Source organism: Danio rerio, chromosome 15, assembly GCF_049306965.1.
Source record: "Danio rerio strain Tuebingen ecotype United States chromosome 15, GRCz12tu, whole genome shotgun sequence".
Lineage (NCBI taxonomy): Eukaryota > Metazoa > Chordata > Actinopteri > Cypriniformes > Danionidae > Danio > Danio rerio.
This window is the reverse complement of record NC_133190.1, coordinates 15,973,919-16,046,007: the sequence shown is the minus strand read 5'-3', so window position 1 is coordinate 16,046,007 and position 72,089 is coordinate 15,973,919. Positions and strand designations below refer to the sequence as shown.

The 72,089-nt window shown below is 35.4% G+C and overlaps 1 protein-coding gene across 1 annotated transcript; it reads right to left on the bottom strand.

Moving 5' to 3' along the window:
• Positions 1 to 29,936: 29,936 nt before the first annotated feature.
• Positions 29,937 to 31,820, bottom strand: zgc:162730. Its single transcript, NM_001089404.2, is given in 2 exon segments — positions 29,937 to 31,613; positions 31,721 to 31,820. Coding segments are annotated over 2 exon segments (945 nt in total). The 5' UTR covers positions 31,754 to 31,820; the 3' UTR covers positions 29,937 to 30,701.
• Between the last annotated feature and the right edge of the window lie 40,269 nt (positions 31,821 to 72,089).

Sequence of the window (72,089 nt, the reverse complement as noted above, 5' to 3'; positions counted from 1 at the left end):
TTTCATTAATGCATCTATCAACTATCTTTGGATTTTTATGTGTATGTTGTTGTTGTTGTTGTTGTTTCATTAATGCATCTATTAACTATCTTCTGTTGGTTTTGAATAAAATATGGTAATTTTAATTGTTTAATAAAATTAACTTAAGTTTTGTAAATCACCAAGCGAACGCTCGTCCTTGTCCCGTGACCCCCACTTTGGGAACCACTGTGCTAGATGACTGGAGGTAAAGGTAAATGTGTAAATGCACCCTTTGCTTTTATTATAGTTATAGTTATTTGGTTGTGGATGGGCTTCATATTATATAACAAATACAGACCCAAGAAAGTGAGGGAATGAGGTAATTGCTTGATTTCCTATTCAGATCATTCGCTTAACAAAACTATTATTTCCCAGAAGAACGTTTGGCTATTTTTTTTTATTTTTATGTAGGTGTTGTTTTAAATAATAAGGGTGGACTTACGCATCTCACTTTCTGATGCTTTTGGAAAGGCAGCAGTTATTTCAGGTGTTGATGTCGGAGGGCCGGGAGGAAGACACTTTTTTTCTCTCTTTAAAGAGCACGACTTAAGAACATGCTCAAAACGTTGCAAAACATTTGTGAATGTGAAAAAGAAAAGTACTCCCTCTCCGGGAAAAAGACAGATTGAGTAACTCTAAATGAGCTGGATGTTTCCAAATGATGCTTGCCAAGGTTGTTTGGAGGTCAGTTTGAACCTCTCTCTCTCTCCCTCTCTCTTTCCAGAATTGAGACTTGTGAGTTGTGAGATTGCACAAAGACTCCCTCAGTCAAACATATGTCTGTCTAAATGTTTTATTACTGACAAAATAAAAAAAAATTATATTTAAACTAATGGAACAACCACAAATAGGGTGAAAAGCACACTAAATGACTAAATGACGAAAAGCAGGATTTTTTTCTTTTCTTTTCAGCAAACGGCTACTCAGAAGAAGTGCTTAGCTTTCAGAAAATACTGGACGGCATCCTTAGGAGGTCTTACTAAATATTTGTATGATCTGTGGTATTTCTTAGCCAAATTTCAGATGTGTTATTTCAACACAGGATCATTCAGAAAATGTAGCCCTACACACATTTCTGGAGATGGTGGTAGCCAGAAGTATACGTATGGCTGCATTTTGTCTTTAAAGCAAACGTTACAAGGCGGTATGACGAAATTCCTTTTCGCGCTAGCAGCTGATCGCTTACCTCAATATGGATGGCTTTCCTGCTGTTACCAGTTTGATCAGTGACTCGCAGCATACGTTAAGGTTCGAGTCCTACGACGAAAGCGGGAAAGACAAAAACAGAAGCCAAAAAATAAAATAAACAAGTAAAAAACAGGGTGAGAATGTGGTAAAATCTGAAAACGTTGTAATGATCAAGCAAGCACTGTTCATTTGCTGGATTGCTTTTTATAACTGTCGGTTAGGTTTATCGGTGCTTTTAAAAACACTATTGGTTGGGTTTAGGGAAGGAGGAGGGTGGTCAGGATCGATCAGTCAGTCGACAGCAGCCATTGGTGGATTTACGCGAGAACAGCAGGTGTGAATGGCACCCGCGAGAGAAAATTGAGGTCTGAAAAAGCGGCCTCTGGTGGACTCGCTAAAACAAAAACTGCAAAACAACTTACCTCCTGGGACGTATTTGGCACTCTCTAGATATGTATATGTGGGTACGTTTTCAAAATGAGCCTGGGTTGTGTGATTTTGTTGTTTATTAATTGATTAAACTAAAGCAAAAATTAAGATAATAAATATATACATACTCAGATATCTAAACAAATAAGTCCAAAATACATACAAACATTATTGTAGATTCAGTTACTACAATTATGCCTTGGCATTGGTGGAGGTTAAAATGAATATTACATGAATATTATATTCTCTTTTAGAGTGATCTGTGTGACTTTATTATAGCAATAAATATTCAAGCAAAAACACAATTTAAATAAAACAATAAGGCATTTAAGTTGTCCGGGAAGAAATACAAAATGGAATGGTTGCGGTAGATTGGTCTGAAAAACGGGATACTCCCAGGAAAAACGGGAGTGTTAGCAGGTATGCTTACAAGTTTAATAATGATTTAATCTGCTGTAGTTAGAAATCAGACTATTATAATCTTCTAAAGTTTAAGGGTTTGTTATGCGGTTCTGTCGCCATCTTGTGGATAGAAACCGTCAACTATCTTTGGTCTACTCTGGCAGGCTATTGGCCGCCGTCGGTAAAGAGGCCTTTGTGTGATGTTACTGGTAAAATATGGCACGGCTATCAGCCAATCAGATTCAAGAACCAGACAGAACTGTTGTATATATATATATATATATATATATATATATATATATATATATATATATATATATATATATATATATATATATATATATATAATTTATGCCCACACAGTTGAAGTCAGAATTATTAGTCCCCCTGAATTATTTGCCCCTTGTTTATTTTTTCCCCAATTTCTGTTTAACGAATCGAAGTTTTTTTTTCAACACATTTCTAAACATAATAGTTTTAATAACACATTTCTTATGATGGGATAATTTTATCTTTGCCATGATGACACTAAATAATATTTGACCTTTTTCAAGACACTTCGATACAGCTAAAAGTGACATTTAAAGGCTTAACTAGGTTAATTAGGTTAACTAGGCAGGTTAGGCAAATTAGGCAAGTTACTGTATAACGATGGTTCGTTCTGTAGATTATCAATAAATATATATAGCTTAAAGGGGCTATTAATTTTGACCATAAAATGGTATTTAAAAACTAATAACTGCTTATATTCTAGCCTAAATAAAACAAATCTTAAAAAAAATATTATCAGACATATATATATATATATAGCCATACATATTGCCATACATCCAATATGCTTTACATCCACTTGGATGATGCAACGGCAGCCACAGGACACCGACGTTAGTGCATTTACCACACACCAGGTGGAGTGGAGAGACAGTAACACAGACAATTTGGTAGATGAGGATGATTGGGAGGCCATAATGGGTAAGGGCCGATGGTATGAATTTGGTCTGGACACCGGGGATACACCCCTACTCATTATGAGAAGTGCTATGGGATTTTTAATGACCACAGAATGTCAGAACCTCAGTGAAAAGTCTTGTCCGAAAACAGATAAGCTTTCATATTTTAACTAAGCACTGTACTGACTGAAAGCTGGTCCTTAGGTGGCATAAATACTGTTTCGCGAACTGATCTTGTGCCATTATTTTGGTTGCCAAACACACTCATTGCTCCAGGCTATAGGAGTAGTCATAATGTTATGCCTCAAAGCAGCCCAGGCTTCAATACAGCTCACTGCATGTGTGGATTTGTCCCAGTGCCCTAGGACTCAACAATTGCACAATTTTGTTCCCAATCCACTGTGCGAAAACATGTTTCACAAAATGTGTGCTTCCCACTTGCTGTACATGTCAAATTTTAAAGTGAAAACTTCCTCGCAGAAATTACACAGTTATCTATGAAAACTCTAATTATGTTTTATAGTCAGACATGCATGAAATTGGGAGTGTCTGAATGCATGTACAACTGTGGGTTTGATTTTGTAATCACTTACATTTCTGCTAGTGCTGGTAGATTCCCAGAATATGAAAACATTTTAATACAAAAAGTCAAATTTTATCATTAAATGACAAAAAATAAAAATACATATTTTGTGTATGTATTATTTAAGAGCCATGTTTAAATTAACTTATGAACTATTTCAATGAAGTACCACTAAACGTATATGTAAGTGTAGTAAGTGTAGTAAAGTTATATATATATATATATGAGGGGTGTCAAAATTAATTGTTTCTTCTGTGCACCGCGATGCAGATGGGGACAATTCTATATGGGTTCAGTAATAGATCAAAACTGGTTATTACGTATTGACGTCATTTATCTCCTATGTGCGATGTAGCAGTAGAATACTATGGCGAAGCAGGCGATGGCAAGTAAATAAAACTCTCCTAATACTTAAAAGGTGGATAATTATGAACAATTCAACTGCATGTGAGTTTGAAGGAAAGTCTTTCGTTGACACTGAAGAAAGCACAGCACACAAGCCGCTATTTTACTACTAGGGAGAGATGCTGTAAAACTCCATCTCTGCCTCTCTCTCTCTCACACATTAGACATTTGACCCGCTGCGCTGGCCTGTTTGTGAGGTAATTTTAACCTCTCCTCTTGGCCGTTAAAGAGATACTTGTGGATCCAGACACAAGCGTGTCTGAGGTGCGAGTTTTCTTCACTGTGTCTATTATGTGATACCTGTAATAACTGCATATTATGCACATATAGACTGTAATCATGACTGTTCTTCTTGTGTGACTCATCGGTGAACAGCGCTTTCATTTCTAAAGCCAAGTGCAGCCCTTTTTGTTGAGCGGGTGAAGACAATGACGAATTATAGGGGTGTAAAATAGCGTTCAAAAAGGAAGCGGGATAATATTTACATTAGTTTATTTTCTATAAATGCTCCTGTTGTCTTCTGTGCATGTAGTGGAGTTTTGTTTAAAAAAATGTGTTTTCTTTGAGCTGGTAAAATTAAAGATACAGTTCTATATCTGACAGCTTGTATTAAAAGACAGTGTTGTATTACAAATAATATATCCATTTTAATATATTTATAGATTTTAATAAAAAAATTATTGTGTTGTGATAAAAAAATCTACTTATGTATGGAAAGCATCGTCAATGCACTGTGATGCACCAAGATATTGAAGTGAACCAAATAGATAGCATGATAATAGTAACCGAGCCGAACCGTAGCGTGAGACCAGTGTAGGTTCACACCCCTAACATATAGTTTAAATACATGGTAAATCTGTTTAGTTCTTTTTTCACATTGAGTCCAATACATTTAAGTTTTTTTGTTCAGTGTATTTTAATAGGCAACATTAGGATTTAAATAAATATATATCTTTTTCAAACAAACTATTAAACTGCATTAAATAGCATGCTTTAAAATAGTTTAGAACATTGTAACAAATAGCCTACCCAATTCAAAGCATCGACTGGATTATTTACTTAACTTGTAAGCACTTAATGCTCATTCTATCTATTTAAAACCACTTCTGTACAGTTAATGTCACCAAAACAGGAAGCCTCATCTTTAACCCACATATTTCTTTGTACGGCTGCGTGCCTATTCAGCTTTTACCATAGCAACACAATCGTAAGTATAGATTTTTTAAAGTAAACACCATTTTGCATTTGCGTAACCCTTCCTCAGGCACCACACACAATCAAAGTGACCAAAAGTTCGCTGAGAAGTCAAAAACCGATCCCAGAAAGAATTGACCGGCTTCTGAGAAATTGTGCAAGCAAATGGTGCAAGCGCTAGCATGCTGCCTAGCAATAATGAGCTCCGTGTTTTGACTAGCGGTCTGTCTGCGTAAACAGAGCTGGAGTAAACAGAGTGGAGGAAGTGCAGTGTGACCTCACACCTGATGAGAACACAGACGCACTTCTGACATCAACAAAAGACACTGTGGTGGAGGAAAACCCACTTCTGGACACCAATTTGGGGCAATGCTAATCTTACTATGACTTTGTACTCTATATAAAGGTGAAACCTAGTTTAACAGAAAATGCCAGTTTTGTCTGGGCAGGTTTGTATGATATGGGTTTGCCAGTAACATGTGCTGATTAAGCAAGTGATCTGAAATTCCCTAGATATGTGGGTGATTATAATTGCAGGCATATTTGGCATTTCGACACCTAAGGAAAACATATAATTTCTTCATGAGCAGCTATTTCCAGTATTTTATTGAAAGCATGTTCACTTTTAATAATCCAGTGCTTGCCAAACATAGGTTATTTTGACAAACACATCATCATGCCACCATATTACTCCTGTACTTCAGCAACTACACTGGCTTTCTATTGTCACAGATTGATTTTCACAGATTTATTCGGCATCGGGACCCTGTATCAGTCACGTTGTAAACACAAGACTATCAGCGTTAGGAATGTCACTTCTCTGGGCTATTTTAAGAAACTCACCTTTTTAGCATTGTTTTTAACTTAAGATGATTATTTTTGTTAATTTATTATTGTTATGGTTTATATTTTTATTGTTTATGTTTCTGCTATTGTTTGACTCTAAGAAAAGTGCATTACGAAAACAATTTATTATTATTATTATTACTATTATTATTGAATTTTATTTACTTTTTTATGGAAGGATTGGGTAATGTGTAAAAATTACAGTAAATCATATGGCAAGAAAAAAATTCTATTAGATAAACCAGCAATGCTCATTCTGAAAATGTAGCCCTATATACATTCCTAGAGATCGTGAATTATGTATCCAGACATACATAACGGCGTGTGACGTCATTCCTTTTTGTACTTGCCAGCTGACCGCTTGCTACCACATGGACAACCTTTTCCCACTTTTTCCCACCGGTGGACTTGAGATGCAGAACAGAGTTAACAATGATTGCAGGGTTCGAGTTCGACGAAGAATTGTTCCAAACAGCTGATGGGACTGTTGGTTGGGTTTTGGGAAGATGGTGGGCACTGGTCAATCGGTTCTTTTGAAAACACTATTGGTTGGGTTTCGGCAAAGAACATCGAATCACCAAGAAGCGATACTCCAGTGCGATTTGGTAAACAGCCACTAGATGCCGCAGTGGCCATTTTGGAATGAAAATTTCAATAGAACAACAACATATTATAAGTCTGTAAAAAGTCTGTGATAGTAGGGGTTGTATTGTCATCTTTCAGGTTGTATCTCAGCTTTAATGTGCTTTTTAAATAAATAAATAAAAAACAAGCTGCTTGCCATCGCGACAGCAATAAGATCCAATGGACAGCCGATTTCAAACATTTTCAGAATGAGCCTAAGTTGAGATAAACAGTCTTTACATTACAACCAAGATGACATTCCACTTGTACCCAGCTAACAAATTTAGGTTGTAAGAACGTTCTCATAACGTTATCTGTAACGTTCCAAGAATGTTGAAATGTCCAGTTTGCTTAATGTTGCTAGAACGTTTTTTTATGGTTGGGATAACGTCGCTACAACGTTCTTAAAACCGAAATTTCCACCAACATATAACGTTCCAAGAACGTTTATTTGGAATGTTCCAAGAACGTTGAAATGTCCAGTTTGCTTAATGTTGCTAGAACGTTTTTTTATGGTTGGGATAACGTTGTTACAACGTTCTTAAAACCTAAATTTCCACCAATATATAACGTTCCAAGAACGTTTACTTATAATGTTCCAAGAACGTTGAAATGTCCAGTTTGCTTAATGTTGCTAGAACGTTTTTTTATGGTTGGGATAACGTTGTTACAACGTTCTTAAAACCTAAATTTCCACCAATATATAACGTTCCAAGAACGTTTACTTATAATGTTCCAAGAACGTTGAAATGTCCAGTTTGCTTAATGTTGCTAGAACGTTTTTTTATGGTTGAGATAACGTTGTTACAACGTTCTCAAAACCTAAATTTTCACCAAAATATAACATTCTAAAAACGTTTATTCGGAATGTTCCAAGAACGTTGAAATGTCCAGTTTGCTTAATGTTGCTAGAACGTTTTTTTATGGTTGGGATAATGTTGTTATAACGTTCTTAAAACCTAATTTTCCACCAAAATTTAACGTTCTAAAAACGTTTATTCTGAATGTTCCAAGAACGTTGAAATGTCCAGTTTGCTTGATGTTGCTAGAACGTTTTTTTATGGTTGGGATAACGTTGTTACAACGTTCTTAAAACCTAAATTTCTACCAAAATATAACGTTTCAAGAACGTTTACTTATAATGTTCCAAAAACGTTGAAATGTCCAGTTTGCTTGATGTTGCTAGAACGTTTTTTATGGTTGGGATAACGTTGTTACAACGTTCTTAAAACCTAAATTTCTACCAAAATATAACGTTTCAAGAACGTTTACTTATAATGTTCCAAGAACGTTGAAATGTCCAGTTTGCTTGATGTTGCTAGAACGTTTTTTTATGGTTGGGATAACGTTGTTACAACGTTCTTAAAACCTAAATTTCTACCAAAATATAACGTTTCAAGAACGTTTACTTATAATGTATATATATATACATACATACATACACACACACACACAATATATATATATATTTTTTATATATATATATATATATATACACACACACAAATAAAATAAAATAAAATATTCTGGTTATATAATGATACACGCTGGAAAAAATACACAAATTGAAGACATATATTTTTTTAAATACTGCATTGTAATGGCAAATGACCTTTTGTCATGTGTGAAAATAAGTGACAAATTTGATAGATAAAAAAATGCAAACTTAAAAAAAAGCTGAACAAACTGGCTTTGGACACCAAATCTAACTACTATTATAGAGTCACCCAAGTGTTATTTCAGGCTGTTAGCAAACCCACTACCAAGAAATATGCCTGAAAGTTCCCTTTGAGTTCCTGTGATGATCGTGTTTCCTCAGACGTTTTCTCTCTGATTGCCAAATACTTCAGTAACAGCTTGAATGGAGTGGCTTTGCAATTTTCAGGGTGGAAAAAAAAGGTAAGCAGTTGTGCAGCTGTTGCGGCAGCGGCTACAGAAGCATAATGGAGGCCCGTCAGGTGGTTTAAATCAGACACAACCGCTGTTGTTTAAACGGTGGTGAAGGCCTGACTGGATGAATGTTTTTGAAGGCTTCAAGGAATGGCCTTTCACCCCAATATTTCCAGTGGACTGACTTTTTTATTCTGCATGACTAGTTTGTAATTTAGAGTCAGTCAGTCAAATATCCCCTTTGTGCCCTCACCTTTGCATTTTCCCTTTTATTACTGCTTATTAGTGCTTTTTAAGCACTTATCATTTATTGCGGCTATACTTTAATTTTTTTTTTTTTTTTAATCTGGTGGACTATAAAACATTCTCACAACAAGCGTTCCTACCTTTAGCAGCACATGAACAACCATTACAAACACCAGTATGTGCATAGCAAAGCACTAACAGTAATTCTACTATTGTAACAAACACCTAGCGACAAATTAACAACCATTTCAAATACTTAAAAGCAATTGCACAGCAGCACAATAGCAACCACTTTGGCTAGCTTGCATAGCTAACAACCACTTCTGATATCATAACAAATGCATAGCAACCCTGCTGTAAAAATCCAGCTGAAACCAGCCTAGGCTGGTTGGCTGGTTTTAGCTGGTCGACCAGGCTGGTTTTAGAGGGGTTTTGGCCACTTCCAGGCTGGTTTCCAGCCATTTCCAGCCTGGTCTTAGCTGGTCAGGCTGGGACATGACCAGCTGAAACCAGCTAGTCCAGCCTAGCCAAGCTGGGAGTCCAGCCAAAACCAGCTATGTCCAGCTAAAACCAGGCTGGTCAAGCTGGTTTTAGCTGGATTTGGCTGGTCTTTTTCCAGCCTGACCAGCTAAGACCAGGCTGGAAACCAGCCTGGAAATGGCCAAAACCCCTATAAAACCAGCCTGGTCAACCAGCTAAAACCAGCCAACCAGCCTAGGCTGGTTTAAGCTGGATTTTTCAGTAGGGAACAAACTGATGATAATCCGAAACACTCTACCAACCAAATAGCAATACACAACCACTACTTTTATGGTAACACATGAATAGCAACACTAGCAAATTTTCCAAACACCTTAGCAACCACATAGCAACTCACTTAAAACCGTTCCTAAACACTTCAGCAACTGCATCGTGATATTTAAAAAACACTTTCTTATTCAAACACTCCACTGCATAGCAACACACAAACAACAATCATCCTACTATCGTAACAAAGGCATAGCAACACACTAACAACCACTCCTACCCTTGTAACAACTGTAGCATAGTAGTCATTCCAAAAAACTTACCTGCATAACAACATACACAAAAATCGACTTTTATTGTAAATAATGAACAGTAACACTAAAAATTACAAACAACCTGGCAACCACATACCAACACACTAACAACAATACTAAACACCCTAGCAACTGCATAATAATATAAGTAAAACACATAGCAACTGCATAGCAACACACAATGTGTGCACAATGTAAGCAATGCGTGCTAGAAACATGTATAGGGTGTATAGGAAGTATTGGGTGTTAGGAAGTATTATTAATGTGTTGCTAGGCATTTGTTATGATAGTAGGAATTGGTTTAAGTGTTTTGCTAAGCAGTTGGTAGGTGGTTTAGAATAGTTGTTAAGCACACAATCATTCTATTATTGTAAAAAAGAAAATTCAATACTAACAACTATTACAAACACCTAAAAACTGCAAAGCAACACAAAACAACCACTCCTACTATCGTAACAAAAGCATAGCAACACACTAACAACCGCTCTTATTATAGTACCAAATAATAAATAACAAATAACATACAAATACTATTATTGTAACAAATGCAAAGAAACAATAAAATCTATTCCAAACCACTTTGCAACCAGATACTGACACACTAACAACCATTCAAAACACTATAACGACTGCACAGCAACACACTAGTAACCACTGCAACTGTCCAACCCAAGCTCATTCTGAAAACGTAGCCCTGCAGACGTTTTTGGAGGTAAGCCGGAGGTACGTATGGCCGCATTTGGTTTTTTCGAGCAAATGCTACGGGCGGTGTGATGCCACTCCTCTTCTTCGTGCTCGGCTGCGACGGCTCACTCGCCTCCACGTGGAGGGCTTTCCCGCCACAACCAGTTCGTCCACTTAGCTCGCAGCGTTACGCCGGTGGAGTGGAGGCCCAGAGGAGAAGGAGCCGGCCGCGGCGATGACCGGGTTCGAGTCTGGGAAGAGCGGTTCCAGAAATCAGAATTCAAGTTCATAACAGGGTGAGAATGTAGTAAAATCCAAAAACGTGGTAAAAACAGAGAAGGGTTTTTCTTATTCTGGACGGTTTTCGCTTTTAGGTACCTTTTGACAGTGGAAATGACCATAAAAGCGTACCGAACCGTACCGTATCGTACCACTCAGAGGAAACGGGCCATGATAATCATTACAAACACCTTACCAACTGCATAGCAACACACAAACAACAATTGTAAAAACCTAGCAATTGCAAAGCAACCCACAAACCACTACGATTGTAATTACTTAATAGCAACACTAACAACTATTCCAAACAACCTAGCAATGGCTGCATAGTAAGACACTAAAAACACTTTGAAAATCTAAGCAAATGCAAACACCTTACCAACTGCACAGCAACACATAAACAACAATCCCAAAACAAGCAACTTCATAGCAGCATCAACTCCTACTGTCTTAGCTAAAATAATAGATACTCAATGTGCTTAGTTTTGTTGATCCCTCTTTTTGTCCTAGAAGAGGCCTGCAAAATTTATGTGCAGAAAATTTCCCCATCAAAACATTCAGCTCTACAAAACTGCTCCAACTCCTCATTCCTCCTCTATCATTTGACAGCAGGTAATTTCCACTCTGCATTATTTTCTAAACCGAGGGAAGGAATGTGGCCTAGCCTGCAAAAACGGCGCGTGTTTGTGCAGAAAGTGGCTCTTTTTCAAAGGCCGCTCACATTCATAGTTCCCTCTCAGAAGTCACACACCTGTTCAAATAGCCTGAGCCTCTGTGGCCATAAAGAGGAATTGTTCAGCAGCGTACATTTGCAATGTCATGTGCAGTATTTCTGAATACCCAAGAGGAACTTATTTTAGACTCAACATAAACAAGATTGTAATGACTTGTTTGAAGTCTGACCATCTGGCCATGTGCTGAGGCTGGTTTCATGCCTCACGCTGAAAGGCAGTTTCACATGTCTAAAAAAATAAAAATAAAGTAATAAATTGAAAAGTCATGTCTCAGCAAAGCAAGCGGGATGAAGCACATGGAGTTGGGGGTTAGCTAGTGATTTTGGCTGGTATATTAATTGTCGTTTGGTTATTTGGGATGTCATGTTAAAAACTTTGTTCAGTTTTAATTTACTTCACAGATGTCAAGAAATCTCAACCACAAGCTAAAGACTTTGAATTCATTGTTGTTTTCAATAATCTGTGCTGATTTCCATACTTCTCGTGTCAGGTCCTTTGTGTGTTGTGACAATTACACTTTTCTAAATTCTCTAATGAATTTAGAGTCAGGCCAGTACATCAAGAGATGGGGAGGAGGCTGTAGTAGGGCAAAAACCCTGCAGCAGGACCGCTACCTTCACCTTTGTGCAAGGAGGAACAGGAGAACTGCCAGAGCCCTGCAAAATGGCCTCCAGCAGGCCACAAATGTGCATGTCTCTGCTCAAACAGTCAGAAACAGTTCATGAGGTTCGATGACCACAGGTGGGGGTTGTGATTACAGCACAACATGGTACAGGATATTTGGCATTTGCCAGGGAACACCAAGCAAATTTGCAGCTAGATTTACCACCAATGTTATGTTGCACCACAGACTGTCCAGGAGTTGGTGAATGCTTTATTCCAGATCTGGGAGGATCCCTCAGGAGACCATTCGACCACCTCCCCAGCATGCCAAGGCATTGTAGGGAGGTCCTAGAGGCATGTTGAGGGCACACATACTACTGAGTCTCATTTTGACTTGTTTTAAGGACATTACATCAAAGTTGGATCAGCCTGTAGTGTGTTTTTCACCCCTTCACTATTGTCCACGACACAACATATAGCAAATTTATATAAGTTGTTACAAACAACAAAAACAAACAACAACAAAAAACAACAACAAAAAAAAGCCTTTGCTCAATACTATGTTGATGCACATTTGCACCTCAAGTCTTTTTGAATATGATGCCACAAGCTTGTGTTTAGGAATTTTCAAGAGCCTTCTGAAGCAGGTTCTCATTCAGGATGTCTCTGTATGCAATCATCTTTCCCTCTCGTTTGACTAGTCTTTTAGTTTCTGCTACTTAAAAACATCCCCACACCATGATGCTTCCACCACCATGCTTCACTGTAGGGATGGTATTAGCCTGGTGATGAGCGGTGCCCGGTTTTCTCCAAATTTAATGCCTGACATTTACTCTAAAGAGTTAAATTTTAGTCTTATCAGACCAGAGATTTTGGTTTCTTATGGTCTGAGAGTCCTTCTGATGCCTTTTGGCAAATTCCAGGTGGGGAGTGACTTATGTCTGGCCACTCTACCATACAGGCCTGATTGGTGGATTGCTGCACAGATGGTTGCTCCACAGAATAACACTGAAGCTCAGACAGATCAGGTTATTGATCACCTCCCTGACAGGCCTTTCTTTCCCAATAACTCAGCTTAGATGGCCAGCCAACTCTAGGAAGAGTCTTGGTGGTTTCAAACATCTTCCACTTACGGATGATGGAGGCCACTGTGCTCATGGGAACTTTCAGAGGAGCAGAAATTTTTCTGTAACCTTCCCCATCCTTGTGCCTCGAGACAATCCTCTATCTGAGGTCTACATACAATTCCTTTGTCTTCATGCTTGGTTTGTGCTTGTCAACCCTGGGACCTTATATAGACAGGTGGATGCGTTTTCAAATCATGTTCAGTCAACGGAATTTCTCACAGGTGAACTCTAATAAAGCTACTGAAACATCTCAAGAATGATAAGTGGAAACAGAATGAACCTGAGCTCAATGTAGAGCTTCATGCCAAAGGCTGTCAATCCTTCTGTACATGTGATTTTTCAGATTTTTTATTTTTAATAAATATGCAACAGTTTAAAAAAATCTTTTTCACATTGTCATTATGGAGTATTGTGTGTAGCATTTTTAAGAAAAAAATCTATCTATCTATCGATCGATCGGTCGGTCGGTCGGTCGGTCGGTCTGTCTGTCTGTACTTTGTAAGAAATCTACATTAAGACGTCATATAAACACACACTCTGGTTGGTGCTTTGGATGTTATTGACGCTTCAGTTTAAAGAAGAATTGAAAAAATCTTAGGAGAAAGAGCAAACTGTATAAATAATAGTAGGTTTGGATGAATTGCTGATGCCAAATGTTTGTCGTTAAAACAAACAATATAAAACAGGTCCTAAAGAGGTGTTTCCCACAATACTTTAGTTTCAAATGCCAGCAGTTGCCACTGTTAATGAAGAGGAAAGATGTAAGCCTTAAAGGGTCACGAAACACCAAAACACATTTTTTTGAGCTGTTGACAGTCGTATATGTGTCCCACACTGCTAAAAACACTATTAGGACACCTATAGTTCACTAAAAAGTGTAAATTGGTTGTTTTTGCGTTATTTTAAGCAAATTCGTACTTCCGGTTTGAAACGAATTTTTGAAGCTGCGTCACGGCCATGACATAATAGCATGTATTCCAGCGTGCAGACTGGACGTCTGTGCCAGAGTGAGTCTTATTACGTCTTACAGTGTGTTGCATTGTATGAGTAAGGCTTGGTTCAAACCAATCAGCGTGCTCTATTGTGCAACTTCATTAATATTCATTGCTGTCAGAGTGTAGATGGCAGAGACGCCACGTTGTGTTGGCAAAACAAGCGTGAAGTGTTGCTTTTATAGTTTGCTGCAGTTAAGTTTCGTTTTCATTTTCTCTCTGTGAGAGCGCAGACTCACGTGTGGATTAACAGTGTACGCGACGCTCGACAACAATAACTTACGTGTCTAAGGAGGATTATTATTTACCTGAGAGCTGTTCTCATCTGCAAACGCTGAGATCCGGATTCGCTTGTAGTCTTCTCTTAATAAAGACGCGGCTCTAGTTGCTGGTTATTGTCCTGTCTCTACAGATTTGGTAAGTGAGCGACCAGTGCTCTTTGTTTATTCAATTCGTATTTTATTCGTATCAAACAAACTATTGCACTGAGTGTAAACAAGTTAGCACTAACAGTTACAACCAAACTATAACATCGTGTTGGATTTTGTGACCGGAATAACACACACGGCTTTCTGACGCTACCTGCCGTGTGCATCTAAGTTTCCGGGAAATGCTGAGTTTTTTTTTCTCTCATTCGCCGTTCGGTATCAAACATTGCATGAAAAATACACGCTTAGAGCAGATCCTCGAATCAAATATCTCGTTTGTCGGGAGGGACATGAATAAAATCCGTGAATGAAAGAGCCAAACTGCAGTTAAAGTCCACCATTTAATAATTTGGCAAATAATTCGACAACAGATGTCCATCTAAACACAGTCACATTGTCCGCTGTGGTTGTGTGTTTTGACTCTGAAACTCGAGCGTGCCCAAATAGACACTCCCACACCAAGCCTCTAACTTCCTCCGACACTCCCCCCTAAACAGAGCTGGACACGCCCACTTTTCTGACTTTTTCCAAAGTAGAGGTGTGAAAACACCCTGCTGAAACGAGGGGGTTTCATGGCCCTTTAAGTTGTCACAACATATGAAACTAAAATATTTAATAATCAAAAACTCCTAATATAGTTTTTACATGGAGTATTGAAGAGATAATAAAATAGATTTCTAAAAATTCGGTGAACAAAAAATTCAAATTAACGCTTTATTTAAAATATGATTCTCCTAATATTAAAATATAATGTGGTTGAATAATCATTGCACAGAGGTGATGGTAGTTTTACTGGCCACATTTGATAACAAGCATTGCTTACTTCACTAAGTCAGTTTAATGGAGAAGGGATTAATTGAATAGGTCTAATTGACGGAGATTTGCAAAGAAATGTCATGATCCTTTGTAAAAGTATTTTGTGTTATTTTTTAAAAATACAAAATACAGTAATTTATTTTGATACACCTAAAATTAAGGTATTTGGCAATTTATTTGAAAATACATTTTAATGTATTTTGCCCATCCCTGCACACACACACACACACACACACACACACACACACACACACACACACACACACACACACACACACATATATTTTAAGTAAAAAAATTATATATAATATATTAAAATAATAAATAATCAAAATTATAAATAATTCAAATTATAAATAATTCAAAATATATATTTTTTATTTTTAAGTAAAAAATAAATGATATATACACACACAATTATAAAATATTTTAATTTTAAGAGTTCACATGTAGCTATTGCTTGATATAATTGTAGATTTGCCATGCTGTCCTGGTAAAGAAGGAAGTGAGGAAGTGAGGAGATGGGGTGAATGGGGGGTTTCTTAAAAACAAAGAGAAGGGCGGTAGGATGAATGCAACACAGGCTTATTCTGAAAACGTAGTCCCGCAGACGTTTCTGGAGACCGCGAATTACATAGCCGGAGGTACGTATGGCTGCATTAACTTTTTCTAAGCGTACGCTATGGGGCGGTTATTGTCGTTCCTTTTGGTGCTTACCGGCTGACCGATTACCTCCGTGTGGAGGGCTTTCCCGCGGCAACCATTTTGTTCAGTTAGTTCGTCGTGAACGTCGGCAGACTTGAGACACAGAGAGGAGTTGACGACAATGACCGGGTTCAAGTCAGAGGAAGAGCGGTTCCAGAAATCAGGTAAGACAAATACAGAATCCAAAAAATAAAACGAATGAGTGAACAACAGGGTGAGATTGTGGTCTGAAATCCGAAAACGTGGTAAAAATCAGATGGGGGGTTTTCTTATTCTAGACAGCTTTTGTAAACTGTCGGCTGGGTTTAGCGAAGTAAGCGGGCTGGTCGGTCAATGGGTAAAACTGATTGGGTTTAGAGAAGGAGTAGGTAGGGTCAGATGCCCAGTCAATCATTCAGTCATTTTGTTGATCGACAGCAGCCTCCAGTGGGTTCACACAAGAACATCGCGGGTGCGAATAGCACTTGCCAGAGGCATTTGAGATGTGTAAAAGCACACACATTGCGACGTATTTCGCTGTCTCCAGAAATGTCCATGAGACTACGTTTTCAGAATGAGCTTGGGTTGGATCAATGGGCTCATTTACTGGTTAGTTTCTAGGGCTAGAATTCATCTGATTGGTGTGGCAATGATCACTGATTGGATTAGCAGTGATTAATGATGCAAGACCAGCTGGGAACAATCATATCATGTGCTCCTCTCGAAATGAGTTCAATCAGTCTTTTTTATACCTAATACCTTTTAAACAATCACATTTATTTTTATACTATAAAAGTTTTTTTGGCTGTATATATTGTTGTATAGGTGTTTAGACAATTGTTATACGACTGATTCTTAATGACTGATTCTGAAACTGACTCACAAATCTCATTAATCGCAAGAATTATAGATGAGTAGAGTAAAATATTTCTCAGTCATGAGCCTTATACCATTTGTCACGCTATTAAACTAACTGCCATCAGATTTACCACTAATCAATCTTTACTGACACAGCCAGTCATGTTTTACAGCCAGTAATTCCTCCTTTTACATGTCTAAGACATGACATAAGTTCATAACAACACATTTTGGCCTGTCATTGACACTTTTTTGCTTTACATTGATTTGCAGACTGATGAAATCCTAATATGGGAGTAAAATGCAGCAGATGTGAAACTCTTTCACAAGGGAACCTGAAACAGGAAGCAAGACAACTTCTGCTCTTTTTGCGACACAGAACAATGTGTTTTATTTTATATTTAGACCTACTATGCTGTTTTGTCCTTTTATACAAAGAACATGACGTCCACAAGTGCTAGAATGTGTCAAAAACAATAGTCTGTTTGTAGAGCCAAAGCAAAGAAGAGCGTGTTTCTCTGCTTCAGATTTAATATACTGAATGTTTACTCACATCTCAAGCAGTATTTTATCATCTCTGAGCAGGTGTTGATTTCTCCAGCTCTAAGTATTTTTTAATGAAATTTGTTTCGCTCTGGTAAAAGTATGACATTGTGTTTTGAAATGTGGTCAACTACATAAAATAAAAATATGCTGTAAAAATAGGGATAGTTCACCTCAAAATGAAAATGTACAAAATTCCTAAAACTCATTTATCATTCTTCTGTTGAATACAAAACAAGATATTCTGAAGGACATTGGAAAAGAGCATTTTTTTCATCATCCCAACAGACATGTGTTGTCAAAATGACATTAAATTGGCATCAAGCAAGATGTAAAAAACATCCACACATGGATGCTCTTTTGACCATGAAAATACTGACACAAAAGTTATTATGGTAAAACAAAAGTTTTATTCATTTGAAAGCTTAAATGACAAATTACAACGGATGCCCTTCAAGCTGCAACCTATTTCTGGGTAAGATCCATACACACTCATTCACACAAATACCTACACTATATGGACAATTTAGCCTACCCAATTCACCTGTTCCACATGTCTTTGGACTGTGGGGGAAACCGGAGCACCTGGAGGAAACTTGCACAAATGCAGGGAGAACATGCAAACTCCACACAGAAACACCAATTGACCCAGCCGAGGCTCGAACCAGCGACCTTCTTGCTGTGAGGTACCAGCACTACCTACTGCGCCACTGCCTTGCCTATCATTATTATTATTTTTATTATCACTATTATTTCTCATTATTATTATTATTGTTATTATAATTAGTATATTAATAATAATAATAATTATTATTATTATCATTATGATTATTAATACAATTATCATTATTATTATCATTATTATCATCCTTATTATTATTTTATTATTATTATTATTTTTAGTAGTAGTATTAGTATTATTAGTATTATTAGTATTGTTGTTGTTATTATAATTAATATTGTAATAATAATAATAATAATTATTATTATAATTATCATTATTATAATTATTATTATTAGAATTGTTATTATTATCATTATTATCATTATCATTTTTATTATTATTAATATTATTATTATTTTCATTATTATTATTATTATTAGTAGTAGTATTATTATTATCATTATTATTATCGGAGCACTCGAATGAAACACATGCGAACACAGGAAGAACATGCAAACTCCACAAAGTAAATGCCAACTGGCCTATCCATGACTTGAACCTGTGATCCATAAAGGAAATTGCCATCCAATCAATTGCATGCTTTGAATGTTTTATAACATTATTAAAATTCTAATACAAAGCAATGACACTTCCAGTTGTTTCTGGGTGTGCCTTTTAAGGATTAAGTGTCCACATTTCTACAGAACCATTGTAAATATACTGAAAAGCGCATATTGTTTTAATATCAACACCGCCCATCTATAAATAATTTCCATGGCTCAAACTTATCTCTGCAGAGAAAATAAAGGCAACGGGAAGTAAGAGATGCTCCATACGGCCTTGATTTTTTTTTCATCTGAAAGCCGAGTAAAGGAGAAGGGGGAAATAGCTGCCGCCTGACGTCAACAGCCAGCGGTGGAAGTGGCTTCCTTTTATAGCCATGCAGTGTGTTTGGTACATTCCTCACTCCAGCAGCGCTCGTCCCAGAAGCCCCGCCAGGACAGATGTGACGCAAAAACACATACAGACAGAGGGAGAGATGAGGGAAAAATCCCACTCTTTAACCCAACTTTTACTTTCACCCTCTGGCCATGTCGGGGTGTGGTATCATTACGTAAAAGCTCACAGAGATTGCAGCATATAAGGCTATGTGCTAGTTTATGGTAAAGTACAAGAATCAATGGATTAAATTTTAAAAAATACTTCAATGTGTTTTGTTTGAGTCTGCTTCAGACATTTTACTAACTCTAAGTTACTTTGCAAATACATGTCAGCTTGGATTTATTAGAATATTTGTGGATTTTATGCACTTTAATTTGATAAACCTGATTTACACTCTCAGAAATACAAGAACAGAAACTGTCACTGGGGCAGTACCTTTTTAATTGATATATATTTGTACCTGAGGGGTCTATAACGGTACCTCTGTGACGCAAATTAGTGCCCAATGTATCTAAAAAGTACCTTTGAGGTACCATCATGGACCCCTCTGGTACAAATATGTACCTTTTGAAAATGTACTGCCCCAGTGACAGCTTCTGTACCTTTATTTCTAAAAGTGTAGTAACTTTGCAACTTGACGTCAGCTTATTCTACTAACCCTAACCCTAAACCAAACTCTTCATCAAACACAGTACTTCAATGAGAGTTAGTTGGCATGTACTCTGTAAAAAGCAATTAGTTGACTTTAAATTGGCACAAATACAAATATTAAGCCAGCTTAACATTTCTTACAATAGGATTACTTTCTTTATTTTTTAAATAAAGTCAAGTTGTTGCTTTTAAGGCAAAATGTGGCAAGGCTTAAGTTAACTAAACACTTTTCACTGTTGCAAAGTAAGTAAACAGTAATAAATTAAGTAAAAAAAAAGATTCTTTTTTTAGGTTCAGTTTTATAAATGCCACATAACGCCCATGCTTAATTCATTTCCCCCAAACAGGCGTGTTTTACAGGAAGTTTTCACAGGATTGTAACACTGAAAATGGAAACAGTCCCCCCAGTCAGCATGGAGAATTCTTCACCACAGATGCAAGGCATTTGGCAGTGAGTGGCTGTGATTTAAGCAATCTCTCATATTTTCGGCCACATGTGTTCCTTCCACACTCCTTGCATGGGATCCGAGCTCTTATTGTTCTTGGCAGGCGAATCCTTGACAGGCTTAGACAGCAACTTGCAGAGGCAGAATAAAAGCCAGATGCATTTCCATGACGCTCTGCACGTCTGCGTTGAGCTGAGTTGTGCAATTCCCTTTATGCTACTTGAAGCAGAAAAGCAATTTCCACAATCTTAACCTTGCCCCGGCAGACAGTTTACAGCACACCTCGAAAAACCTGAAACCACGTGGATAATGAGAAATGTTCTTAAGAGGTTTTACTGCCAACTGAAGTTCGGCTGATTGGACATCTTAATGGAAAATCCCAGGTCATTAGACTGGCATAATATTGATTAGCAAAATTAATATTTAGGAACTGGAAACCTTTTTGGGTTAAACCTAAATGTGAACATTTGTTTTACTCTTGTGAAAAAACACTTTAAGGTACTTTTTTACAATTATTTTTATGGGAATGTGTGTGGGATTGGGAAAAAAACAACTCCTTTTAAAATTAGATTGAAGGAACACTTTTGTTAAAAAAAATAATTTTATAAGTCCCCTGAAGATGTGAAAACAGCTGAGTTTACCTTTATTGAAAAAGCGGATCTCCGCTGACTGCAAAAAAAAAAAATAATAAAAAATAAAAAAGACCACCTGGGGCATATTTGGAACAAACAAACAAACAAAATGAACAAATGGAATGAGCAAACTGAACAAACAAATGGAACGAACAAACCGAATGAATGGATGGAACAAACAAACGGAATGAAAGAACATAGAAATGAATAGAACAAATGAACAGAACAAACAAATGGAACGAACGAATGTATGGAACAGAAGAAATTAAACAAATAAATGTAAGAAATGCAAGAAACAAACAAATGAAATGAACAGACGGAACAAACAAAATAAACAAACAAATGGAATGAACTAACTGATAGAACGAACAAATTAAACTAATAAACAGAATAAAAAACAAAAAAAATTATAGATCAAATGAACAAAACAAACAGAATAAGCGATTTGGAACAGAACAAACAAAACAAATGAATGTAAGAAATGAAATGGAGCAAACGAACGAAATGAACAAATGGAATGAACAAACCGAATAAACAACTGGAATGAACAAACTGAACAAACTAATGGAATGAACAAATGGATTAAAAGAACAAAAAAGTTAATGGAATGAACGAATGGAACGAAAGAACAGAACAGACAAACTGAATGAGCGAACAGAATGAATGAATGGAAAGAACAAACAAACAAACAAACAAACAAACAAACGGTTTGGCCTTTCACACATTTGTCTAACAAAGCTTCTGTAGTCTATCTTGGCTATTATTTTTGGTGCTGAGGGATTGAGATGCACTGATCAATGACCAGCCAATAGTGTTGTTCAAAAGGTGTACTCATTTATTCTGTGCACTATACAGTTTATATTATGTATATATTTAACAAAATTTCATCAAAAATACAGTCAACTTGGCTATATTTATATTGAACTCAATCTGAATATTCTTGTTATCCCACTTGATTTCTGGCATTAAGTCATTTTCATGGTAATGTGATAAGGCGAGCTTAAAATCTATGTTCTGATGGAACATTAACAGAATTCTGTGGTAAGGTTTTTCACTATATTCATTCATTGAACACAAACGTATTGCAACAAGCTGGTTAACGATTAGACATCTCTGATCTAGACTGTTACTGACCCAATGCAGTGTGATGTGTCTTGAAACAGGTTCGTAAACAGGTGAAAGGTTAAAGTGCTTTATAAAACACTATATGGTCTGTTAAACATTGATAGAACTGGGTGGACGGGGAAGTTACCAGAGACAAATTCAATCATGAGTTTTGTTTTGAACAATGGCTTACGCATTTATAGTCTGAGATAAATGGTTATGTTATAGCTGATACTGTCGGTTTAGAAATTATGTATTTCAAAAGTTTCAGTCACTTTTCAGACTGAGTAGGAGGACATTAACAAAACACAGACCTCATATGTTTGTTGCTGTAGTAACAGCATGTTTTTTTTGCTCTCTACTTCCTCAATTTGTTGTGGCTCGTCAGACCTGCATGGTGAAATTAATTTCACTTCACATCTTTTACATATGAAGTGTAGAGGTCAAACACAAACAGTTATGTTTTTGGTGCAGTACATTTCCACATGAAAAAATACTATAGCATTTTTGAACCTTACTACAGTAAAGTGTGTTTAAATTATGGAATTTACAACTCTTTGATAGTAAACCCTACAGCATACTGCAATATTAATAATAGTGAGCTGATAAAATGCAATAAATACTGAAGTATACTGCAGTTTGTCCTAATTACAGTATTAGGACAGTATTAGTATTAAAATTACAGTATTAGGTAATTTGTATATATTACTATCCGCCTGTTAAGTGTGATGTCACGTAAAGTAGCTTCCGGTTCCGAGCGCCAAATCAAACTGTATGGGGAGGCTTTTCAAATGGTAATAATAAACGTTTACAAAGTGATGAGATGCTTTCGAAAATATATATAAGTGATAAACTTTTTATATATTGTTAAAATATTGGTGTACACCATAAAATATAAATACACCATGATTTTATATAAAATTCACTTTAATTTGTGATATAAGTAAAAAGTGGTCATGAACGAATATTTTCTTAATTCAAATGAGTAGCGGTTTGGACCAAACAGTATTGAAACAATATTCCATACGTCACCGATATGTCACATCTTAACAAGCGGACAGTTGTTATATTGCCATGGCAAAAATAGCACGACCACCAGTTTAGGGAAAGTTACTTCAGAAAGTAATGCATTACAACATTGAGTTACTTCCCAAGAAAGTAACTAGCTGTGTTACTTAGTTAATTTTTAAGGTAAATAATGCATTACATTATTTTTGTGTTACATTTTCTGACCTGGCTGATCACTGTCTATTCAGATAATCCTTTTATCCTTTTTTTCCATGTGTTCTAAATAAGAAAAATATTTCTATCGCAGAAATGTAAGGCTCTGCCATCTTTCTTTTTGCCTGTTCCTTCTCTCGTTGTGTGTGGTATTTAAAGTAACTAGGTAACTTTTTTAATTCAGCAATTAATTTTTAAAAGCGAATTAACTAAACTAAAAACCCAAATATTATTACTTTATTTATTAAACATAATGTGATAATTTATTTGTTACTTGGCAAAGTAAAACTATTTCATAACTCGTGTTACTTGTAATGCTTTACCCCAAACACTGATTACCACATCAGATTATGTACTTTACTGTCACGGTCGGTGAGGGAAAAAAGGAGTGAAGACCCAATTGCAGAAAAATGTAGGATTATTTATTATAAACTACAAATAAAAATAAAAGGCAAAACAAAACTACCCCGAAGGGGAAAACATGAATAAAAAGGCAAAAACAAACTTGACAGGGCTGACAGGACAAAACAGGACTGGAGACAACAAGACAGAGTAATATCGACGACGAACTGGCAAAGGACTGAAAACATGAGGGGGATTATAAAGCAAAAAGTAAATTGACACATAGGTGAACATGACAAACTAATAATGAGTAAACAAGGAGGGTGGGACTAGACAATAGACGGGAGAGCGCATGACACAGAGAGACAATACAAGCCATGCGCTCACATAACACAACACTGAAGCACACGACAAAAGCACGTGACCACAATGTAAACACCGAGCCACGTGCTTTGACAAAAGACGCAAGACACGAGCACACGATGAATGAAAACACTCACCGTGCGCTCACACACGCAGCGTGCATGCTTCATCCCAGCGCCGACCAAAACCCAACAAAACTGAGACGCTGGGAATGAAACACCACGCTGCTGACAGACGAAAACACAAACACGAGTACAAGAACGCACGCGTCTGAGGGACGCAGAGCGCGCGCGCACGGCCGCGTCAGGCAGGAGCGCGCACACTCTACTTACACCCACGACGGCGCGCGCGCACACAGAGACAGAAACAGGACCAGACATGGGTAGTGTCCGAGTTCTGCCACCAAAACAAGAATTTACAAGACCAGAGTGGCAGAACCCTGACACTTTACTATATGTGGTGGCCTCATGGTGACGCAATTGCCTCAAAGCAAGAAGGGTGCTGGTTCGAGTACTGGCTGGTTCAGTTGGCATTTTCTTGTGTGGAGTTTGCAAGTTCTCCCCATGCAGTACGATATGGTTGTATATCAGCACTGGTCAGAGGCATGTCTCATCAGTGACAATATACAGCCCTATCGCACTGCTATGAGTATGATATTGCGTTTATACGACAGTTTGACGGCATAATCATGTATAAAAAAAGAAAGTCAAACAAAGACAGTCTAAGAATCCTTTTTGTACAAGTAAGTACTTTCTTCCGCCATTCATTCACATCTGCAGCTGAGGTCAGAACAGTACAAACTGTTGCCAGTTCACAAATGTCACTTAAGTGATAGTATTTGAATGATTCTCTTGTGTAATGTCTAAAGTGAAGACAAAACAGATTATATTGCTCACATTTTAAGATTATAAAGCTGAACAGCATGAAATGTCATCAGTCTACAGTGATATCTCAGTATCTCTATGCATTAGAATATAACAATAATTAACCCCCCAAAAAAGCTAAAGCAAAGCAAACACTAGGAGATTACTATAGTATAAATACAGCACTACAACATACAAAAGAGAGAAATCAGTTTAAAATATCATGTACCTGTTTTATAATGATTTGATCTGCTGTGGTTTGAAATACAAAAAGAAAATGCTGAGTCTTCTCTCCTATAAGGTCCTATGATGCGGTCTCTGTTGCCATCTTGTGGCACAACCGTCTGCGCTCCGCTCAGTATGAAAGGCTGATGACTGCCAATCTCTGAAACTATATTTAAAATAGGCATTATCCGTTTAAATAATTTTTTTTTTTGTCTTTTCTCCATCAACTTTTGATGTTTAAATCTTTAACAACGTGACTTTTCTTTTCATTTTCAGTACTTTTTAACAATGTATTGTCCGGGTCCCACAGCTGCAATATGTGTCAAACTGTAGAGAGTTTATTGATGTGCTGTAACTCTATGTAATACACAAGAGTTAAGAGGCTGTAAGAGTGTTTATTACAGAATATCGCATGACTATCAACCAATCATATTCGAGAACCAGACAGAACTGTTGTATAAACTTAAACACACACAAACATTAAAGCTCTTATTCATTGTTGATAAATGAAAGCTCTTAAAGGTTCTTTAAGGATGGCATTGCTGGTTCCATGAACAAACTTTAGCTTAGAACCTTTGGAAAAATTAGTTTTTTAAATGATGAAAATGTTCTTCACATTAGCATAAAATGGTTTTCATTGCACTTTATTATTGACATAAACTTAGTTTAAATGACCTCACTCTTAAAAACTAATTAGAAGATATATTTTGGAGCCTATATTTTAGGAGTAACTGTAGTGTTTAATGCAACCCGTTTAAAAAGCTATTTAATGTGTGTCCCTTTTTGTAACAATAAACTTCCTCATTCAAACTACTGACTATTTGGGGAAGTGTGTGCTTTCAGGGTTTCCATGTATATATATTCTTTATCAGCAGCAACTGAAGAAGCTGAAAAACAACTCGAGTTTGTTTGCTAGACAATGCATTGTGTTCATTTTAGACTCAACAGTGAGCATTTAATCCGTATTTGTACCTTTGTGAGGTCAACTAAAGCAGATGAGTCACATATGATTAAAAACAACTGCGATGCAAACCTGTCGATCAAATCCAATGCTTCAATGCAACACCCTTTTTATAATTAGCAGGGTGTACATCCTGAGCTGGTAAAATAAGCTTCTTTTTTAGCCAGAAGCATTAGTAAACAGTGAGGTAATCACAAGTCACTCAGTGTTATTGCGATTTTCATGGCTGTGCTTTATAACAGCTGCCACTGTTTGCTGTGTCAAGCGTCCTGAAGCGCACTGAAAAGAAGAGCCAGGCTGAAGACGGCCCATTTGTGTGTTCGTCTGGTTATTTGCTTTTACTGGACGGCCACTGTAGTTATGGTTACACATCCTGTGTGTGTTCTGGCATAGAAAGACGAGCGCACAGAAATGGACTATAAAGTTCATTTAACTCTTAAATGTGACAATGGCTTCACAGCGCAAATACCAGCCCTGTAGTAAGAAGCATCTGTGTCGGGTGGAATGGTCGAGAGATTTTTCTTTCCTTGTCAATTTAAACAGATTTTCCTGTGGTGCTTGGTTGGGCCCACACTTCCTCTTTTGGGGCCAAAATGTGACATGTGATATCACAAAGTGCCATCTTCCCACACATCACACCGTTGTGTTTATTTTGAGATCTAATGGTCTTTAAGCAAAGTGTGTGTGTATATTTGTATGTTAGAGTGTAGATAAATTTGAAGTGTGACATTTAGATGTGAATTATTGCACTATTTGGGTGGGTTAGAGAGGTGGGGTCTTTTTTCCACACACAAACACACACAGACACAGATATGTATATATGTACAACATTTCATGTTTAATTATTTTAATACATAAACTGGTTTTAATAACTGGTTTTGAAATTTACTAGAAACATGAATGTTTTTCCATGTGGAATTATTACAAATATTATAAAAAATAAAATAGCCACTGATACAGTTTTAAAAATATGTATATTTTAAATGAAGTGAGGAAAGTGTGTCTTCATATATTTATTTTTATATGCCTAAATAGGCTTTAAATATGCTTTTTAACCACATGTTTGATCATGTGTTTGCACAAATATTATTATTGTTAAATGACATACAGTTAAAGGCAGAATTATTAGCTACCCCTGAATTATTAGCCCCCTGTTTTTTCCCCCCATTTTTTGCTTAACAATGAGATTTTTTAACACATTTCCCAACATAATAGTTTTAATAACTAATTTCTAATAACTGATTTATTTTTGCTTTGCCATGATGACAGTAAATAAAATTTCACTAGATATTTTTTAAGACACTTCTTTTCAGCTTGAAGTGAGGTTTAAAGGCTTAACTGGGTTAATTAGGTTAACTAGGCAGGTTAGGGTAATTAGGCAAGTTATTGTATAACGATGGTTTGTTCTGTAGACTATCAAAAAAAAATGTATAGCTTAAAGGGGCTAATAATTTTTTCCTTAAAATGGTGTTAAAAATTAAAAACTGCTTTTATTCTAGCCGAAATAAAACAAATAAGACTTTCTACAGAAGAAAAAATATTATCAGACATGCTGTGAAAATGTCCTTACTCTGTTAAACATTGATAAATATTTAAAAGAGCTAAAAAAAATTCAAAGGGTGCTAATAATTCTGAAAACAACTTTATGTGACATTTTTTTTTAAACAACTAAATCAAAAAAGTTGCTTTTATCTTGTAACTTGCAGGTGTTTTCCATATATTTAGCCTTTCAATTGTATTATGTGACCTTGATCTCAGGTCGGTTGACTGTTAATGTGTAAAGTTTAACTTGACAGTCTAACAACGTGACTTTTGTTGACATTTCCAGTACTTTTGAAACAATATATTGTACAATACAAAATACAGGTAGAAATTATTTTAATAAATAAACAGCTTTTAATGACCGGTTTTGAAATGTAATAGAAACATGAGCAATTTTTTTTTTCAGTGTGTGGAATTAATACAAATATTATGAATAATGAGATAGCACACAGTTATGAAAATATATATTTTAAATGAAGTAAGGACAGTGTGTCATCATGTATTTATTACTATGGCAAATATGCATTTAAAATATGTTATTTTTTACCTACGTTTGATCATGTGTATGCACAAATACTAATATCATCGTATGACATTTTTTACAACAAATAAATAAAAAATGTTGCCCGTATCTTGTAATTCACGAGTGCTTTTCCATATATTTATGCTTTCAATTGTATTATATGACCTTGCTCTCAGGTCTTTCAACTTTAAATGTGCAAAATTTAACTTTACAGTCTAACAATGTGACTTTTGTTTACATTTCCTGTACTTTTTAAATAATATATTGTACAGTACAAAATACAGAGAGAAATTATTTCAATAAATTAACTGGTTTTAATTACTGGTTTTAAAATTTACTAGGAAAAGGAGTGAATTTTTTTCAGTGTGGCATTATGACAAATAATAAAATTGCCACTTGTGCAGTTTTAAAATATATGTGTTTAAATAAAGTGGGGACAGTTTGTCTGCATGTATTTTACTATGGCCTAAATATGCATTGTTTAAGCTTATCTTTAACCATGGTTGATCATGTGTATGCACAAATACTAATATCACCAAATAACATATGTGACATTTTTTTTACAACAACTAAATCAAAAAAAGTTGTCCTTATCTTGTCATTCACAGATGTTTTCTATATATTTATGCATTCAATTGCATTTTGGGACCTTAATCTCAGGTCTGTCAACTGTTTATGCATAAAGTTTAACTTTACAGTTTAACAACGTGACTTTTGTTGACTTTCCAGTATATTTGAAAATTTATATTACAAAAATTAGGGGCTAAAATACAAACTGAAAATAGCAGAATTAGTACTGACAGCTCTTTGCTCTTCGACCCAGACAATTATTTTGCTTACCCTATTGGCAGATTAGTTTGCTTGATTTAAGGAAAATCTCACTTCATTTTGGCATATTATTTCTTAAAACAAGACAATATGTTTTGGTTGTCTAGAAAATGCTTCTTGAATTAAGAATTTATATTTGGACAAGAAACAAGACACAAAATCTAAGTAAGAAAAGCGTTTTTGCAGTGTACTGAAAATGTCAAGAAAAGTAACTTTGTTAAAGATTTAAACATCAAAGGTTGTTGCACATCAAATAGAAAACAGCCTCAAATCACAAACAACATGTCCAAACTACTATATATATATATATATATATATATATATATATATATATATATATATATATATATATATATATATATATATATATATATATATATATATATATATATATAATCTGTTTTTGACAGGTTGCTGCTATATGGCTGCTATATTAATCTGTGGTGGTTGCAATGTCTGTTTTTAGTAAAGCTGCTTTTGAAACAATAAATATTTTCTGAGGGACTGTGCGAATGATTTTGTCATTTGAATGAAGTGTTACAAAATCCTGATGCTTGTCTTCATAATCAGTTTGCACTAGCTTATAGGAAAGCTTTGGTCAGTAAAGATGAAGAAATGATTCATGCTACGATATAAATATGGCAATGAGTTTTAAAGTACGAGTTCCTAATTCTTTATAACTTTCAACATAAGATGGCTTATGTAAGGCATGACACTGTATGCTGGATAAGATCTTGCTGCACTCTATTAACCTGGCCAACTCACAGATCAGCGTCATTTATGACACAGGACAGATTTTAATCTCTACAGACAGCTATCAGTTGCTTCAGACATTGTTGTGTAGATACAGGTCAGATCTCACTGTTGTTGTATTAAATACCTCTGCGTACACGCCAAATATGATCTTGATTCTGGTATTTACAAAACAGCATTACTTTTTTTGGAAAGTGATGAAGTGATTTTCGAAATGTAAACATGATGTGAGGACAACTGTAATCTGGTGCTTTTATGGTGAGGTTGAAATAGAAAACACAGTGTTCAATTGGTTTTCAAAATTTGCATTTATTACATTGCTCAGTTGGATCCAATCCATCACACTGTGTCCACACTCCTTGGATTTTCTCCATGGCACATGTTGATAAATAAGTAAAAAATTCATTAAAAACTTCAATAAATACTAAATAAATATATTAGTTAGGTCTATACAATTACAAAAAAAGAAAAAAAAAACATTGCAAATGAAGCAAACTACCATATAGAAATACTGTACTGTTACAGTCCCTGATAAAGACCAAGATTCCTTAAGTAAGGACCCGACCAGGGGGGTCAAAACAGCTCTTGTCCAATAAATAGGTTTGTTTCTAACAGGTACCTAACATCATAATGCTTTGGTTGCTACATAAACATTCTCCCAGTATAGATTTGTAAAGTGCATTCTTTGTGAGTGAATGTATGGTCATTTTTCTCAAGTTTGTCACATTGTTGGTTGATATAAATGATACATATATGATAATTATATATATGCATTTCTGACACAAGCTCTGCTTGTGCCATTATGTCATAGGTTATGATCTCTTGGTTAAGGCACTTGACTGCAGCGCTTACTGCCAAACAACGCAAGAAAGCAAATGGAAGACAATATCACAGAAAATAATAATAGGTATACACCATTATAAAAACAATGCCTTCACAGGCTTCGGATGGCAGTTTGATATCAAAATATTCGGATTTAGCAAGTATATAACAATGATAGTAATAAATTAACATAATTAAGACTCGTTTGACCGTCTGGAAACAAATAAAGTCCTTAGTCAGACACAGACATTCGCGCGAAAACGGAGAGGCGCTTCCCGGTCGAGCCGTCGAAAGTGGGAGACTCGGAGCCGCTGGAGCTGCCGGTGCTGCTGTAACTCTCGCGGTCCGACAGAGAGTCCTCCGAGGAGAAGCGCTGCAGAGGGGCTTTCTTCAGCTCTTCCTTGATGTATAGCCCGCCGCCGGACACCGGGAAATTATTTCCGTGTCCGCAGACACATCTTGACCGAGTCTCCGGCGCGAAGAGCGCGCTGTTGTGGATATCTCCACTACTGTGTCGGCTGAAGGAGAACATGTCGCGGGAGGAGTCGCTGAAGACCGGGGACAAGATCTCCTCGGGCGGAGGCGAGACCGAGGGCGCCCGGGTGAAGCTCAGGGACTCGTATGAGCTCGGAGGGGAACTGCTGCGGGTGAAACCGGCGAAACTGACGCTTTGGCGCAGCTGCCGCGGGTTCTGCTCGGACAGAGAGCTCTTCTCCTCGTGGATAAAGTGACAGCGGCTTCCGTACGGACAGTATCCAAACTGGTAGAAAGTGCGACAGGCTTGTGTTTTGTATTTGGGGTGGCGGTAAAGACCTCGCAGCTCATTTTCTCCGTGAGCGAACTGACATTTGGCACCGTATTTGCAGCTGCCGTGCTCCTGGAAGCTTCGACACAGCTCGGTCTTATACCGGTTTGAAGGAAGGGTTGCCAGGGGAGGAAATCCGGGTGGTGGGGGCACGTCGTGGGGCTTCATCCTGCTAAAGCTGTCGTTCAGACTCATGGATCGGTCTGCTTTGATGGGGAACTGGGGTTTGCTGGGTGCTCGGTCGCTCCAGCTGTCTACCGGCCAACAATCGTCGATGAGCCGATCAGACGAGCTGGATAGGTTTGGAAACGAGTCATCTAAACCCAGATTGTAGAAGTTCTGTTAAAGAAAAAAACAAGCATGAACATCATTCCATCCTTCCGCAGCACTCAAATAAACAGTACCCAAATAAACACACAAACACATGCAAACTGATCTGAACTTACGCGCATGAGACTTTCGCCAAAGGTATCGGACATACTGAAGTGTTTTTGTGAAGGAATGTTGCCGTCAGAAGTTGTGATAAAGCCCCGGTAGCTCTCTGCTGTTTTCAAGAGCATACTGAGCTCCTTATATATACTCAGCCGTGGAGTGGGCCGGCTTACGGATTCCCGTACGCCGCTCCCTCCGACGTTGCATTAGGCCTACTTATTTTTAGCCGGTGGCAAAAAAAAAAAAAAAAACATGTTTCAGTTTCACCGACAGGCAAAACAAGAGAGTACTGTGATTAATTTACAGTAACCTGTTGCGATAACTGCCCCTACAGACGTTCCCCATCGCCTGAGAGCGATACTGTTTATGTTTTCATTTCCAGAGTTTTTCTTGTCCCAATATAGGCTATAGGCTAGATAAATTAGATAAACTCATAATAGAAACAGCCTTAGTAACATTTATTTTCATTCTTATATTCAAATATTCTATCTATCTATCTATCTATCTATCTATCTATCTATCTATCTATCTATCTATCTATCTATCTATCTATCTATCTATCTATCTATCTATCTATCTATCTATCTATCTATCTATTTATCATCACTATTGTTTCTTTATGTGTAGTAGCTATAAAAAACTTGAAAATGTACATACATTCATTTTTTAAAATCACAATACAACCTCATTATAGTAGATTATCACGTCTGGGTTTTATTTGCAGCAAGGCAACATAAAGGTTACTTTATCCATTACGTAACAGTATCAGGATATTATGAATGTAATTTTTACGTGGTTTGGTTCTTTTATCCAATAATAAAAGTGTCTCATCAGTAGCACTGCAGACTGAGGCGGCCTGGTTTCATTTTTGCTGTACGAGTCTGACTCATGTTGTATGAAGCTTCAACATTGCCACTTGTGGCCGTGGGTAGAATTGTTTAAAATCAAAAGAAAAAAAAAAAAACATGCACAGTTCACTGAACTTTTGTAAAAACACAATAGCAGTAACAGGGGGAAGTTGTCAAAACCTGCCATTAATCATTATATATGGAACTATATAAGGAATTATTATTATCATAATTAAATATAGCCTAGCAGTTCACGGTTTTAGGTAATAATAAAATGATACTTACAGTTGAAGTCAGAATTATTAGCCGCCCTGCATTAGCATTATTAGGCCCCCTGTTTATCCCCCCCCCCCCCCCCCCCATTTTGTGGTTAACAGAGAGAAGATTTTTTTCAACCCATTTCTAAACATAATAGTTCATTAACTCATTTCTAATAACTGATTTAGTTTATCTTTGCCATGATGACAGTAAATAATATTTTACTAGACATTTATCAAGACACTTCTATACAGCTTAAAGTGACATTTAAGGGCTTAACTAGGTTAATTAGGTTAACTAGGCAGGTTAGGGTATTAGGCAAGTTATTGTATAATGATGGTTTGTTCTGTAGAATGGTTACAATGTTTTTTAAAGAATTAGAAACTGCTTTTATTCTAGCCGAAAAAAAACAAATAAGACTTTCTCCAGAAGAAAAATATGATAAAAATTTCCTTGCTTTGTTATATTATTTGTGAAATATTTACAAAAGAAAAATCAAATGGGGGCTAATAATTCTGACTTCAACTGTATATTTAAACTTAAAACTAATGTAAAAATAACAAATAGCATTTAAATAATGTTTAAAAATGTAAAAACTGAAAATAACACATTGATATCTTTAAAACAACAGCATAGTGTATTTAAAGATACACAAAATAAACAAACTAACAGTATGTATTTGTAATATACTCTACTACACAGGCCAAAATAAATGATTAGTATGAAAAATAGAAACTAAATGTGAAACAAAGGTGTTTTCATTGTCATTTGTAATTTAACATGACCTTTAATTTGTTAGTCTTATTTTTAAGCCACAAATAACAAACTTGGATTAAATGTTTTAATTAAATGTTAGAGGTGCAACTAGCAAAGTACAAATGTGAATCATTTCAGTTGCGCACTTTAATTGCTGATTCCTCTGGAAATTTGACCGAATGTTGCCTGCAGTCATATTCTCTGATTTTCCCTTTGTTACACATGTTTGTCTGCATCTGTAGTTACTTGCATTGACTAGGCAGCTAAAAACAGGCAAGCCATCTCATGTTCACTTAAAAATAGATGCCTCTCTCCATGACTTTGTCTAATTTGGCCGACCATGGATGTTAAAAATGGTCTGTGAGACATGGAAATTCTCACTTGTGTCATCGGACACATTTCTTTAGGGATTTTGGCTCCCTGTTTTCCTCATTGGCAGCGTTCCCAATAGTACGGAAACTCTCCCTCATCAACGGTTTCACTCCCGCATCAGAGGTTTGCTTTGCTTGCTCATGCTCACATGCTCGCCACGCTGTGTGTTCAAACAAACATGTATAGACACTTATTATGCAGATGGGTTGAGCTTTCCTTTCTTGTGAGCAATGTCACCTTGAGCACTGTGAGGGGATTTCCTGAAGAGAGTGATGATTACACATTCATTTATTCGCTCTAAATCAACACCATGTACAGTGTTAATGATTCGGACATCTTTTGTATTGCTTTCAGAGATGTTTTTCAATTTAAACTGGCCTGATTTTCATGAAAACACTTTTTTATTTTTATTTTTCAAGTTTCACTGTTACTTTTATGTATTTGAAAATGCAAAGCTTTAATCTGCTACATCTTGACAGCATAAAGGTTGATCACTACAGCATCGAGTGATTGGCTTGACCCACTGCGCCTGCCTTTTATAGGCTACTTCTGCGTGCTGTTTGTATTGCTCTGCACTAACACTTCTAAAACACTAGGTGGCCTTGTTTTTATGTTCCTCTGTGTTGTGTTTCTTCGCAGTTGGCTTGTTTTTTCTGAACACTATCTTATTCAAAAAGTGGCTAAAACTCGCTCATTTAGAGGCTGGAACCATGCAACAACTTTAATTTTAAGGTGAACAGAAAACAGTTTCCATCAGGAGCTCCTTCACTGGACTCAACACTTGTAAACACTCGCTCCATTGGGCTCGTGGCTTTCAGCACCCCCCCACACTTGTCACAGCTACCAAGCTGACCAATCACAGAGCTTGCGCTATGTGTTGTTTCGACATGTAGTTACATGTTTTAGTGTGCGTAGGCGTCAGCCACTGCAAGGCTATGTGACTGCGCGAAGGCTGCACCAGAGCATACGCGTGCGCTTCACACAGAAGTATAAATTAGCCTAGAGACTTGCTTGTTTTGTTGTTTCTGGAATGTCAGAAAAGGGATGCCAGGTCCCAGAAAAAATTCTAGCCCCATGACAACTCAAAACTAAGCAAATAAATAAATAGAAACAACTACGATTTGTCATATCGTTTATAAGTTCTTCTTTTATCCTCACTTGTAAGTCCCTTTGGATTAAAGTGTTTGCTAAATGAGTAAATGTATTCATATCAGCCCAAAAATAATAAAAGTATAGCCAATTTCCCCCCTTTCCCAATCAGTCAGTTGCTAGATTCTCACAAAAGGAAAGTTTATTATTATATTCTCCAGTGTTGGGGGGTAATACATTACAAGTAACATGAGTAATAATATTACTTTTCTAAGTAATGAGTAAAGGAAAGCATTACTTAAAAAAAAATAAGTAATAATAGCTACTTTTTAGATTAATTTACTTTTAAAATATATCACAATGAATCACACTCAACTCTTCAGTCCTGTCTGTTTTCTGTCTCAGCTGTTGTCTCTCACGATCAGTGCTGGCGCGCATGCATTTCTCACCTCTTGCTCTTTTCTTCTGATTTCCTCCTTTACTTGCCCTTTTGTGAAGCTGTTTGTCAGATTATTGTGATTTACTATCAGCATACTCTGTGTGACTTCTCTTACTCTGCTTTCTGTGGCCGAAAGTCCAGCCTGCGCTCATCATCGACGGATGCCTGCTGCCTTTGTTGTCAATTAATAAACTTTCTGTTTGAGCTATTTCTGACTCTGTAATCTGTCCAGTTCCATGACACTTACGTTTCTGTGATATAAGTAATCTCATTATTTTGAACATATTGAAGAAAAGGGGATTGTGACAATGGACAGTGATTTTACTGAACTAATAGACAAAAATACAATTCTCAGAAGGTAACCTTATTTTTATTTTTTTAATTAGTTTTGTTAGGGTAAATATAGATGTAAATTATACAGTGTGTCATTACATGCAGAGCTCCTCTAAAAAAAAATACACAGTAAGTTCTGAAAGAGATCAAGTCTTAGGCAGGTATGAAAAAGTAACTCAAAAGTAACTCCAAAGTAACGTAATGCATTACTTTCCATAAAAAGTAACTAAGCAACACAACTAGTTACTTTTTTTGGGGAGTAACTTAATATTGTTATGCATTATACCTGTTAAAGTACTGACTGACTTTTCGCACAACAAACAGCATTTCTAAGTATCTTTCATCTGTTTTACTCGCTCACTTGCAGCAGTCTTTGGGTTGCCAGGTAGGTTTTTCGGAATTAATGTCCAATTGACAAGAAACAAATAATAAAAATTTTATTTGTGTGAACAACATTTTGGTGGCTGCACTGTAATGAATACAAGAGTAAAAATCTAAATTTTGTTTTTTGAAATGCTACTGTGAAAATCTGTAATCTGGTTAACATGAAGTTTAATATATATACCAGTGAATAACTGGAAACTTTGCCACATTTTACATTTATTTATGGTTTCTGCCATATTTTGAAATGGTTTTCAATTTTACAAGCTGCCAGTTTTTAACCAGAAAGTTTATGGATTTTTTTTACAGTGTGCAGCACATTATGAAAGTAATCTCAAAAACACCACTGCAACTGCATTTTTAACAACGCCCAAATGTGCAGGAAAATAATGACCCTGTCAAAACTGTCAGAATAGCATCTCTAATAATAGCAGAAAGTTTGACAAGCTACTAAACGACCTCTGTGGGTTATTTGTATCTGAAATTAATTATTTTAATTGTATTATTTTAATTATTTGAACATGTCCACTTTGAAATACACTGCCATGTGTTTTTAGCTTGTAATGTGATTTGTTCATATTAAAAATAAAGACCGCCCTGTTAGAATGACATTACATAAAAGCCTGTTCAAGTCTTACTAATCACAACATTTTACAGTATGTCAGTTTCTGTCCGATGACTTCCAGTTCAACAGTGGCGTCTTTCATTTCTTTCTGTATATAATAACATGTTATGACTCAGCAGGAGCAGGACAGTGCCTTTGGGCCAAAGCTCATATTTATTCAGCCTCTGAACAGGGAAAGTACCTCACTTTCTTGTTCTGCTATCTGAATAAATGACTAGGGTCAATGGAGACAATTTATGAGCCATTTTCCCTTTTATTGACAGATTGTTCCTTGTGCACGTAGTTTTAGTTTGTTTTAGGAGTTTATTTTACCCTATATAGTTTTACTTTCATGTGGGAAAATGCTGACCCTTTAGTTCAAGAAGGAAGTTAATATTTATTAAAATACAATGATTTGTCACCTGACACACACCTGATTTTTTATCATCATCATGAAATTCATTATCATTATATATATATATATATATATAATGTTTTTAACACATTTCCCCAATTTCTGTTGAACAGAGAGTTTTTAACACATTTCTAAGCATAATTATACATATTAGTAAATTATAACTAATTTCTATTAACTGATTTATTTCATCTTTGCCATGATGACAGTACATATTTTACTAAATATTTCACTTCTACACAGCTTACAGTGACATTAAACGGCTTCAAATATTATATATATGTATATATATATATATATATATATATATATATATATATATATATATATATATATATATATATATATATATATATATAAATATATATATATATATATATATATATATATATAATATTTGAAGCCGTTTAATGTCACTGTAAGCTGTGTAGAAGTGAAATATTTAGTAAAATATGTACTGTCATCATGGCAAAGATGAAATAAATCAGTTAATAGAAATTAGTTATAATTTACTAATATGTATAATTATGCTTAGAAATGTGTTAAAAACTCTCTGTTCAACAGAAATTGGGGAAAAATAAACAGGGGGGGGGGATATTAATTTAGGAAGACTAATATTACTGACTTCAACTTTGAAGTACACATATATACACACACACATGCACGCACGCACACACACACACACACACTTTACATTGTACAAACCACCAAACCATTGTTTGCCACCACCAACAATTTTACTGGAAGTTTATTATACAGTTCTTTTATAACTTTATATTTGACAGCTTATAATGATAAACATAGGGGTAATTATAATTAATTAAAAATAAAACGATAAAGCTAAAATAATAATTTCTTTTTTTTTTACTTTCTTTATTATTAATTTTTAGACATTGAAACACAACAACTTACAACTTTGGTTCAACAAACATTCACACCACATTTGACAATAAAGCATGCAATATACAAACAATCCATACATAAGTATAGTGATAATAGATTTTTACCAAAAAATAAATAAATAATAAAAATAAAATAAATAATAAAATAAAATAAAATAAATAATAATAATAATAAATAAAATATTAATAATCTTCTGTTTTAAACTAAATTGGTCTAATCTTCTTCAATTCCACTATTTCTTGCAGAATTTATGTCTTTAAAGTAAGTCATGAAATCTGGCAGATTTTATAGAATTTGTCTTCTTCTTTTTTTTTTTTTGGTGAAGAATCTGATTTTCTCCAGTTCCAAAGGTTTTATTACATCCCTCATAAGATGTATATACTGTATGTAGGAGCAGCTTTCTGTTTTATAATATTAACCTTTGCACTAGTAGACAGACAAATGGAACTATATTTTGTTCTGTTCTGTTTTTAGCTATCTCGAAATCAGTTATGCCTAGAAGTGCCATACGGGGATCTGGATCTATCGCAATATAATACTTTCTACCGAAAATAAATGATAGCAGAGGGTAAAAATTATGCAAATAAAAAATGTAATGCAATATTGAATATATTAAAACATCACTAAATTAACTGTTTAAAACCAGCAGTCATGTTTGCTACATAATAATATATATTTCAATGTAATAATACAATATTGAAATGTAAATATTTATATAATAAATAATGTTTATATCCCTAATTTTATTTAAAATATAAGTATATTATTTTAAATTTATATAATTATTAATATAATATAATGTAATATAATATAATATAATATAATATAATATAATATAATATAATATAATATAATTTAATATACTATAATATAATATAATATAATATAATATAATATAATATAATATAATATAATATAATATAATATAATATAATGACTGAGTGATAACTGTCCAACTGTATACCTAATTGTATATTCAGATAGTAATATCTGATAGACAAATTAGGGCAAATTTGTCTTTTTCTGTTTCAGAAACTTATCTACATGCCATAATCTTGTCTACCTTGTCTTACTGTCTGCCTGTTTGGTCTCTCAACAAATGATATCTTGGAGCCAAAAAGCTAGACTTTACAATAGAGCCTAAGATCCACAACAGACTTTCTAAATGGACATATCACTGTTTTGCTCTATCACTTTCTAATGCTTTAACATTTCAAAACTACATTATGAATGCAGGGATTAAACTGTACCATAAAATTTTGAATAGCGCGACCTCAGCAGCCCTTTGTGCTTTGGTACCAAAACTCAACACAAGAACTGATCGTTCCACCAGATCTGTAACAAATGGATATTTGCCAGTACCGGCTTTTAAAAACTGTTATGGACAGAGATATTTCTTTTATGTATTTACAATAGCCTGGAATGAGATCCCACAACATCTAAAAACAATTCCAAAAAATCACATGCTCATCATCTGAGGGTCAACTATCACTGTAGCCACTGGGATAGTAGCCTACTTTTCTCTATTTTATATGTTTGGTGATTGTTTGTACTGTGTTGATGGATGAGATGTCGGTCTGTTTTTATATTATTTATATTATTATATATTTAGAACCTGCTAAAAAACAGCATTCATGCTGAGACAGGCCCGATTATCTTTTAATCTTTTCCTGTTTAAAAATTATAATATAATATAATATAATATAATATAATATAATATAATATAATATAATATAATATAATATAATATAATATAATATAATATAATATAATATAATTAATATACAAGCACAGATTTAAACAATAAGCGTAGTAAAAATTTAAGGTCCCCCAACAATAAGTTATTAAGTATAAATTATACACAACAACATTTTCTATCATATTTTGTATGGTAATGGTCTAACAAATTAAATTTTAACATAATTATAACATTTACGCAAATTTGTCTTACACCTCCAATCATAGAGCAGTCCAGCAGTCAAGTCAGGTAAAAATGCAGTTTTAAAAGCAGTTTATTATATATATATATATATATATATATATATATATATATATATATATATATATATATATATATATATATATATATATATATATTTTTTTTTTTTTTTTGGTGAATTTATTTTAAGACAAAAATCACTTAAAATGTAGAGATTTCATTAAGTTAAAACATGAAAAAGGAAATTCAGCAATGTAATGGAAAAAAACTGCAAAATAAATAAAGATTAATAAAACTACAAAGGGTGCGTTTTTGGATTGTTGGGCTCCATAGCTGGAAATGCTTAGGTCCTCTGAATCACTAAATTCATCCCTGATAATATAATATAATCCTTGTGTGATAATGACTGTCCAACTGTACATTTCCCTTAAGCATTTTTTTTCTGCCTGTGAAAAATGCGCCAGCTCAGTCCTGCTGGAAAACATATTCAAGCTTTTCAACAGTTTTCCAGCCACTCGAAAATGTCAGTAGAAGCATAGCAACTGAAAGGATAACTCCACAACTGTAAAGTTCATGTGTTTGCACTTCTCTCCTCCGCTCTGTTTTCACTTAGGACCTTTAGATTTTACACATCCCTCCGAAACACATTTCCACAGTGTGAAATATTCACAGAGGAACAAACTTAGCCTTATCCACCAAATAGCAGGCTTCTCTCTGCGCAATAACTCTGTTTATGCAGCGCATGTGTTTACACACACAAACACACTCCCTCATAGTCGGCCAGTACAGTCGCTCTACTATAAGTTTCCTGATTGATATCTCTCACTTCTTTCAAAGCGCTTTCAGATCCTCAACACGAACAACTCAATCACAATTTGCTATTTAAGCAACATTATTGGAGGTCAAATCTAAACAAATGAACTCAAGAGTTATTGCTGTTTTGGATATGTTTCATTGAGACTTGTTTGCATTGGGTGCTTTACTGCCTCCCACTTTTCAGCTGAGTTGGTTCTGGAAGTATTTTTCACATTCATTTTTTCCCAGTGGGATTTCTAAAAATGTAACATCCAGAATCACAACATTACACACTTTGATTTAAAGCAAAGACTTTATGAAACTCCAACACAATGGCATTAGTTTTTATTTAACAGACAAAAAACTACAACCCCATAAAGTATTGCACATGACACGATGAGAATAAAAATGCAGGGACATATAAAATGAACTATTTAAACTGTTGATGGTATCTATATGTCTATTATGTCATTTGCAGCACTTCACAGCAGTGGGAGGAGCTAAGGTTGCTTGATAACCCAATCTGATTGGTGGAGTTTTCTGCACAGCACTATGGGAAATGTAGTTTTTCTGCACAAATGATTAAAATAGTCTAAAATAGAAGCTGAATTAATACAACCTCAAAAGTAACGTGTTATTCTATAAAACAAAACTGTCCCGTTTTTATTAACAATCCTTTTTAATTCCAAAGCAAACTGTTGGGCTCCATTGTAAAGCTGGAATGCATTAGTGACATTATGACAGGCTGAAAAGATTCTGAACACTTTCTGATAAAAATATGAATGTAGAACTTGACTGAGATATGATGATGCTTTATTTAATCTCAAGAAAGACCCTCACTCTTTTACAGGAGTGTCCTGGTCAAAGTACTTAAAACTAATAAATGGATGTAACATAGACAATTAAAAATAAATAAATAAATACATATAAATAAAAAAATAAACAAATAAATAAACAAACAAACAAATAAATAAATAAATAAATAAATAAATAAATAAATAAATAAATAAATAAATATGTGCTTGCTAAGAATAAGATAACTGTGCTTAATATCAATTTAAAATAAAATGCATGTTTGCCATGAACATGAACTTAGTGAAATGAACTCACCATTGACTCAGCATCAGGTTAAGGGAGGGAGGAAATTGTGAAAGAATTTTTATTTTTGGGTGAACTATCACTTTATTTTGACTGATTTAGCCAAATTATTTCTGATATTTCGAAGCTGATAGAAGCCAAAGAACCTAAGACACACACCAAGCAGATTATATTACACAATAGGCTAAAATGACCATCAAAAAACAAAACAAAAATAACGCCATATTATATTTCACAAAGAGAAGCTGCATAACATTTACTAGCTGCACAGTAAACATGGGCTTGCTATTAGTAGTAGCATCAAAGTGCAAATAAATTGAAACACCATTTTTAATATTTTTTGTTATTATATTATAATGTTTAAACCAGGGGTGAGATGCCATGAAATAACTTGGTTTTCATTAAAAAAAAAGAAGCTCTAACTGACTATCTTAGTTAGAACTTTCCAAGAAATATAATCATTTACCATTCTTAATTATAATAGGGGCTAAACAATGGCTTAGTGGTTAGCACTGTTGCCTCACTGCAAGAAGGTTGTTGGTTTGAGTCCTGGCTGGGTCAGTTGACATTTCTGTGTGGAGTTTGCATGTTCTCCCCATGTTTGCGTGGGCTTCATCCAGGGCTCCGGTTTCCCCAGCAGTCCAAAGTCAATTGAATAAACTAAATTGCCCGTAGTGTATGAATGTGTATGAGTGTTTCCCAGTACTGGTTTGCAGCTGGAAATCCACTGTGTAAAACGTATCCACTAGATAAGTTGGCGGTTCATTCCACTGTGTTGTTCTCTGATGAATAAAGGGACTAAGGCGAATGAAAATGAGTAAATGAATGAGTTTTCATAAGTAATTTCAATTCTTTTACAACGCCATCATGAGTCAATAAATCTGTATATTTCATAGTGGATTTCATATCACACTATATTTTATATCGGAATCTATCACACGTCACACAACGTATCTGGCAAAGTAAAGAATGTTATAAATCAGAAAGTGAATTAGCTGACAGTGTTCTGCGAATTTGACATGAATCAGAAAATAAAGTGAATTAGCTAATACTGTTCTGCAAATTTTATTTGAATCAGAAACTAAATTGAATTAGCTTATTGTGTTCTGTCTCTTAATTATGAAAAAAAAAAACCAAAGTGAATTAGCTGATAGCATTCTGCAAATTTAATTTGAATCAGAAACTGAAGTGAATTAGCTGATTTTGTTCTGTTGCTCTAGAATGAATCAAAAATAAAGTGAATTAGCTGATGGTGTTTAGTGAATTAAATTTGAATTTGAAACTGAAGTGAATTAGATGATGGTGTTCTGTTACATGATGTGAATCATAAAGTGAAAAAGCTGATAGGCTGTTTTTCAATATGCGTTGTTCAGTGGTCTTGTGTCCTCGTGTAACGTCATCATCAGCTGCCTAAGTTCAGTTCCAAGACTCAAGACCGCAAATACAGAGGACGCGTGAAATTTCTCGGATGTGATCTTGATATTGAGGACGCACCGATGCAGACTTAAGCACAGAACTCGCTCTGGAAGTCATTGGGACTGGAGATGGGAAGCGCAGCATTTTATATAGGTTTATAATTAAAGTTCAGAGGTGTCATTTATTTACCTCAGGAGTTTCCCTAAAGGAAACGATGAAAGTAAACATCCCCATGAACATCTTAATAAAGGAATAAACACATTAAGGTTGTTTGTTTGCTGAAATTTGTATTAAAATCTGTTTTATTTATATTTTGCAGAGTATATTTATAACGTTTTTATGCAAAGTATATATTTTGATAAAGGGAAAAACAATAAATCGTTGTATGAATACTGTAATGTTTCAATAATTTACCATTTAAAACTCGTGAAGGTCATGTGACTATCAGGAAGAATGCAGCATCTCATTTCTCAAAGGACAAGTTCTCTGTCCTCGTGGTCTCCTGAAATCGTTCTTCCGAGGACACCTGAGAAGACCGGTCTCCACAAGAACGCAAGTCTGTTCTCTGTGTTCTTGGAATTGAGAAACACCCATAGCATTCTGCAAAGTACATATGAATCAGAACTGAAATGAATTGGCTGTTGGTCTAAATCTAAAGTGAATTAGCTGATAGCACTCTGTGAATTTACTTTGAGTCAGAAAATAAAGCAATTTAGCGGATAGCGTTCTGTGACTCTAACGTGAATCAGAATCAGAAACTAAAGTGGATTAGCTGATAGCATTCTGCGAATTTGATTTTAGTCAGAAAATAAAGTAAATAGGCTAATAGTGTTCTGTGACTCTAAGATGAATGTGGATCAGAAACTGAATTGAATTAGCTTATAACATTCTAAAAATACTCTGATGGCGGTCTGCGTGTGTGCTATTTGAATGACTTTGTGACTTTTATACGAATCAGTGAATTAGCTGATGGTGCTCTGTAACTTAAAAATGAATCAGAAAATTAAGTGAATTTGCTGATTGTGTTTTGCTTATTTAATTTGAATCAGAAACTGAAGTTAATTAGATGATGGTGTTTTGTTACATGATATAAATCATAAAGTGATATAGCTGATAGTGTTCTGCAAATTAAATATAAATCAGAACTGAAATGAATTAGCTGATTGAATCTTGTGACTTTGATATGAATCGGAACCTTAAGTGGATTAGCTGATGGCATTTTGGAAATTCAACATGAATCTGAATCTAAAATGAATTAGCTGATAGTGTTATGTGACTCTAATGTAAATCAGAATCAGAAACTAAAATGAATCACATTCTGCAAATATAATTTGAATCAAAAACTGAAGTGAATCAACTGATATTCTGTGACTAATATGAGTCAGAAAATAAAGTGAGTTGATGTTGGTCTGTCGTTCTGATATGCATCATAAACAAACTTATAAAGCTAAAAGCTTAAGTTCAACATCATTCAGAATCTGAAGTGAATTAGCTGACAGCATTCTGGAAATTTAATTTGAATCAGAAACTGAAGTTAGCTGATAGCATTCTGCTACTCTAATACAAATCAGAATCAGAAACTGAATAGAATTAGTTAATGGTGTTCTGTGACTCTAATATGAAAAAAATGAATTGAATTAACTGATAGTGTTCTGCAAATTTCATTTGAATCAGAATCTGAAGTGAATTAGCTGATGGTGTTCTGTGGCTCTAACATGAATCAGAAACTGAAGTGAATCAATTGATGGCGTTCCGCATGTGTGCTGTGTGAATGTCTTTGTGACTTTTATATGAATCAGAAACTGAAGTGAATTAGCTGATGGTGTTCTGTGGCTCTAACATGAATCAGAAACTGAAGTGAATCAATTGATGGCGTTCCGCATGTGTGCTGTGTGAAAGTCTTTGTGACTTTTATATGAATCAGAAACTGAAGTGAATTAGCTGATGACGTTGTACATGTGTGCTGTGGGAATGTTTGTTGTTGGAGCTCACAGACGAGCGTGGTATGATGATGAAGGCTGGGTGCAGAATCTGTCATTGCAGAGCGAGCTCCTCATCCACCATCTGTCAGCCTCACTTCTGCTCTCTGAGCTCAAACAACCACACAACCACCAACAGCTGATGAGGATAGTGCACACTTAACTGTCTTTAGTGGAAGGTGAGGTTGGTTGTAATGCTCATGATAAGACGATGCTTTATTTCTTGATATTTCCTGGTTCTTAAGGATTAAAAATATTTAGCAATTGACTTATTTTTATTGATCATGGATGATATTAAATGATGGACATGTTACATATAAGCTATAGAATGTTAGTGTAAAAAGTAATATATGTTGATAAAATGCTAATAGTCAAATATATGTAGTAATAAGTCATAAAAAACGATAAATTCTGATAAATAAATAAATAAATAAATGTAACTGTAAAATATTAGCTCACTGTGACACACTATGCAATTCAAGTGCTGTATTTTAAGCAAATAACTACAACTGCCCAACATTTTTTAATAAAGCACAGACATGCATTTTATTAATACACTACCTGACAAAAGTCTTGTCGTCGATCTCAATTGTAAGAGCAACAAATAATAACTTGACATCTGGTAAATCATTTGGAAAAGGGGCAGAAGGTAGATTTTTCTAATGAATGATTTGTTAAACTGAATCCTAATCAAATACTGCTGAAAACTTATGCTCTAGGATTGGCCTTTTTTTTTTTTTTTTTGGTAAAATAAGTGTAATCTAGTGGCCTTCGCCTTTCATATAAGCCACTTCTGATACTACATTAAATGATCTAGAAAAACTAGACTTGGATGGGCAAAAATACTTTTTTCAGGTAGCATACAGTTATTAAATGTGTTTAAAATACTATACAGTTAGTATAGTATTGAATTGTAATTTACAAACGTAGAGTATTTTCTTATTTTTATAATAAAAAATATAATAACAAAAGTATTTGTATACAAATATAAAAAATATGTATATATTACAATTATTCATTTATTATTAAATCAAAACAATTAAATCAAATACAACTTTATTATTATCATTAATAGCAATGATAATATTAAATGAGTAATTATGCATACTTTTGCACAGTTTAATAATTTTATGTCCGTAACGTTTCATATTATCATTATTATTATTATTATTATCATTATCATTATCATTATTATTATTATTATCATTATTATTATAATAATAATAATAATAATAATTATTATTATTATTATTATTATTATTATCATTACTTTTTATAAATGCCTTTAACAAAAACATCAGTGGACAGTGTCAAATCTACGTGTTCGTCTATGTTAATGTCCTGAGAGAACTTCCTGTTTTGACCATTAAACAAAAAGCATTAGTAGAGGATGTACTGAAGTCTAGCCTGTTCTGCAATCGCAAAATTTTCTTCAGTCCAGTTTTACGAATTCAGAGCAGAAAAATCCCAAGCGTTGAGAAACTTTTGGAGAGATTCCAGTAACAATGTCAAAACATCCATAAGTCAAATCTCCTTCCCTGAGGGGTAGAGATTATGGTCGCTCAGAAAAGAAGTGGAAAAGCATTCTGAATCTAAGAACATTGCATATTTGAAGAGATGTAGAAAACATAAATAAGTACTTTGAAAGCAGATGCGTAAGCACGATAGTCTTTTGGACGTCACTCTTGCTCCTAGAAATGTGCGAGTGTTATCTTTGCTTCATCCTGCCTGTCAACATTCCTCACTCGCTGATAAAACGAAGACCCTCCCGGCCAACTCCTTTAAAGGAAAACTATGTGCTTAATGAAGGAAACATACCTAACCATTATGAGGCCAGATGTTAAACGTGCTTGAACATGAGTGCATGCACTTTTCTGTCAGGTGCAGGTGAAAAATGCAGTTTATGTTTTATAGTTATCATCATTTAAACCTGATTACTCTTATGAAGCAAAACATTTTATGAAATGGGATATGTATTTTTAAAATTGACTGCATGCAATATAAAGCATGTATGTATGGCTACAAATTGATACAAATATAGCAGCAATGCAAAAAAAAAAAAAAAAAAAAAACATTAGTTTTATACATTAGTTTTATAAACATTTAATTAATTCATTATTTAATTAATTGATGAGATCATATATAGTTTGTATAAAGCTAATTACATTCACAAACTTTTAGGTCACTTTACTGTTTGAATAGTTGCATTATATAAGACAATATGTATGGTTTGTACATAAGACAGTTTATACATTAAAATGTGATTATATTAATGTATATATTGTAGTATATATGGAGAGATTCTATAATAATATATATTTTAATATATATTTTAATAATAATATATATTTTCTTTCTTAATTAAACTTAACTGCTTTTGTACCCCTTACTCATTTTGTGGTTCTGCATTGAACTCAGTTACAGGGCTTTTTGTGATTTATATATATATATATATATATATATATATATATATATATATATATATATATATATATATATATATATATATATATATATATATATATATATATATATATATATATCACAAAAAGCCCTGTAACTGAGTTCAATACAGAACCACAAAATGAGTAAGGGGTACAAAAGCAGTTAAGTTTAATTAAGAAAGAAAACAGAGCATAATAAACTAGAGGCTGAACACTGAACTGAAGAAACCCAAGGCCTAAGTACAAGGAGAGATAAAACTACAGATATGTGATTGAACTAATGAGTAACTTACACAACTAAGTAGCTGCAATAGAAACAGAAGAAACTAGGTCAGATCACTGTCAGGAACGAGGAAACATTTGACCTTAAGGCGTGTTCTCATGTTATAGAAAATACTAAAAGGAGGACTTACAAAGGGGAGGACCAAGTCTGTGTGAGAAACTATGGGGGAGAAGATGGAGGAAGTAGTCAGGGATGAGATAGTGAGATAGAATAGGAGGCTCATAGCTGAGTTGAATATAAAAACGAAGATAAAAATGGTCCAATGGGCTGGGTGAAGGCAGTGTGACCGAGGACCATTAGGGAGTGCAGTTTCAGAGGGTTGAAGTGGAGTCCACAGATAGTAGGCCTGAGTTGGAGCTAGGGCATTATTGTACAAGAATAAAGCTGGGGACTGGAAAATACCAAATCCATGTGACATATGGATGAGCGAAAAGTGAGGAACTTGTGTGATCCAGTGGAAGCAGAGAAGACTGCCTTAACGGAAGAAGAACTGAAGTGTGGGTAGAACCAGCAGAGACACAGGAGATTAAAGAATGGGTAGATGGGCAGAACAAGTGAAGACCCAAAAGATTCAGGACTGGGTGGATGGATAGAACACTTGAAGACAGGAGATTTAGTACTGGGTGGATGCAAGAATCAATGAAGACACTGCCGATACAGTACAGGGTGGATGGGCAGAACCACTGAAGACACAGAAGATTCAGGTCTGGTTGGATGGAAGAATCAGTTGAGACACTGAAGATTTAGTACTGGGTGTATAGGCAGAACCAGTCAAGGCACAGAAGATTCAGGGCTGGTTGGATGGAAGAATTAGTTAAGACACTGAAGATACAGTACTAAGTATTTAGGCAGAACCAGTCAAGGCACGGAAGATTCATGGCTGGTAGGATGGAAGAATCAGTTGAGACACAAGAGATACAGTATGGGTGGATGAGGAGAAACAGTGAAGACACAGGTGATTCAGAAATGGTTGAATGGAAGGATCAGTTGAGACACAATCTATCCAGGACTAGGTGGTTGGGCAGAACCATTAAAGACACAAGAGATACAGGACTGGGTGGATGGAAGAACCAATGAAGACACAGTAGATTCAAGACTGGGTGGATGGAAGAACTGGCGAAGACAGTAGATTTAGGACTGGGTGGATAGAAAAATCCTGTGTGGAGACACAGGAGATACAGTTTCAAGACAAATCGCCAAATAACAGAGAAGTGGACTTGTTGGAATCTAAGAAATTGTGGACCTTGGCAGAACCTAGAGAGCCAAGCAGGAGCATAAGTGTGTGTGTGTGTGTATGTGTGTGTGTTTGTGATGATGTAGAGTCAAGGACTTGGGCCTAAAGTGGAGCCAGAACATCATCTTGCTTAGATGGAGCTAGGGACCAGAATATATCTCTTCCACGCCACATAGTGGTGTACATGGAGCTTGAAGATCCAGTGGTACTAGGACAGATGGACTGGCTGGCTTTGGCAGAGAAGGAGATGGAGGCAGGGTAGAACCAGTGTAGACACAGAAGATTCATGAGTGGTAAATAGGAAGAATCAGTGGAAAAAATGTGACACTTGGGGCAGGCAGACCTAGCAGAGACATGAGAATGTATTATTTTATCCTCAAATTGTCTATGCAAAGGGGTTTGCAGTTTCAGCACACAAAAGTGAGAGAGAATGAGGTAACAAAAAATCACTCCAGTTGGTTGCTGTTTTCTTTCTTGAGTGTCGTCTCACTGGTCACACTGATGCCAGGAAATATCTTGAGCTTTGGGTGTTCCCTAAAAATATTTGGTCAACCACAGATTATACAAAACCATTGCGTTTTTTTCATGCTGCACGTTCCTAGTAGAGAAGCAATTTGACATAAGTTTGTAGGTGTCTTTCACAGAAAAATGACACTTTGATGAGCAAAATAAGCTTTGTTACGCAAGACCTGATGGCTCATTTCCCAAATGTTATAACATCTTCCTCTTTCACAAAATAGACGTAAGACTATCTTTGTTTTGCTGTCATTGGTGATTCTCCACATTTTCTCTCTGTTCCTGACACACTTATTTTTGACTATAATCCAAAAATTTATGCTAAACCAAGGACACAAAAAACATTAAATAACATTTTATAATGTTTAAAAACAATTAGATCATTTGCTATGAATGTTATGTTTTATTTTGGGGAGAAAAAGATAATTGAGACATAATAAAACACATCTGAAACTTCTCATCATTGTGACGTCAATGCCATACTATGATTATTTATCATATTTGTAATTTTAGTTCTTATTAGTGTGACTTTTATGTCATAATTAACATATTTTCGTAATTGTGACAAGAATCTGACTGTGACTATTTTTAAAAATGTTGCTTAACATGACAACGTGTTGCAAGTTTTTCCCCCTTATTGCATTTCTTTATATTGTCATGCTAATTTAAAACAATATTACTTAATATCTCATTTTGAAATGTTTTTCTCGTAATTCTTAAATACTTTAAAAGTTATGCAATTTCTCAGTGTTTGTACTGTAATTGATACTTTTTAAAAAAAAAATATAATAACAACTTTATACCCAGCCAACACTGAGCCCCACATGGGTTATATCTGGACAGCATGGGTTCCATATGGGCATGGACTAAAAAGCTGACAATTTCTGTGGATCCTATGTGTTTTACAACGCGGGTCCCATATAGCTTTGAAAATATGGGATCTGTGTGGGCATGGGCTGAAAATGGACAATTTTTGTGGGTCCCAGGAAAGTTTTACAATGTGGGTCCCATATAGCTTTAAAAATATGGGACATTTATGAGATCTATGTAGGCATTAGGCTGAAAATAGGCAATTTTTGTGAGTCCCATGTGAGTTTCACAATGTGGGTCCCATATAGCTTTGGAAATATGGGACCTTAATGCGATTTGTGTGGGCATGGGCTGAAAATGTAAAATTTTTGTGGGTCCCATGAAAGTTTCACAATGTGGGTCCCATATAACTTTGAAAATATGGGACCTTTATGGCATCTATGTAGGCATGGGCTGAAAATAGGCATTTTTTTGTTAGACCTATGTGAGTTTCACAATGTGGGTCCTATATTGCTTTGGAAATATGGGACATGGGATCTTTGTGGCCATGGGCTGAAAATGGGCAATTTATCTGGGTCCAACACTGAGCCCCACATGTGGGTCCCATGTAGCTTTGAACATATGAGACCTTTATGAGATTTGTGTGGGCATGGGCTAAAAATGAATATTTTGATATAGGTCCCATATAAGTTTCACAATGTGGGTCCCATTTAGCTTAGAACATACGGGGCTTTTATGGGATCTGTGTGGGCAATGGCTGAAAAATAGCATTTTGATGAAGGTCCATGTCACCAGGTTTATGGGACCTTCATATAGACCATTGGCTGAAGACGGGCAGTTTATGAGGGTTTATTGTGTTTCACATTGTGGGCTTCAATTTATAAAAATATGAGACCTTTGTGAGATGTGGTCAATACTATTTCACAAACTTAAAATACATCTTTACACCTTCTAGAAATGTGGAATTTATAACCCATAATGTCATATTTTTAAAAATGTTAATTAATATCCTTGTGAATTCTAATCTGAAAAATTTAATTTATATCTCACAAATGCAACTATTACTAAACTATGACATTTTATATTTATGTCAGGCAACTTTATGTTAAAAGCTGTTACATCTACAAACACACTTTTAGATTATTATTATTTTTAAAATTAATTTTGTTTAATTAATTTGTTTATATTATTACATACATTACATACATACATTTACACACATTTATACATTTTTAGATATTAATTTGGTATACTAATATTGTTTGTATAGATAGTAAAATACATCAACAATCACATTTTCCAATGTTTTTTCATAGATTAATGTGATTCATTTTGTGCCTTAATGTGTATTTCATTTTTATTTCTTATTTTTTCATTATTCATTCATTTTATTATGTTTTCTTAGCTTGACTACGCTTAATCTATTTCACAGTTGCAACTGTATTACTCTGAAATATTATTTGTATGTCTATAATTTAGTTAATTGTGACTTTGTCAGAAAATGATCGAGCATCTGTGTTTGCATATGATTATATTTAATTGTTGTGTCACTATTACACCAGTATTACTCAAAACTGTGTCACATGACTTTATATCTTTTGTGTGAGAAATGTGTTTATTATATTAAACTTGATTTTTACACCTTTACTGTAGGTATAAATGTATGACTTCAAATATCTGTTTTAACCTTTTAGACTTGAACTGATGCAGTGTTTAATTTTTTACTCAGAAGCAGGAACTCAAATTATATAAAGTCAAAACATTCAGTTCATTCAACTCACGGCTGTTAAAGACGCACAGAGACTGGTTGATTTCTACCCAGAAGCTTGTCGTCTTTGACTTTCAGTGATACTTTGCTCTGTGTGCTCAACACACGCGATAGCTTATCACATTCACAGCGTAATCACGCATGTGACTGTTTGTCTGTGACGGCGGAGGGCAAACAGAGCTCTCAAAAAGAGCGAACAGTGGCCTGCCTCTGTGTAAATGCGAAGCCAAGTGTCAGTTTTAGCACTGGAGTTGCGTGCCGTGCTAAACCCAAGAGTGCTACTGTGCAGTCCAGCGGATCACACTTCAAACGGCCTGTGTGGTTTGAGTTTTCACCAGAACATCCCTGACTCCATGAATGGACCCTTTCTTAAAGCTGCTCTTGAGCTGCAGGATGCAGGTGGTGTGCTTATACCTGAGGAAATCCTCTATAAACCTGCCGTCATCCGATTCTGCTTTTAAAGGGGACATGCTATACTTTTCATAAGACGTCAAATAAATCTCTGGTGTCCCCATAATGTGTGATGTTTCTGCTCAAACACTTCACAGCTCATTTATTTTGGTTTGTCAAATGTGCCTCTATTTGGGAGTGAGCCAAAAATATTTCAATTATTGCAATATGTTTTTGTGTGTGTCTAATTAAATGCTAATGAGCAGCAGCTTTCCAGAAAAGGGGCGGAGCCTTTATGTGTTGTTCTGACACCCCAGAAACAACAAAACAAGCAATTGTCATACCGCCAAAATGACAGAAGTGACTATTCAATTATTTTCCTTTGGCTTAGTCCCTTATTTATCAGGGTTAGCCTCTGTGAAATGAACCGCCAACTATTTCAGCATATATTTTATGCTGCTGATGCGTTTCTAGCAGCAACCCATTACTGGGAAACACCCATACACTCCCATTCACACACACACTTTTACACTAAGTTGTATTAAATTCACTTATAGTCCATCTCTTTGGATTGCAGAGCACCTGGTGGAAACCCATGCAAACACAGGGAGAACATTCAAACTCCACTCAGAAATTAGTTTAGCTGAGACTCAAATTTGCGACCTTTTTGCTGTGAGCTAACCACTGAGTCACCATGCCGCCCTCAGAAATGACCAGTATGGATTACAAACGTTGATGTACAACCCATAGATAGACAATGACGGAGAGGAAGAGCTAACAACTTCTAGATTGAACAAGTCCCAATGGGGAATTTACACACGCATATGTAGTCAGTATTACAGGAAGGAGATTCGTAATTAAATCTATTACACGCAGTGTCTGTTTTCATTTGGTGAATAGTGACTTTCGGGGATACAGACAGAGTCAGTAGGATTTCCTTTGTGGTAAATGAAGTTTGCTTTCACAGTTATGTGATATAGCACAGAGTCGATCATATGTGCGAGTTGGCACAGACCACAAAAGGTATTGGATCCATTTGAATTACACAGGAAATCGTATTCTAAATTCGAAAGCTGGGGAGTGAGACTCAATATTACCCAAGATTATATAAAATACATTTCACTTGTATCTTTTTGAATAGGGAAAAGTGTAACTGTCAATATGATGAATAAGGCTTTATTCACCATATTGACAGTTACACTTTTTGCTTACAAGTACAGGACAAGACAAGTACTCTGAGGCAGGGGCTAGGACCGGATGTGAGTTTCTGCAGATTTTGTGTGATTCAGTAGTTTAGAAATGAAACTAAAGGCACAGTTGTAATTTAATTTTATTGGTGATCCCTAATGTAAAAATCACTCATAAGCTTGGTAAGCAATTTTGGAGAATTTGATGTTTTCCCCTTCAGACAGATACCCAAGCATGCTGCCCGAGAGGCATTTTAAAGTTGACTGCTGAGTAAAATAACTTGCCTTAAAGGGACTTTGATATTACTAGCGTTCACATCTAAAGGGGCGTGAGCGTCAAAGTAGCAGTAAGTCATTCATTTCCATTAGAAGCAGGTGGCGAAAAGTCGCGAGGAGCAGCATTTTGTGTCTTCGCTGGTGTGGGTGTAGAGTTGAAATAAAGTAAAATTTATGTAATGAGGTATGATGTGCCTTTAAGGTAACCAATCAGAATGTAGAACGCTTGACAGGATTTCAAAGAACACAGTCCTGTGAGTTTTGGTTCTGACCACAGTTGTCCTCAAGGGTTAGATTATTGCAGTCGCCGGATTTTTAATTATTTATTATGTTTTCTTACAGGGACATACATTTAAAAAAACGATACTGGTGAGTTGATGGTTATTAATAATATATATATATATATATATATATATATATATATATATATATATATATATATATATATATATATATATATATATATATATTTTTTTTTTATATATATTTTTCTTAAAGGGCACATAATTTACCCATTTTTAATGTTTTAATAGTAATATTATAGTTATTTTTAGTGTGCCAGTTTAGGTTCAGTTCAACACACAGTTCAGATGTTTTTATTATAATGTGTTAAAAAGTGTCATGTTGGGTGTGTGTACACAGCTCGCTGTTTTAGGGGTGTGTTGCTTTACATGAAAATTAGTTTCGACTTCCCGCCAAACATAACAAGGGGGCAGAGCCAAGAGCTGTCCCGCTCTGTGTTTGGCAACAGACAGGCAGACAGAGAGAAGCAACATGAGTGAGAGGATCAGCATTCAGCCCTACATGTACGACTCGGACACAGACCAAGCAGAGAGTACAAAATCATTTGTGTCTTTGTATAGTTTTACAGCCAACTGTGTGCTAGTTTAAAGTTCCGAGCTTGTACATAGAGACTAATAACCACGCACACTGAATTAACTTTGACTGAGCTCAGAGCCGCGTGCATGATGCATGATGCTGTGTGGCGCTGAGCGACGCTTCTGGTGTGCGACCTGCAGGCAAGTTCGTTATTTTATTTCCAATGGAGAGAAGTGCACATGAGGCAACGCGCTCGCACTTTCCAGCTGCACCTAGTTAAGATCACAGGGAGCTTCTGTGACCGAGAGAAATGCAAACGGCTGAAGTTTATGATAGACACAATGAAAAGTACACGTTTGCAAACCTACCTGAAGTTACAAACAATAAATCCGATTAGAGCGATCATGTGGTAAATGTTGATCTTGTGTTGAGCCCAATGTGCCTTACATCTAAAAATAGAACAAGGGTGTTCCGTTAGTGACATCGCTTTGACTCACACTCTGAAAATGGCGGACGTGATACAACAAACTGAGCATATGATAATGCATGCCTGACAATAAATATTGACTCTTACATCAAGTTGCGGTCGCTCTGAAAGCCGATCCAATTGGTTCACCGTTCTTATGTTGTTAAATTGAAAAAAAAAGGACTGTGTGTGTTTATATCACCCCAATATGATGGTCTATACACTATACTTACACACATGTCTGTCCAAACAGCTTGGAAAGTAGATTTTTCACCATAGGTGCCCTTTAAAAAAAGCGTGAATCTCTTGCTAACTATAAGGTCAAAACAAAACAGTATTGCTGCTTCAGAGTATTTCAAACATATGGACACATTGGAAAAGTGGAGCAAAGCCACACTACATGCAACAACTTTGTGTTCCATAGTTAAATGAATTTGATAAAAGGCCCACAACATTTTCATGGTGCTGTAAGTATGTTGTTATGTGGAAATGTTACTGATTTGCTAATATTCTGCAATGACTGCTTTAAATAAGAGATCAATGTAGCGAATTTTAATGCTCTCGCAGGTGGAGCTGTGAAGACAGACAGTGTTGTCACCAAGGCAGCCAGATCAAACTTTGACTCTATCACTGCCTTCGGTGTGAACGCACAGTTACTATTACTATCTGATGTGCTTCATCTCACCAAGTCTTTATGGCAGAGTTGTGATATAGACTAAATGCCAACTGAACTTCAACACTGAAAACTGAACTGACACTGTTTCAATGTACTATAATCTTCTATGTGAAGCTGCTTTGACACAATCTACATTGTAAAAGCGCTATAGAAATAAAGATGACTTGAATTGAAATGTGATGTGTTTTTGAATGTGTTTTTGAAAAGGGGGAGGAGCTACGCTATGTACCACTGTTTTACTGTTTCAGTTGAAAATACGTCAAATATCAAATTTAAAAAAAAAAAAGTATTGCATGAGAATCAAGTGATGCCAAATTTCGAAAGAAAATTTGCAAAAAAGATTATACATTCGCTTGATGTGGTTTTGGACTTGTGTGACAAAGGGTTAATGCTAAATATGGTAGATAAAAACTTAACTATGATCTTACCAAGCATTACCATCACTTAACTTTATTGCCTTAACTGCTAGTTTATCAATACTACAGTCAGCCACACTAACAACTTGATGGAAATGCACCTAATTCACATTCAAGTTTTCTTTTTCTTTTACAAACTTTGAAAAGATTTGCTTCATGTTAGGATGTGGCTACTGATCACTACATTAACGTTACACTGTTTCAACAAGTAGACAAGCTTGTTTTTGATATGAAATTAGAGCAAAAAGTGTTGGATTCACCAGTCCTTAAGAATTAGCTTTGAATTGACCATTTTGGTGAAGCAGTCCAGCTGAAGTCCAGAGATTTTGCTGAAATACACCCCTCTTAATTGACATTCTCCAGCACATAGAACATAAGTAATGTTCTACATAGTAAATCTCCAGATGTGTCAATGAGTAAACAAAAAAAAAAAAAAAAAAGACGTAATGGAAAGCTGCAGGTTAAAGAGATCCGAAAATGAACATTCTGTCATCATTTACTCACCTTTCACTTATTCAAAGCATATTTGAGTTTCTTTCTTCAGTTGAAAACAAACGAAGAGAAAAAAAAACCTTTTAAATTTTAAAAAATATTGCTCGCTTGGAACCGATTGACTTCCATAGTATTTTTTTTTTCACTATGACAGTTAATAGATAATAACTTTTGTTTTCAACAGTAACTGTTTTCGTATTTAGGTGAACTATCCCTATAAAGGGGCTTTAATATTTAAAAAAATATCCATTAACTCCGTCACTATAGGGGAGCGAAACCTGAGCAGCTCATTTTTCCACATGCTTGCAGAGAAAGGCTTACCAAAACAAAGTTACGGGGTTGTGCTTTTTTTTAATTTTTTTATTTTTATACAGTTTTTAGTATGATATATGCACTGCGGGTCTGATTACAGCTCTAAAATCAGTTTTCTTTTTTATGAGATGGATCCTTTTGGATCCACTAGTATTAGCAGACCATCTGACACAGTTTCATGAGAGTGTGGGCTTTTTCTTTGCTGAGCTCCTGGAAGCTGTCGGGCTTGAAATGAATCACTCCTGAGTGGATATATGTGTGTGTGTGTGTGTGTGAGTGTGTGTGTGTGTGGATATGTTTAACTGACTCCATCTGGAAATGCCTTTTTGCATGTGATTTACGCACATCTGAGTCATTCCCTACAAAACAAACCTAGGAATTGCTTTCCCATAGTTTAAGCGCGCACACACACACACACACACACACACACACACACACACACACACACACACACACACACACACACACACACACACACACACACACACACACACAAACAATTCCTTTTACTTCAAATTTCTTTCTTTCTTAGATTTATATGTCACTTATCTATTTTAATTTAGTAGTTTATGTGAATAATCAAGCACTTTTCAGATTTTTATTGATTTAATATTTTATTTTGTATGTATCATGTATTTGTCTGTACATGTATTATTTATTTCAATTCATCTTTAATATACAGTGCTTTTACAATGTAGATTGTGTCAAAGCAGCTTCACATAAGTTCTAGTAAAATTGAGACTGTGTCAGTCAAGTTTTTAGAGTTCAGTTTGGTTCAGTTCAGTGTGGTTTAAACTTCACTGCTGAAAGTCAAAACACCAAAGATCAAACCCATCGATGCACAGCTGCACAAGTACCAAACCAAGCAAGCCAGTAGCAACATTGGCGAGGAACAAACTTCACCGATTGATGAAAGTGAAGAACAAAAAAAACTTGAGAGAAACCAGGCTCATGTATGACCATTTCTTCTCTGGTCAAGCTTCTTGATCAGAGCTGCAGTCTAGGCGCTGGAGGCTGTAGAATGCTGCACGTCCTTCACGGAGAAGCTACAGGTGTAAGTAGGTCACCGGCAGTTGCTCAGGCTGGCCTATAAGGCATCAATGCAGACTTGTTTGTTACTGGGTCTTTTAGTAATCAATCTCATGCTCTCCACTCCTCCATGACCACCACAGCATCTACTTAGGATACGGCCTGGTCCAGAATTATGGATACCTCTATTATTATTTATACACAATATAGCGTGTTCTTTCATCTATTTTACTTTTGCATGCTTTTACTTTTATAGTTTGGGGATGTTTGTGTAGTTGCTGCTGTCATGTGATGTGCATTTGACATGATTTGTTCGTTTCATACAGATTACTCAACCAGATTACAATTGTATGTAGTTGTTTCATTTAAAAATACAGCTTTCAAGCTTTATGTGGATATATTTCTTATGTCTGTGTAGCACGTATTCGCTGAGATTCCAGTGGGTTTGTTGAACACCAAACTTTCATAAAAGCTCCCTCAGAGAAATGTCAGTCTATATCGATCGATGATTGGCTCCTGTACTACACTGAAAAAATGATGCCTGCAAAATTGTTGCAATTCATTTATATGGGTTGAATTTAATCAAAAAAATTAAGTTAAGTAATGTTCAACTTAATTTGTTTATTTAAATTCAACCCAAATAAATTGTTCACAACCACTTAACCTAAAAGAATTGAGTAAATCCAAGGAATTATCTTTGAATATTTTTTTTTTCCAGTGTAGTTGGCGGGGCTTCATTCACCATATTGACTGTTACACTTTTTCCGATTTAAAACTAGAGTGACAAGTAGGATTGGGTACTGAAACCCGGTGCCATTATAGCACCGGTACCTTGGTAACCGGTATGTTCCGGTATTAAATCAGCGTATGAATTTCGGTGCCTAATTTCATTGCTGCGGCATGGACGTAAGGGGTGCATGAAAAAAAGGCACACATAGGCGTTGTATCACAGCATCACTAAACATTTAATTCTAAACAACTTTAAGGGAATACGGACAGGCGATATCAGGCGATTGTTATTGTCGCTAGGGAACAGACGTTATTGTGTTAAATGTTAAAACGTGCTCTTAAAAGGTTGTGGCCCCTGCCCGTCCCTCACAGGTTAATAGTAAGCTAATGTAATTTCATGATGCATATCTTAAATTCATGCTAACCAAATGATCAAAGGAAATGTATTAATGTAATACAATATGAATTGATGTTTACTTTAAACTGTAATTATATTGTTCTATTCAAATGATTTTTTTTTAAATATTGTCAAATAAAATATTTTTGAAGAGTCATCCACCATCATTTTGTGGCTAAAAAGTATCAGTTCAGGCACCATTTTGGCACCGGTATCGTTTAAAAGTATCGATTTAGCACTGAAAAAATCGGAAAAAAAAACAAACGATACCCAACCCTAGTGACAAGTCTTGTGTATTCTGTTAAAGTTACTTTGCAGTACTCTGTTTCCAATACATTTTAATCTGCACTTGTAATTTTACTCAAATAATGTGGAACTAAATAAAGGTGAGCGTTCAATTTAATTGATTTATTTTATTTTATTTTTTTAAACAAACAACAGAGTAGATTTACATGATAACATACTTAAACACCATGTAATGAGATGTGTTAGATGTCCTTTTGAGTAGAAAATGAAATCCCAGATGTCATAAAACAGCAAGTTACACCATATAACAATAAAAACAACGATAAAACATTTTAGATAAAACTGGAAAACAAAAATGATTGAGAAATGCACATAGGTCAGTAGGTTTAATGCTTAATTGTAATATTTCTCACATTAAACACTAAAATACGTTCAACGTTTAATTTCTACAATCTTAGGTAGAATGTAACAGAGAATGTGCTTTCATTCTTGCCTGATATACATTATTCTATGTAAAAAATTACTCACAAGTACAGAATATAGTTTCAACAGACATGATTGCAGAACGTGGTAATCTTCATATATGACAGAGAGTGTTGTATATTCTCTATGGGAAGTCCCATTGTTTCTGGAACTATATGAACGGACATTGAGCAAAATCTCCTTTACGATCAGTACAAGGCTTGCATGACTTGTTTGACAGTAATCAGTGTGACAGTACAGTGCGATGATTCATGCTATCTGCTTCTTTATCCGTTTTTAAACCAACAGATCTTTCAACACAGCAACACCACAATCACTCTGGTATATTTAAAACTGACAACCACCACTAATAATAGCCCTCAAACCATTATGGGTTGTACTCTTTTTATAAGATGTTTTTTTTTAATTATTATTATTTTTAAATGCAAATCAGGATATGTATGTTGTTCTACTTTTACATCAATACATCTGTTACAGTATTTCCGATGTGGCCTTCTGCTGCTGTAGCCCGTCCGCCTCAGGGTTGGACGTGTTGTGCATTCAGAGATGCTCTTTCCCATACCTCGGTTGTAACGGGTGATTATTTGAGTTCCTGTTGCATTCTATCAGCTTGAACCAGTCTGGCCATTCTCCTCTGACCTCTGGCTTCAGCTAGGCATTTGTGCCCACAGAACTGCCGCTCACTGGATATTTTCTCTTTTTCAAACCATTCTTTGGTTTGAAAATCCCAGTCGATCAGCAGTTTCGGAAAAACTCAGACCAGCCTGTCTGTCAGCAGTATGGATGCTATCTTTACTAGCACACTAAATACTGTGGCACCCATCAAATTAAAAAAGGCTAGAGAGATTAAAACTATACCATGGTATAATAGTCATACTCGTGCGCTCAAAACAGCAACCCGCGCCCTGGAACGTAAATGGAAAAAAACTAATTTAGAGGTCTTTAGAATTGCGTACAAAGACAGTACGTCCAGCTATAGGAGGGCTCTAAAATCTGCCAGGACAGAGCACCTGCGCAAACTGATAGAAAATAATCATAACAATCCTAGATTTTTATTTAACACCATCTCTAAATTAGCAAATAATCGGTCATCCTTGGAACAAACTACTCCACCGCAAATTAGTAGTGATGATTTCATGAATTTTTTCAGTAATAAAATAGAAGGCTTTAGACAGAAAATAGGAGATGCCAAACTTTCTGCACCGGCTTTTACTCCAAATCCTGTAAATATTTCATTAAATCATAATAATAACCTACACTGCTTCAAAATCATAGAACATGAAGAGTTAGTAAAAATGATAAATAGCTCTAAACCAGCTACGTGTATGCTGGACTCAATTCCAACAAAATTACTGAAAGAGCTGCTACCTGCTATAGGAGAACCTCTTCTTAACATTATCAACTCTTCTTTATCTATAGGCCATGTTCCAAACTCTTACAAGCTAGCTGTTATTAAGCCTATTATTAAGAAACCGCAACTAGACACCAACAACTTAGCTAACTATAGGCCTATTTCTAATCTTCCATTTATGTCTAAAATAAAAGAAAAAGTTGTTTCCACTCAATTATGCTCTTATCTGCAGACGAACAATATTTTTGAAGTGTTTCAGTCAGGTTTCAGGGCTCACCACAGTACAGAAACCGCCTTAGTGAAAATAACCAACGATTTACTCTTAGCTGCTGACCGAGGGTGCGTCTCGCTATTAGTTTTACTCGATCTTAGTGCGGCATTTGATACCATTGACCACAATATCCTCATAAATCGCTTAAAGTCTACAGGTGTCCAGGGACAGGCTCTACAATGGTTTAAGTCATACTTAACTGACCGCTACCAGTTTGTGAATCTTAATGGACAGCCTTCACAAATCTGCCCAGTAAAGTATGGGGTGCCTCAAGGATCAGTTTTAGGCCCTTTACTGTTTACAATTTACATGCTACCACTGGGAGACATTATTAGAAGACATGGGATCAGCTTTCACTGCTATGCAGATGATACTCAATTATATATTTCCACTAAACCTGACGAGACGTCTGAACTTTCTAAACTAACTGAGTGTATCAAAGACATCAAAGACTGGATGACCAACAATTTTCTTCTCTTAAACTCAGACAAAACAGAATTATTACTTATTGGGCCTAAATCTTGCACACAGCAGATCTCGCAACTCAATTTACAACTAGAGGGATACAAAGTTAGCTTTAGCTCTACTATAAAAGATCTGGGTGTCATATTAGACAGCAATCTAACTTTTAAAAACCATATATCCCATGTCACAAAAACTGCCTTCTTTCATCTGAGAAATATCGCTAAATTACGAAATATGCTATCCATCTCAGATGCAGAAAAGCTAGTCCATGCTTTTATGACTTCGAGACTGGATTACTGTAATGCTCTATTTGCTGGCTGCCCAGCATCCTCTATTAACAAACTTCAATTAGTACAAAATGCAGCAGCCAGAGTTTTGACCAGGTCTAGAAAATATGATCATATAACCCCAATTTTATCCTCCTTACACTGGCTGCCTGTTAAATTTCGTATTGAATTTAAAATATTACTTCTCACCTATAAAGCTCTAAATAATCTAGCTCCTGTTTATCTAACCAACTTCTGTCTCGCTACGAACCAACTCGCTCCTTAAGATCTCAAAATTCAGGGCTTCTGGTAGTACCTAGAATAGCAAAATCAAGTCAAGGAGGTCGAGCCTTCTCTTTCATGGCTCCTACACTCTGGAATAGCCTTCCTGGTAATGTCCGAGGCTCAGACACACTCTCCCAGTTCAAAACTAGATTAAAGACCTATCTGTTTAGTAAAGCATACACTCAATGCATCACCTAGCGGGTTCCACACTGGCTTCTGCATCTTGCTTATATACACTATGAACAGCAGCTACGCTAATTATTCTCTTTATTCTCTATTTTCACCTGGGGATACTCATCCCGAGGTCCTCAGATTAGGCGGAGTCACTGATTGGATCCAAGACCAGCGACGTGATGATCCCAAGGATTCCATATCCGGGACCAGGCCATATCCTGAGCTGCTGCTGCGCTGATGGTCGTGGGGAGTGGAGAACATGTGTCTGATTCCAGCGATGCTCCAGGGACAGATGAGTCTTCATTGAGGCCATCTTCCAGCATAAACCACGGCGAATGAAGTTCTGCACAAGACTTTTGGCCAGCGGAGAAATTAAAATGGTCGTGCCCAACTGAGTCTGGTTCTCTCAAGGTTTTTTTTCTTCACTCCCATCAGGTGAAGTTTTTTTTCCCTCTCCGCTGTCGCCACTGCCTCGCATGGTTCAGGATTGGTAGAGCTACGCATCGATGAATTTGCTCTTCAGTGTTTGAACTCTCAGTAAGGATTAAATCACACTGAACTGAGCTAAACTGAACTGAACTGAACTTAAACACTAAAACCTGAAACACACTGTTCCAGTTACTGAACCACACTGTTCCAGTTACTATGACCATTTATGTGAAGCTGCTTTGACACAATCTACATTGTAAAAGCGCTATACAAATAAAGCTGAATTGAATTGAATTGGTACAAACAACCATGCCACCTTCAAAGTCACCTAAATCAGCTTTCTTCCCCATTATGAAGCTCAGTTGAAAATGCACCAGATCTTCTTGACCATGTTTATATGCCTAAATGCGTTGAGTTGCTGCCATGTGATTGGCTGATTAGAAATTTGCCTCATGCCTAGTTCAGACTGCGTGATTTTAGCCCCGATTTTGGCTCGCCAACAGGTTTTGAGAAATCGGCGGCAAATGCCTGAAATCACAGGCAAATCGGTGCTCATGCACGTGAGTGACAATCACACAGTATGAACGATCAAAGATGCGATCTGAGAGAATTGCAGATGAGTCGCCGATGCCTGCGAGATATTCGGCATGCTAAATATCTGGAGCTGTCGGCGATTCAAATCATGCCGTGTGAATTGAGTTTTGACTGAAAATAACATCAGCGATCGCCTACAGCCAATGAGAGAGCGACATTCACTTGTGTATGCATGTGTGTATATCTGCTGCAGGCCAGCGGGAGGCTGGGGGAGAAGTTAAAAGCGATCTTTTTCGGTTTATTTGGACCCACGAAATGGAGGAAAAACTAGTGGAGGTTTGACATTTCATACAGAAAGAAATTAGTTTATTATCAATGTTGAGGAGAAATGGCTAGTTCCCTTTAAACCCAGGTGAGCAAATATGTACATGTTCTACCCCATTAAAGGTTTCTTTCTCATTATGTAGTTAATAACAAAAGATATACTACGTGTTTTTGGCTGTGAGACGTAGTTTGGACGAAGTTTGGTCGGCGATTCTTCCTATAGTAAAGTCATGCAATGTGAAGGTCCCTGTCGCCGATCCATCTTGCAGTGTAAACAAAGCAGCGACGAAACGCTAGACCAGATAGTCATGCAGTGTGAAAACATCTGTAACACGACTACTTTGAAAATCATGCAGTCTGAATTCGGCATTAACGAGCAGTTGGAGAGGTGTACCTAATAAAGTGGCCGTGAGTTTATGTATTAATAGCCCAAAATGCATTGTATAGTTCAAAACTGTAGATTTTTCTTTTATGCCAGATACCATGAGACTATTCTGTAAAAATCATGTTTCATGAAAATACCTTATAAATTGTAAATACACCAATCGGCCACTTTATTAGGTACACCTTACTAGTATCGAGTTGAACCTCCTTTTGCCTTCAGAACTGCCTTACTGGCTTATGAGCAGTTGGACAGCTGTACCTCATAAAGTGGCCGGCGAGTGTATATCGAACGGCTTTTTTTCATTTTTTTTCATCTGTTTCCAGAATTTCAAATAGCTGAATTGCAGCCAAATATTGTCCTGTTTCAACAAAAATACATCAATAGAAAGCTTATTTATTTAGCTGATGGAAACAAATAATACTTATGACTGATTTTGAGGTCCATGGTCTCAATATAGCAGGTTTATTTTTTTTAAAGTTAATTACTGAAATAGGTTTTGAAAGATTTTAAAAGAATGACCCCATGAAAGACCCCCCATTTTTCATTAAAAAACAAACAAACAACAAAACAAAACATTTTATAGCATTCTAGTTCAGCATTAAGGGTGTGTCTGTCCTGTCCTTGCATAACTGTGCTGTTAGTTCAAATGTATGAGCATGACACACATAACAGGTGCAACCAGTTTTTCTTTTTTTGTTTTTTTTGGCACGAAGCGAGGAAATTGCTTGTTGAGAAAGCGTCCCACTTTCTTTTAGTTTCCATTATCACAGTGTCATGAAGAGCCACACGTGTGACTCAAGAACATCTGTTTTTTTTTTTCAAAGTTTCCTTGAATCAAGACAATAGTGAATACAATTACACAAACCTCTGTTTTTCCATGAGCCTGTATTTACCATCTCAGAATGTCAAGGGACTTAATTAGGTTACGTTTGGTCATCGGCCACAGGAGGGATAGACTGGAAAAGGTTTAATAGGTTACTATAACAGGATTTCTGAAGGTGTTTTTATTGAGAACTTGTAGAAAACTCAACACTTCCTTTTACATTTCAGTTTACTTTGTCAGGAATCACGGTTGATGTACACTGTAAAGAAAATCAAGATTCACATGATAGGATTGTCTGGAACCTTACATTTTTTAGTGCGCATCAACAGGAATTCCTGTGGCCGATGAATAAACGTAACCTAATACAAATCAAGTTAATGTAAAAAACTTAAGTGGATTGAACATAAAACAATTACGTTTTAAAAAGGAAGTTCATATTTTATATAAGTAGTTTGAACAAGTAGCAAAAATAATTTTTTCAGTGTACTTTCAGATGATTGAAATGACAATGTATTAAACAAAAACTGGACAAACTCAACAACAAGTTGCAGAATATAAGTTGTGAAATTTAAATGACGGGTGACGCAGTGGTGCCCTCCGGGTGCTCCGGTTCCCCCCACAATCCAAAGACATGCGGTTTGTAAATTGGGTAGGCTAAGTTTTCTGTAGTGTACGAGTGTGTGTGTGTGTGTGTGTGTGTGTGTGTGTGTGTGTGTGTGTGTGTGTGTGTGTGTGTGAATGTTTCCCAGAGATGGGTTGCAGCTGGAAGGGCATCTGCTGCAAAATGTGCTGGATAAGTTGGCGGTTCATTCTGCTGTGGTGACCCCGGATTAATAAAGGGACTAAGCCGACAAGAAAATAAATGAATTTAAATGACACTTTTTACCTGATTTTGTCAATCTCAGTGTTGGGTTACAACAACCAAGCAACTTTTAAATGTAAACACATTGTCAAACCAAAATATTACAAACTCAGCATGATAATTATGCATATATTTTAATAGTACAGATCAGAATTATGAGTATGTTGTTTGATTTTTACATTGATATTTCTCTTTTGCTGAATGAACAAATATTTGACTTTATTTTGATCATTTTTTTACAAAAGTTACTTGAAACTCTGAGTTAAATAAGCTTTCGTTGAACATAAAATAATTTTTGTAAATCTTTAGACACTCACCCCCCAAACCTATCAATAAAACAAAGACTAAAGTAAGTACTATTTTAGTGTCTGTACCTCGGAATTATTTATGAAATTCACAGATTGTGTGTGAAATAGTTTCAAATGATACTTTAATCCATTTTTTCTTCCATTTATTTGTCATGAAATGCCATAAAGTGGTACATTTTGTTTCATGATTAAGACCAAAAGTCATAACTGCCATCTAGACACAAAGCCTCATTTCATAATAACACCATTCTGTGCATGTTTTTTCATAGGCTTGCCATTTACTAAATGAAAGCAAGAAGAAATAGTGTTCGTTTAATTTCTTTTTCTAACACACAGCAGTAAAATATTTTAAAGATGAATTAGCATCATTGTTTGTACACAGTCTAGTTAACCTAGTTTGCTTGTACACAGTCTAAAGTAACCTTACAGCTTCTTTTGTGTATTCTAGACAGGTAGCTAACATCATTGCTCAACATAGCCTAGACATTGATAATAACGTAACGTCTGCAAATAAAAAATCAAGTTTGCAGAACTGAAGTGTAAATATCTCCCAATCTTCTTTATATCAACAGGTGTGGTGCTAACTGTTCTGTGTCATTATTATTGTTGAATTTGTTGTTTCTGTTTCTCAGTTTCTGACAAGAACGAGGCAAGACAAAGCTGCTGTTGTCTCCATATAAAGTCATATTTACTCAGTTAGGTTTATTCTTAGAGAAAAAAAATGAACAATGTCTCTGAGAAAATTGATTCAGTATTTAGAGCACTTCATAGCACAAAAACGGCTCTCATCAGAGTTACAAATGATTTTCTCTTATCATAAGATCATGGTTGCATCTCTTTGTTTGTGTTGTTGGATACTACTAATCATATCTCTTCTAAATAAATGTCTCTTAGGGTTGAAAATGATGTTGGTATTATTGAAACTGCATTGGCTTGGTCCCAGTCTTACCAATCAGAATCTAGTTCATTTGTATTAGTAAACAAAGAGACTTACACTGTGACAAAATGGCATCTATGCACATGTTAGACCATTTGTATGTCTGTCTCTCCTTATGAGGTTCCAGCTTGATCTCACAAAGAAACGTAATTATTCAACGTTTTTGTCAGTTTAGTGGCTATTTTGTACGAATGCTTGCAAGTCCTACAAAAATGGTAAATTTTATAAAGGAGCCACTAAATCAGCTTAGTGGCTAATTTGTATGAATTTACAAGTTCAGTCAAACGAAATATATAAATTTTAAAAAGGAGGCGTGGCACCGATTCCCACCCCTGACCCCAACCGTTATTGGGTGATAAACAAATTGTACTAAATTGTACAAATTTGATCGTACGAATTCATATGAATTAGCCACTAAATCAAAAAGTTACGAATTGCATTGTTATTGCGTTGGCAAATTGTTCTAAATAGTTTTAATGAAATCGTACGAATTAATACAAATAAGCCACTAAATTAAAAAGTTACGAATTGCCATGAGATCATATTGGAGGTTTACATAATCTTAGATCCGACCCTTATTACAGATGTTTGGGACCCAAGAACAACCTCAACTTAGTCACACAGTTATAAAGGACATCAATGAGTCAAGAGATCCTCTAACGAAGACACCAAATGTAGATTGTAGAAATAAAGCTGACATGACTCTCACAATCATATTTTTGCTTGTTTTATGTTTAAAACTAAATTAATCGGAGGTATACATGTTTAAATAACTATTTCTATGGTTATCAGTAACTCTTCCTGCTCTCGCACATTACAGTCCTATAATTCAACTCTATTTTTAATAAAAAACATGCTTTGTCCCATTTTAATTTTACTAAAGATTTACAATTCGTCACTTTGGAATTATAAGGTTCTATCTGCGTTCTTAATAATTTTGAGATATTGAGCTTTAAAGTTTTCCCATTCCATAGCAAACAGTATGGGTGTAACATTTACATACATTTACCTAGTCTTAAAATGTAAAGAACTCATGAAAAAACATCCCATAATGTAAATAAGTTGTCATTTAAGAAGAATGTCAATAACTCAATCTTGACAAAAATTTCACATAGAACATTAATAATTCTAAGGTGACAAATTGCTTAGCACTAGTCATTTGTTATGCAAAATAAATATCCTAATCAGTTGTAGCCAATCATGTCACAGTGTATTTGAAGAACAAAAATGACCCTCTATAAACATCTAAAAAAAAAAACACACAAAAAAAACACAACTTTCCTAAATGTAGTGCATCCCAAATAATCACTGAATTATTGTTTCAATTGTGGAACAACATAATTCATGATTCTAATAAATCATAATAATTCATAATTCTTCATAATTCATAATTCTTCATAATCATGAGGTTCCTTCCCTGCATTCATCACTTTATCAGACAGCAATTGTTATACAGGACATTTAACCTCAAGTTACACAACAAAACAGGTAAAACAATCCATTGAAGCTGAAAACAATGAAATGATGAAATGACAGCCCAGAGTCCTGATCTAAACCTGATTGAAGATCTGTGGAAAATACTCTAAATGTATTAATTTAGCAGATGCCTTAATCAAAAGGTGCATGTACAGTTAAAGTTAAAATTATTAGTTCTCCTGTTAAATTGTAATTAATTTATGTTTTTCCACAAGTTCTGTTCAACAAAGAGAGGATTTTTTTCAACACATTTCTAAACATAGTTATAATAACATATCTAATAACTGACTTCTTCAATCTTTGCCACGATGACAGTACATAATTTTCACTAGGTATTTTTAGGATACAAGTAATCAGCTTAAAGTGACATTCAAAGGCTTAACTAGGCTTAATAAATAAATAAATAAATAAAGTATTAACAACAACAACAACAACAACAACAACGACAACAACAACAACAACAACAACAACAACAACAACAATAATAACAATAATAATAATAATAATATAATAATAATAGTAAATAATAATATAATAATAAAAAGAAATAATAATAATAGTGCACCACACTCTACATCTACTCTGATTATAAACTAAAGTATTATTAATGTTGTTACGGCTTGCTCAAAAATGTAAAGATCCCTCCACACCCAAGACTAATGTTTCTCTGGAGGATTTCCAGATGGCTTAACAATTTACACAGAAGTTCTTAAGAAGGTGACATGCATAAGGAAATCTTGAATATAATATAGAAATCTGATCAATAAAAATATATGGAAAATACATACTATATATGACATACAAGTTTACATTTGGGTTTCAAATATACAAAATATGCAATTTCAAAATATTATATATATATATATATATATATATATATATATATATATATACATACATATATTCAACCATTGGAATAACAAATATGAACTGTACATACATGTATAAATATGTGCTCAGCATAAATGAGTCCACCCCTTTGAATGTTTTTTTTTTTTTTTTTACAAATTTATGAGTGAATATAGCCAATAATTGGTGCATAAAATAGGGCCTGTGGGCCAAAGTTGGCTGACGGTAACCTTTGGTTTGGCCCGCCATCCCATCTGGAAATAGATTTAAATTGATGGGGAGAATGCATTTGACATTATGATTTTAACGTATACCCTTTTGTTTCTTTGTTTACTTGAGGAGCTACAAAAAAGAATCAGACTTCACAAGAATCAGACTTTTAAAATCTAAATTCTATCACTTGACAGATTGACACCACAGTGAGGAAATCAAGGGAACGGCAGCAGCAGCTCGACTAGTGGATTCAGTATTGAGCTCCATGGTGTTATTAATGGAAATGTTTATGTTTTCACTATAGTATGTTGATTATAAAACGTTAAACTAATATAATATCATCATTTAATATGTTTTAATGCAACTATTTCTTTAAATATTAAGCAAATAAATGAGCAAATTTAATGCAATATGGTTTGGCATTCGGCCCACAGTCCTCAATCATGTTTGGTTTTTGGCACTTTAAAAGAACAGGATTGGGCACCCCAGATTTATTAAAGTTAAGTTAGATCCATTAAAATAAATCACATAACTTAGTAGAACCTACTTAGTACAGTTATTGCAAAAAAAAAAAAAAAAAAAGCTATATATATCTTAAGATATACATCTTTTATGTTTTTTCTTGATTTCTCATTTTCATTAAAACTTATTTAATATTTCCCTCCAACATATTAATTTAGGTTTAGTAATTTTTTAAACCATGATCTTTAGTTTTTTTGTTAGATTATATCCAGTTTTGGCTTTGGTGCTGAGTAATCTAGCGTATTGTAAAGCATCCTATAGAAAATATAAATCTAAAAGAGAGATCAAAATGAAACTTTCCAACTCCAAAGCTTAAAACTAAAATGTGCAATTTCTGCATCAGAATGAATAAAAAAAAAATGTTTTTAGGAAACCAAACAGTTTAACGAAACATGCATTGGAAGTCATGGGTTGCCTGCAATCATGGCTCAGCCCGCATTAGCATTGAGCAACAGTAAGTGTACAGCAGGCCCGTAGTGATGTTTTGACGGAACAGGCGGGGTCAGGACTGTGCCTCTGGCTGGATCTGATCATGTTGAGTCATGTGGAGGTGAGTCAGAGTCCTCGCTTTGCCACTGACTCATCCTGCAGCTAAAAGAATGTGTTGAACGCAGGAAACGCTCAGTCAACACCAGCACATGGCTTCGGGAGAATCCCTTGCAAATGGACTCGTTTTTGCTCTATTTAACCTGAGTAACCGAAGGAGTTTCCCTGAGGAGTGTATAATCCAGTTTAACTTTAATGTAGTGTTAAAAACCCATCTGATTTGAGGTCAAGGAAGTTGGTATTGCGTTAAAGCTTAAGGTGAAGTGTGTACTTTCTGCACTTTCACTTATCAACATTTGCTTTTAGTGCTGAAAGGAGCAAATCTAATTTGATCTGCTATCAGTGTATATCTGTGTATATCATTCAATATATCATGCAGTGGATGATAAACTGCAGGAAATATATGTACACTTTTCTCAATAGAGCACAAAGTTCAGGAAGTAAAGGTGCTTATACAAATATTTAAAAGCAATATTTTGCATTTGAATGTATATTTTGGAATACATTGGACATACAATAACCGGCCACTTTATTAGGTACACCTTACTACAGAACAGGTTGCCTTCAGAACTGCCTTAATCCTTTGTGGCAATAAAGTACTGAAAATATAACAAGGTACTGGAAATATTTCCTTTAGAGATTTTGGTTACCCTGCTGGAAGTAGCCATCAAAAGATGGGTACACTGTGGTCATATAGGGATGGACATGATCAGGAACAATACTTAGCTAGGCTGTGGCATTAGCATAATAATAACAGGCCCAAAG